Consider the following 72,089-nt stretch of genomic DNA (forward strand, 5'->3'; position numbering starts at 1 on the left):
GTATGGTTTCTTGTTTTATGATATTGTGAGCCTATGGAACGGCTCTTGACATGAAATGCTTATATGTGTGTTGTTGGGTTGTGATTGAAGAAAAATAATGAAGCCTTATGGCTGGAAAATTTGGTAAACACAAAGGGCATGCTACCCGAATTTTTACTCGAGATTTAGAAAACTATATTCTCGACTTGAGTTGAATTTCCACGCATGAAACCCTCTTGGGCGATAATTGGTTTGACTTTATGACTCGTTATCGAGTCTTATGGTATTTGTTTACATGTTCTAGGGCGTGACGATAGCTCACGACGTCTTGGTGATCGTGGTGCATGAAATACCACTTTCTTGCTTGGTGAGTATACTACTCACTTACTTGTTATAATGTGGCTTTGTGCTATGTGTATTGATGCCTTGAAGGCTTAATTGGTTATTGGAAATGATTGAGGTGAGGGTGTACTTGACCGCCCTCACCCCTTGTGATTCCATGCATGGCTAGTGCTTGCATTACTGAATTACTGCACTTGATATATGAAATACTGAATTCCATTCATGGAAACTGATTTGGTATCATTTGGGCGAATGTCCAATGGCTTTACTGTATCACTGAGATCAACCCCGTTTGGTAGTCAATTGGATCGAGCCGGCGAGGGCTTGGTCGTGAAAATTGTCATGCCACGGGGACTGTACTGTGGAATCTTGTGGTAATGAGACCTTTGGTTCCGATATACTCGAGTATTACCAAAATGACTGAATGGAGTGCGGGCCCGGTTGGGGTATGATAGTTGGACGGTTGGATGTAAGTGATGTCTACGGATGGTTACTTTTCATTGACGGAGGGTCAATGAGGTTGGATCAAGATTGCAAGCGTGGAAATGGGCTCTTGAGAGCCGACCGTATCCTTTCCCGTTTTGTTTTACTGCTTATTTGTGCACTTTAAATGAAAGTTCATCCTTATGTGACTTTGGTTGCTTATGTAGTAGTATACCACTGGGCTTTAGCTCATTCCGTGTTATTTGTTTTTCTTACAGGGATATAATTACTTTTGAGAATGGATTGGATAGTCACTTGCCAAGTTGAGCTTATAAATGTCTTTTGTATAGCTCTTGAAATGAAGCCTTAATGTGTAACGGGTTCATTTCCTTTTGATAGGCAAACTGAATATGTACTTCCTTTATGAATGTCTGTGGCATGCCACTATGGTTGTAAATGTTGGATTTCAATGTGTATATGTTAAATTGATGTTTGGATTCTTCTATCCAGGCCACTATTCAGTTTTCCATTTTTTTTTATTTTGCTATTTTGACACTTATGGCTTGTCCGAGCGCACTTTTGTTTTCCTGAAACGTATTCGAACGCGTGTAACTGTACCGTAGTCCTGGCGAGAGCTGGGCAGGCAGTCCGCTAACCCCTTTGGTTCGCCTTAGGGGAAGGTGGGGCTGTTACAATTGGTATCAGAGCCACTTCGCGTGGTCTCTGCGCGGAGTGAGACTGGGCCAAGTGGTGTTGTGGTCCTAATTTCATGAATGTGTCTAAGTGCTCGTTTGAGCATAAGTTATGAACCGGGCATGTGATAAGTGTACGAATCATTAACATGGGACTCGAGGAAGCTAGGTATGTATGTCGGGTAGGAATCCTTAATAAGGATGGTTTACTCTTGGGACCGGCCGGCTCGAGTTGTGAATTATCTTAGATGGGATTCTTGCGCCCGGATACGAAAGATATGAGGGCCTAGGTTAGGAAGGATTTGGTAAACTAGTCAGGCCATTCCTCGGGGGATCGTCTATGTTTGTTTCTGACTTGCCTGTACTTGACTGACTGATTGTATATATGTATTTGACTTGTATATATGTGTGTTTGTGCTTATGCTTGGACTGTATACTTATGTGTTTTTGTGCAAAGTTTAAGTGTTGTTTATATGTTTGTTACTACTTTGGTTTAGTATTCTTGCCTAGACCGAGTGAGACTTATGGAAGGTACTCGGAGTGGTCGGGGACGTGGGCGCGGTGCTAGACAACCCACACCGGTTAGGGGTGCGGGGGAAACCTCGACTGGACCTGATCCTGAACCCCAAGCCGACCCTAATGCCCAGATAGCTGCTGCTATGCAGCAAATGACAAACCTGCTTGCACAAGTAGTGCAGCAACAAGCTCAGAACCCAAACCCTAACCCTGGAAACCCCGGAAACCCTGGCCATCATGTCGAGGGCGAAGATAGAGCTCTCGAACGATTCCAAAAGTTCGCTCCGCCAAAGTTTGTTGGGGGACCCGACCCAGACGTTGCCGAAAGATGGCTTGAAAAGATGGTGGATATATTTGCAGCCCTACACTACTCTGACGAACGGCAGGTGACTTTTGCCGTGTTCCAGCTTGAGGGGGCAGCCCGTTCCTGGTGGAACGTAATTCGGCAGAAGTGGGAACGAGAACAGACACCTAGGACTTGGGTGAACTTCATCAGAGAATTCAATGCGAAGTTCTTCCCTCCTCTAGTCCAAGAGAGGAAGGAGGACGAGTTTATTAGGCTCCGCCAAGGGGCTCAAACTGTGGCGGAATATGAGAGTCAATTCACCCGCCTGTCCAAGTTTGCGCCTGAGTTAATCATGACGGAACAACGACGGATTCGGCGCTTTATTCAGGGTTTGAATGTTGAGATCCAGAAGGACCTCGCGGCAGCCCAAATTAACGCCTTCAGCGAAGCAGTGGAGAAGGCACAACGAGTAGAGAATGCTAGGCTCCAGGTGAAAAACTTCCAGGCGAAAAAGAGAGGATTTCCTGGAAGTAGTTCGGGGCAGGGGGATGAAAGTACCCCTCCCAAGTTTGGGCGAGGAACGGGAGGAGTAAGCATGCCGGGAGTGTCACATGAGAGCCCGTCAAGAGGAGGCTCGGCTTCTACAGCACGCGGACCCTGCGGGTATTGCGGAAAATTAAACCATTCGGAGGACAATTGCTGGAAGAATGGAGGAAAATGCTTGCTCTGTGGGAGTGCCGAACATCAAATTGCTAACTGTCCAGCTCGCCTGCGCGAGCGGCAAGGGACTCTGCCACCAACTACGACCAACCCTGCCCAGTCGAAGGGGGATAAGGATGAATCGAAAGTGTTCTCTCGGGTGTACTCCTTAGATGTTGACCCATCAGAGGACGTGGAAGGTAAGAATTTAATGAATCTGGCCAGTGAAGGGGTACAGATCTGTTAGCTAAGAATAATGCTCAATTTAATCCCGGAGTAGTCAATGATAAGGAATTTCGAGGACGAAATTCTTTTAAGGGGGAGAGAGTGTGAGAACCCGTATTGCCCTAATAATTTTCCTAGGGTTTTTTTTTCCTTAATTGCATGTTTTCTGCATTTTCTGGCCTAGGAATATTTTCTTGGTGGATTTTATGGGTAATTATAGTTGTTAGATGATTTTCCTAGCATTGGGTAGTTTTTGAAAAATTACGGATATAGAAAGGACGTGGGACCTACTAGTGCAAAAAGTTAGGAAAAATTCGGCCAATAAGGTTAAGTTTCGGATACTGTGAAAAATTTATCGGGTGTTAAGAGATAAGTAGTGTGTGTGAAGTGATTGATGTGAGAGAGAAAAGAATGATAAGAATGCATTTAATGAGGTGACAAGTGTCATCTTCTCATTGGTTGGACTTTAAGAAACACTATTCATCCTTTTGACTATTTTTGACTAAGTGTTAAATACTTCAAAAAAATCACAAAAATTCACCATTTTATTCCTTGTGTTGGCCGGCCCTCTCTCTCTCAAAGAAGAAGAAATTTTCCCAACTTTCAAGCTTCCATATCACTCAATCTTCCACAAACAAGAGTTTAGGTTTGATTTCATTCCATAAAATCCTTTCTTTTGGTGATAGTGAGTGCTCTAGTGAAGTTTGTTTGAAGCTCTAAGGTGGCCATCATCCCTCTCTCTCTTGTTACTTGGTAAGTGATGCTTGAACCCCCCTACTACACCTAATGATGGTTATAGTATGCTTAGAAGTGGCTTGAGTGTTGGAATATATGATTTATTTCTTGGTTTGGCTTGATTTGGTGAAGTTTTCCATTTTATGATGAATTTTCTGGTTTCATATGATTTTGATGTTGTGGACTAGTATGATGGTTGGTAATAAGGGGCTTTGGCTTTAGTAGGTGTGAATTGTTGTGAAATGCAATCAATTTTGGATTTGAATGGAATTGTGAAAAGTTAGGGTTCATGAACCCCTAATCTGCCCGAAATTTTAGGTCATAGCTAGAGGCCGAATTGGACTTTGCTCAAAACATGAAAGTTGTAGGTATTGATGATTTTAGTGTGCCTGCAAAATTCAGGGAAATTGGACTAGTGTAGAGTGAGTTATGCCGTTTTTACTGTTGCTGTTTTTGGTGCACAGAATGTCCGAACTGCGATAGTAATTGCCTGTTTTGACTGGCATTGGTTTGGATTTTGAAGTTGGTGTCTTCTGAGGAAATGTACCTGGATGTCTTAGCTAACTTATTCCTTTGGAATTTCGGCATTTGGACCTGTGTAGGCTGAGATTGACGTATTACAGTTTTGTGTGTTTTGCAAACCTGTTTTGGTAATTCTGGTTTGGTATTTGGTACTTTTGACCTAGTTGTGCTAGGATTTGGACTGAGAGGCCTTCTACATTGTTGTAGCACTGTTTCTTGGCTTCGAAATGGTGGGTCTTACACCCCCATCCGACATTTGTAGTGAGAGTTGTGCCATTACCGCATTATGAGGTCAAATCCGGTTTTCTTATCAAGGCTTAGGTTAAAGCCCTTTCTTAATTTCTGGTTTGCTTTCATGCTTGTTTATGTTTATAAAACCTTATTGGGGTTGTGAATTGGTGTTGTTTATGGCTCGGTATGGTTTCTTGTTTTATGATATTGTGAGCCTATGGAACGGCTCTTGACATGAAATGCTTATATGTGTGTTGTTGGGTTGTGATTGAAGAAAAATAATGAAGCCTTATGGCTGGAAAATTTGGTAAACACAAAGGGCATGCTACCCGAATTTTTACTCGAGATTTAGAAAACTATATTCTCGACTTGAGTTGAATTTCCACGCATGAAACCCTCTTGGGCGATAATTGGTTTGACTTTATGACTCGTTATCGAGTCTTATGGTATTTGTTTACATGTTCTAGGGCGTGACGATAGCTCACGACGTCTTGGTGATCGTGGTGCATGAAATACCACTTTCTTGCTTGGTGAGTATACTACTCACTTACTTGTTATAATGTGGCTTTGTGCTATGTGTATTGATGCCTTGAAGGCTTAATTGGTTATTGGAAATGATTGAGGTGAGGGTGTACTTGACCGCCCTCACCCCTTGTGATTCCATGCATGGCTAGTGCTTGCATTACTGAATTACTGCACTTGATATATGAAATACTGAATTCCATTCATGGAAACTGATTTGGTATCATTTGGGCGAATGTCCAATGGCTTTACTGTATCACTGAGATCAACCCCGTTTGGTAGTCAATTGGATCGAGCCGGCGAGGGCTTGGTCGTGAAAATTGTCATGCCACGGGGACTGTACTGTGGAATCTTGTGGTAATGAGACCTTTGGTTCCGATATACTCGAGTATTACCAAAATGACTGAATGGAGTGCGGGCCCGGTTGGGGTATGATAGTTGGACGGTTGGATGTAAGTGATGTCTACGGATGGTTACTTTTCATTGACGGAGGGTCAATGAGGTTGGATCAAGATTGCAAGCGTGGAAATGGGCTCTTGAGAGCCGACCGTATCCTTTCCCGTTTTGTTTTACTGCTTATTTGTGCACTTTAAATGAAAGTTCATCCTTATGTGACTTTGGTTGCTTATGTAGTAGTATACCACTGGGCTTTAGCTCATTCCGTGTTATTTGTTTTTCTTACAGGGATATAATTACTTTTGAGAATGGATTGGATAGTCACTTGCCAAGTTGAGCTTATAAATGTCTTTTGTATAGCTCTTGAAATGAAGCCTTAATGTGTAACGGGTTCATTTCCTTTTGATAGGCAAACTGAATATGTACTTCCTTTATGAATGTCTGTGGCATGCCACTATGGTTGTAAATGTTGGATTTCAATGTGTATATGTTAAATTGATGTTTGGATTCTTCTATCCAGGCCACTATTCAGTTTTCCATTTTTTTTTATTTTGCTATTTTGACACTTATGGCTTGTCCGAGCGCACTTTTGTTTTCCTGAAACGTATTCGAACGCGTGTAACTGTACCGTAGTCCTGGCGAGAGCTGGGCAGGCAGTCCGCTAACCCCTTTGGTTCGCCTTAGGGGAAGGTGGGGCTGTTACAATTGGTATCAGAGCCACTTCGCGTGGTCTCTGCGCGGAGTGAGACTGGGCCAAGTGGTGTTGTGGTCCTAATTTCATGAATGTGTCTAAGTGCTCGTTTGAGCATAAGTTATGAACCGGGCATGTGATAAGTGTACGAATCATTAACATGGGACTCGAGGAAGCTAGGTATGTATGTCGGGTAGGAATCCTTAATAAGGATGGTTTACTCTTGGGACCGGCCGGCTCGAGTTGTGAATTATCTTAGATGGGATTCTTGCGCCCGGATACGAAAGATATGAGGGCCTAGGTTAGGAAGGATTTGGTAAACTAGTCAGGCCATTCCTCGGGGGATCGTCTATGTTTGTTTCTGACTTGCCTGTACTTGACTGACTGATTGTATATATGTATTTGACTTGTATATATGTGTGTTTGTGCTTATGCTTGGACTGTATACTTATGTGTTTTTGTGCAAAGTTTAAGTGTTGTTTATATGTTTGTTACTACTTTGGTTTAGTATTCTTGCCTAGACCGAGTGAGACTTATGGAAGGTACTCGGAGTGGTCGGGGACGTGGGCGCGGTGCTAGACAACCCACACCGGTTAGGGGTGCGGGGGAAACCTCGACTGGACCTGATCCTGAACCCCAAGCCGACCCTAATGCCCAGATAGCTGCTGCTATGCAGCAAATGACAAACCTGCTTGCACAAGTAGTGCAGCAACAAGCTCAGAACCCAAACCCTAACCCTGGAAACCCCGGAAACCCTGGCCATCATGTCGAGGGCGAAGATAGAGCTCTCGAACGATTCCAAAAGTTCGCTCCGCCAAAGTTTGTTGGGGGACCCGACCCAGACGTTGCCGAAAGATGGCTTGAAAAGATGGTGGATATATTTGCAGCCCTACACTACTCTGACGAACGGCAGGTGACTTTTGCCGTGTTCCAGCTTGAGGGGGCAGCCCGTTCCTGGTGGAACGTAATTCGGCAGAAGTGGGAACGAGAACAGACACCTAGGACTTGGGTGAACTTCATCAGAGAATTCAATGCGAAGTTCTTCCCTCCTCTAGTCCAAGAGAGGAAGGAGGACGAGTTTATTAGGCTCCGCCAAGGGGCTCAAACTGTGGCGGAATATGAGAGTCAATTCACCCGCCTGTCCAAGTTTGCGCCTGAGTTAATCATGACGGAACAACGACGGATTCGGCGCTTTATTCAGGGTTTGAATGTTGAGATCCAGAAGGACCTCGCGGCAGCCCAAATTAACGCCTTCAGCGAAGCAGTGGAGAAGGCACAACGAGTAGAGAATGCTAGGCTCCAGGTGAAAAACTTCCAGGCGAAAAAGAGAGGATTTCCTGGAAGTAGTTCGGGGCAGGGGGATGAAAGTACCCCTCCCAAGTTTGGGCGAGGAACGGGAGGAGTAAGCATGCCGGGAGTGTCACATGAGAGCCCGTCAAGAGGAGGCTCGGCTTCTACAGCACGCGGACCCTGCGGGTATTGCGGAAAATTAAACCATTCGGAGGACAATTGCTGGAAGAATGGAGGAAAATGCTTGCTCTGTGGGAGTGCCGAACATCAAATTGCTAACTGTCCAGCTCGCCTGCGCGAGCGGCAAGGGACTCTGCCACCAACTACGACCAACCCTGCCCAGTCGAAGGGGGATAAGGATGAATCGAAAGTGTTCTCTCGGGTGTACTCCTTAGATGTTGACCCATCAGAGGACGTGGAAGGTAAGAATTTAATGAATCTGGCCAGTGAAGGGGTACAGATCTGTTAGCTAAGAATAATGCTCAATTTAATCCCGGAGTAGTCAATGATAAGGAATTTCGAGGACGAAATTCTTTTAAGGGGGAGAGAGTGTGAGAACCCGTATTGCCCTAATAATTTTCCTAGGGTTTTTTTTTCCTTAATTGCATGTTTTCTGCATTTTCTGGCCTAGGAATATTTTCTTGGTGGATTTTATGGGTAATTATAGTTGTTAGATGATTTTCCTAGCATTGGGTAGTTTTTGAAAAATTACGGATATAGAAAGGACGTGGGACCTACTAGTGCAAAAAGTTAGGAAAAATTCGGCCAATAAGGTTAAGTTTCGGATACTGTGAAAAATTTATCGGGTGTTAAGAGATAAGTAGTGTGTGTGAAGTGATTGATGTGAGAGAGAAAAGAATGATAAGAATGCATTTAATGAGGTGACAAGTGTCATCTTCTCATTGGTTGGACTTTAAGAAACACTATTCATCCTTTTGACTATTTTTGACTAAGTGTTAAATACTTCAAAAAAATCACAAAAATTCACCATTTTATTCCTTGTGTTGGCCGGCCCTCTCTCTCTCAAAGAAGAAGAAATTTTCCCAACTTTCAAGCTTCCATATCACTCAATCTTCCACAAACAAGAGTTTAGGTTTGATTTCATTCCATAAAATCCTTTCTTTTGGTGATAGTGAGTGCTCTAGTGAAGTTTGTTTGAAGCTCTAAGGTGGCCATCATCCCTCTCTCTCTTGTTACTTGGTAAGTGATGCTTGAACCCCCCTACTACACCTAATGATGGTTATAGTATGCTTAGAAGTGGCTTGAGTGTTGGAATATATGATTTATTTCTTGGTTTGGCTTGATTTGGTGAAGTTTTCCATTTTATGATGAATTTTCTGGTTTCATATGATTTTGATGTTGTGGACTAGTATGATGGTTGGTAATAAGGGGCTTTGGCTTTAGTAGGTGTGAATTGTTGTGAAATGCAATCAATTTTGGATTTGAATGGAATTGTGAAAAGTTAGGGTTCATGAACCCCTAATCTGCCCGAAATTTTAGGTCATAGCTAGAGGCCGAATTGGACTTTGCTCAAAACATGAAAGTTGTAGGTATTGATGATTTTAGTGTGCCTGCAAAATTCAGGGAAATTGGACTAGTGTAGAGTGAGTTATGCCGTTTTTACTGTTGCTGTTTTTGGTGCACAGAATGTCCGAACTGCGATAGTAATTGCCTGTTTTGACTGGCATTGGTTTGGATTTTGAAGTTGGTGTCTTCTGAGGAAATGTACCTGGATGTCTTAGCTAACTTATTCCTTTGGAATTTCGGCATTTGGACCTGTGTAGGCTGAGATTGACGTATTACAGTTTTGTGTGTTTTGCAAACCTGTTTTGGTAATTCTGGTTTGGTATTTGGTACTTTTGACCTAGTTGTGCTAGGATTTGGACTGAGAGGCCTTCTACATTGTTGTAGCACTGTTTCTTGGCTTCGAAATGGTGGGTCTTACACCCCCATCCGACATTTGTAGTGAGAGTTGTGCCATTACCGCATTATGAGGTCAAATCCGGTTTTCTTATCAAGGCTTAGGTTAAAGCCCTTTCTTAATTTCTGGTTTGCTTTCATGCTTGTTTATGTTTATAAAACCTTATTGGGGTTGTGAATTGGTGTTGTTTATGGCTCGGTATGGTTTCTTGTTTTATGATATTGTGAGCCTATGGAACGGCTCTTGACATGAAATGCTTATATGTGTGTTGTTGGGTTGTGATTGAAGAAAAATAATGAAGCCTTATGGCTGGAAAATTTGGTAAACACAAAGGGCATGCTACCCGAATTTTTACTCGAGATTTAGAAAACTATATTCTCGACTTGAGTTGAATTTCCACGCATGAAACCCTCTTGGGCGATAATTGGTTTGACTTTATGACTCGTTATCGAGTCTTATGGTATTTGTTTACATGTTCTAGGGCGTGACGATAGCTCACGACGTCTTGGTGATCGTGGTGCATGAAATACCACTTTCTTGCTTGGTGAGTATACTACTCACTTACTTGTTATAATGTGGCTTTGTGCTATGTGTATTGATGCCTTGAAGGCTTAATTGGTTATTGGAAATGATTGAGGTGAGGGTGTACTTGACCGCCCTCACCCCTTGTGATTCCATGCATGGCTAGTGCTTGCATTACTGAATTACTGCACTTGATATATGAAATACTGAATTCCATTCATGGAAACTGATTTGGTATCATTTGGGCGAATGTCCAATGGCTTTACTGTATCACTGAGATCAACCCCGTTTGGTAGTCAATTGGATCGAGCCGGCGAGGGCTTGGTCGTGAAAATTGTCATGCCACGGGGACTGTACTGTGGAATCTTGTGGTAATGAGACCTTTGGTTCCGATATACTCGAGTATTACCAAAATGACTGAATGGAGTGCGGGCCCGGTTGGGGTATGATAGTTGGACGGTTGGATGTAAGTGATGTCTACGGATGGTTACTTTTCATTGACGGAGGGTCAATGAGGTTGGATCAAGATTGCAAGCGTGGAAATGGGCTCTTGAGAGCCGACCGTATCCTTTCCCGTTTTGTTTTACTGCTTATTTGTGCACTTTAAATGAAAGTTCATCCTTATGTGACTTTGGTTGCTTATGTAGTAGTATACCACTGGGCTTTAGCTCATTCCGTGTTATTTGTTTTTCTTACAGGGATATAATTACTTTTGAGAATGGATTGGATAGTCACTTGCCAAGTTGAGCTTATAAATGTCTTTTGTATAGCTCTTGAAATGAAGCCTTAATGTGTAACGGGTTCATTTCCTTTTGATAGGCAAACTGAATATGTACTTCCTTTATGAATGTCTGTGGCATGCCACTATGGTTGTAAATGTTGGATTTCAATGTGTATATGTTAAATTGATGTTTGGATTCTTCTATCCAGGCCACTATTCAGTTTTCCATTTTTTTTTATTTTGCTATTTTGACACTTATGGCTTGTCCGAGCGCACTTTTGTTTTCCTGAAACGTATTCGAACGCGTGTAACTGTACCGTAGTCCTGGCGAGAGCTGGGCAGGCAGTCCGCTAACCCCTTTGGTTCGCCTTAGGGGAAGGTGGGGCTGTTACAATTGGTATCAGAGCCACTTCGCGTGGTCTCTGCGCGGAGTGAGACTGGGCCAAGTGGTGTTGTGGTCCTAATTTCATGAATGTGTCTAAGTGCTCGTTTGAGCATAAGTTATGAACCGGGCATGTGATAAGTGTACGAATCATTAACATGGGACTCGAGGAAGCTAGGTATGTATGTCGGGTAGGAATCCTTAATAAGGATGGTTTACTCTTGGGACCGGCCGGCTCGAGTTGTGAATTATCTTAGATGGGATTCTTGCGCCCGGATACGAAAGATATGAGGGCCTAGGTTAGGAAGGATTTGGTAAACTAGTCAGGCCATTCCTCGGGGGATCGTCTATGTTTGTTTCTGACTTGCCTGTACTTGACTGACTGATTGTATATATGTATTTGACTTGTATATATGTGTGTTTGTGCTTATGCTTGGACTGTATACTTATGTGTTTTTGTGCAAAGTTTAAGTGTTGTTTATATGTTTGTTACTACTTTGGTTTAGTATTCTTGCCTAGACCGAGTGAGACTTATGGAAGGTACTCGGAGTGGTCGGGGACGTGGGCGCGGTGCTAGACAACCCACACCGGTTAGGGGTGCGGGGGAAACCTCGACTGGACCTGATCCTGAACCCCAAGCCGACCCTAATGCCCAGATAGCTGCTGCTATGCAGCAAATGACAAACCTGCTTGCACAAGTAGTGCAGCAACAAGCTCAGAACCCAAACCCTAACCCTGGAAACCCCGGAAACCCTGGCCATCATGTCGAGGGCGAAGATAGAGCTCTCGAACGATTCCAAAAGTTCGCTCCGCCAAAGTTTGTTGGGGGACCCGACCCAGACGTTGCCGAAAGATGGCTTGAAAAGATGGTGGATATATTTGCAGCCCTACACTACTCTGACGAACGGCAGGTGACTTTTGCCGTGTTCCAGCTTGAGGGGGCAGCCCGTTCCTGGTGGAACGTAATTCGGCAGAAGTGGGAACGAGAACAGACACCTAGGACTTGGGTGAACTTCATCAGAGAATTCAATGCGAAGTTCTTCCCTCCTCTAGTCCAAGAGAGGAAGGAGGACGAGTTTATTAGGCTCCGCCAAGGGGCTCAAACTGTGGCGGAATATGAGAGTCAATTCACCCGCCTGTCCAAGTTTGCGCCTGAGTTAATCATGACGGAACAACGACGGATTCGGCGCTTTATTCAGGGTTTGAATGTTGAGATCCAGAAGGACCTCGCGGCAGCCCAAATTAACGCCTTCAGCGAAGCAGTGGAGAAGGCACAACGAGTAGAGAATGCTAGGCTCCAGGTGAAAAACTTCCAGGCGAAAAAGAGAGGATTTCCTGGAAGTAGTTCGGGGCAGGGGGATGAAAGTACCCCTCCCAAGTTTGGGCGAGGAACGGGAGGAGTAAGCATGCCGGGAGTGTCACATGAGAGCCCGTCAAGAGGAGGCTCGGCTTCTACAGCACGCGGACCCTGCGGGTATTGCGGAAAATTAAACCATTCGGAGGACAATTGCTGGAAGAATGGAGGAAAATGCTTGCTCTGTGGGAGTGCCGAACATCAAATTGCTAACTGTCCAGCTCGCCTGCGCGAGCGGCAAGGGACTCTGCCACCAACTACGACCAACCCTGCCCAGTCGAAGGGGGATAAGGATGAATCGAAAGTGTTCTCTCGGGTGTACTCCTTAGATGTTGACCCATCAGAGGACGTGGAAGGTAAGAATTTAATGAATCTGGCCAGTGAAGGGGTACAGATCTGTTAGCTAAGAATAATGCTCAATTTAATCCCGGAGTAGTCAATGATAAGGAATTTCGAGGACGAAATTCTTTTAAGGGGGAGAGAGTGTGAGAACCCGTATTGCCCTAATAATTTTCCTAGGGTTTTTTTTTCCTTAATTGCATGTTTTCTGCATTTTCTGGCCTAGGAATATTTTCTTGGTGGATTTTATGGGTAATTATAGTTGTTAGATGATTTTCCTAGCATTGGGTAGTTTTTGAAAAATTACGGATATAGAAAGGACGTGGGACCTACTAGTGCAAAAAGTTAGGAAAAATTCGGCCAATAAGGTTAAGTTTCGGATACTGTGAAAAATTTATCGGGTGTTAAGAGATAAGTAGTGTGTGTGAAGTGATTGATGTGAGAGAGAAAAGAATGATAAGAATGCATTTAATGAGGTGACAAGTGTCATCTTCTCATTGGTTGGACTTTAAGAAACACTATTCATCCTTTTGACTATTTTTGACTAAGTGTTAAATACTTCAAAAAAATCACAAAAATTCACCATTTTATTCCTTGTGTTGGCCGGCCCTCTCTCTCTCAAAGAAGAAGAAATTTTCCCAACTTTCAAGCTTCCATATCACTCAATCTTCCACAAACAAGAGTTTAGGTTTGATTTCATTCCATAAAATCCTTTCTTTTGGTGATAGTGAGTGCTCTAGTGAAGTTTGTTTGAAGCTCTAAGGTGGCCATCATCCCTCTCTCTCTTGTTACTTGGTAAGTGATGCTTGAACCCCCCTACTACACCTAATGATGGTTATAGTATGCTTAGAAGTGGCTTGAGTGTTGGAATATATGATTTATTTCTTGGTTTGGCTTGATTTGGTGAAGTTTTCCATTTTATGATGAATTTTCTGGTTTCATATGATTTTGATGTTGTGGACTAGTATGATGGTTGGTAATAAGGGGCTTTGGCTTTAGTAGGTGTGAATTGTTGTGAAATGCAATCAATTTTGGATTTGAATGGAATTGTGAAAAGTTAGGGTTCATGAACCCCTAATCTGCCCGAAATTTTAGGTCATAGCTAGAGGCCGAATTGGACTTTGCTCAAAACATGAAAGTTGTAGGTATTGATGATTTTAGTGTGCCTGCAAAATTCAGGGAAATTGGACTAGTGTAGAGTGAGTTATGCCGTTTTTACTGTTGCTGTTTTTGGTGCACAGAATGTCCGAACTGCGATAGTAATTGCCTGTTTTGACTGGCATTGGTTTGGATTTTGAAGTTGGTGTCTTCTGAGGAAATGTACCTGGATGTCTTAGCTAACTTATTCCTTTGGAATTTCGGCATTTGGACCTGTGTAGGCTGAGATTGACGTATTACAGTTTTGTGTGTTTTGCAAACCTGTTTTGGTAATTCTGGTTTGGTATTTGGTACTTTTGACCTAGTTGTGCTAGGATTTGGACTGAGAGGCCTTCTACATTGTTGTAGCACTGTTTCTTGGCTTCGAAATGGTGGGTCTTACACCCCCATCCGACATTTGTAGTGAGAGTTGTGCCATTACCGCATTATGAGGTCAAATCCGGTTTTCTTATCAAGGCTTAGGTTAAAGCCCTTTCTTAATTTCTGGTTTGCTTTCATGCTTGTTTATGTTTATAAAACCTTATTGGGGTTGTGAATTGGTGTTGTTTATGGCTCGGTATGGTTTCTTGTTTTATGATATTGTGAGCCTATGGAACGGCTCTTGACATGAAATGCTTATATGTGTGTTGTTGGGTTGTGATTGAAGAAAAATAATGAAGCCTTATGGCTGGAAAATTTGGTAAACACAAAGGGCATGCTACCCGAATTTTTACTCGAGATTTAGAAAACTATATTCTCGACTTGAGTTGAATTTCCACGCATGAAACCCTCTTGGGCGATAATTGGTTTGACTTTATGACTCGTTATCGAGTCTTATGGTATTTGTTTACATGTTCTAGGGCGTGACGATAGCTCACGACGTCTTGGTGATCGTGGTGCATGAAATACCACTTTCTTGCTTGGTGAGTATACTACTCACTTACTTGTTATAATGTGGCTTTGTGCTATGTGTATTGATGCCTTGAAGGCTTAATTGGTTATTGGAAATGATTGAGGTGAGGGTGTACTTGACCGCCCTCACCCCTTGTGATTCCATGCATGGCTAGTGCTTGCATTACTGAATTACTGCACTTGATATATGAAATACTGAATTCCATTCATGGAAACTGATTTGGTATCATTTGGGCGAATGTCCAATGGCTTTACTGTATCACTGAGATCAACCCCGTTTGGTAGTCAATTGGATCGAGCCGGCGAGGGCTTGGTCGTGAAAATTGTCATGCCACGGGGACTGTACTGTGGAATCTTGTGGTAATGAGACCTTTGGTTCCGATATACTCGAGTATTACCAAAATGACTGAATGGAGTGCGGGCCCGGTTGGGGTATGATAGTTGGACGGTTGGATGTAAGTGATGTCTACGGATGGTTACTTTTCATTGACGGAGGGTCAATGAGGTTGGATCAAGATTGCAAGCGTGGAAATGGGCTCTTGAGAGCCGACCGTATCCTTTCCCGTTTTGTTTTACTGCTTATTTGTGCACTTTAAATGAAAGTTCATCCTTATGTGACTTTGGTTGCTTATGTAGTAGTATACCACTGGGCTTTAGCTCATTCCGTGTTATTTGTTTTTCTTACAGGGATATAATTACTTTTGAGAATGGATTGGATAGTCACTTGCCAAGTTGAGCTTATAAATGTCTTTTGTATAGCTCTTGAAATGAAGCCTTAATGTGTAACGGGTTCATTTCCTTTTGATAGGCAAACTGAATATGTACTTCCTTTATGAATGTCTGTGGCATGCCACTATGGTTGTAAATGTTGGATTTCAATGTGTATATGTTAAATTGATGTTTGGATTCTTCTATCCAGGCCACTATTCAGTTTTCCATTTTTTTTTATTTTGCTATTTTGACACTTATGGCTTGTCCGAGCGCACTTTTGTTTTCCTGAAACGTATTCGAACGCGTGTAACTGTACCGTAGTCCTGGCGAGAGCTGGGCAGGCAGTCCGCTAACCCCTTTGGTTCGCCTTAGGGGAAGGTGGGGCTGTTACAATTGGTATCAGAGCCACTTCGCGTGGTCTCTGCGCGGAGTGAGACTGGGCCAAGTGGTGTTGTGGTCCTAATTTCATGAATGTGTCTAAGTGCTCGTTTGAGCATAAGTTATGAACCGGGCATGTGATAAGTGTACGAATCATTAACATGGGACTCGAGGAAGCTAGGTATGTATGTCGGGTAGGAATCCTTAATAAGGATGGTTTACTCTTGGGACCGGCCGGCTCGAGTTGTGAATTATCTTAGATGGGATTCTTGCGCCCGGATACGAAAGATATGAGGGCCTAGGTTAGGAAGGATTTGGTAAACTAGTCAGGCCATTCCTCGGGGGATCGTCTATGTTTGTTTCTGACTTGCCTGTACTTGACTGACTGATTGTATATATGTATTTGACTTGTATATATGTGTGTTTGTGCTTATGCTTGGACTGTATACTTATGTGTTTTTGTGCAAAGTTTAAGTGTTGTTTATATGTTTGTTACTACTTTGGTTTAGTATTCTTGCCTAGACCGAGTGAGACTTATGGAAGGTACTCGGAGTGGTCGGGGACGTGGGCGCGGTGCTAGACAACCCACACCGGTTAGGGGTGCGGGGGAAACCTCGACTGGACCTGATCCTGAACCCCAAGCCGACCCTAATGCCCAGATAGCTGCTGCTATGCAGCAAATGACAAACCTGCTTGCACAAGTAGTGCAGCAACAAGCTCAGAACCCAAACCCTAACCCTGGAAACCCCGGAAACCCTGGCCATCATGTCGAGGGCGAAGATAGAGCTCTCGAACGATTCCAAAAGTTCGCTCCGCCAAAGTTTGTTGGGGGACCCGACCCAGACGTTGCCGAAAGATGGCTTGAAAAGATGGTGGATATATTTGCAGCCCTACACTACTCTGACGAACGGCAGGTGACTTTTGCCGTGTTCCAGCTTGAGGGGGCAGCCCGTTCCTGGTGGAACGTAATTCGGCAGAAGTGGGAACGAGAACAGACACCTAGGACTTGGGTGAACTTCATCAGAGAATTCAATGCGAAGTTCTTCCCTCCTCTAGTCCAAGAGAGGAAGGAGGACGAGTTTATTAGGCTCCGCCAAGGGGCTCAAACTGTGGCGGAATATGAGAGTCAATTCACCCGCCTGTCCAAGTTTGCGCCTGAGTTAATCATGACGGAACAACGACGGATTCGGCGCTTTATTCAGGGTTTGAATGTTGAGATCCAGAAGGACCTCGCGGCAGCCCAAATTAACGCCTTCAGCGAAGCAGTGGAGAAGGCACAACGAGTAGAGAATGCTAGGCTCCAGGTGAAAAACTTCCAGGCGAAAAAGAGAGGATTTCCTGGAAGTAGTTCGGGGCAGGGGGATGAAAGTACCCCTCCCAAGTTTGGGCGAGGAACGGGAGGAGTAAGCATGCCGGGAGTGTCACATGAGAGCCCGTCAAGAGGAGGCTCGGCTTCTACAGCACGCGGACCCTGCGGGTATTGCGGAAAATTAAACCATTCGGAGGACAATTGCTGGAAGAATGGAGGAAAATGCTTGCTCTGTGGGAGTGCCGAACATCAAATTGCTAACTGTCCAGCTCGCCTGCGCGAGCGGCAAGGGACTCTGCCACCAACTACGACCAACCCTGCCCAGTCGAAGGGGGATAAGGATGAATCGAAAGTGTTCTCTCGGGTGTACTCCTTAGATGTTGACCCATCAGAGGACGTGGAAGGTAAGAATTTAATGAATCTGGCCAGTGAAGGGGTACAGATCTGTTAGCTAAGAATAATGCTCAATTTAATCCCGGAGTAGTCAATGATAAGGAATTTCGAGGACGAAATTCTTTTAAGGGGGAGAGAGTGTGAGAACCCGTATTGCCCTAATAATTTTCCTAGGGTTTTTTTTTCCTTAATTGCATGTTTTCTGCATTTTCTGGCCTAGGAATATTTTCTTGGTGGATTTTATGGGTAATTATAGTTGTTAGATGATTTTCCTAGCATTGGGTAGTTTTTGAAAAATTACGGATATAGAAAGGACGTGGGACCTACTAGTGCAAAAAGTTAGGAAAAATTCGGCCAATAAGGTTAAGTTTCGGATACTGTGAAAAATTTATCGGGTGTTAAGAGATAAGTAGTGTGTGTGAAGTGATTGATGTGAGAGAGAAAAGAATGATAAGAATGCATTTAATGAGGTGACAAGTGTCATCTTCTCATTGGTTGGACTTTAAGAAACACTATTCATCCTTTTGACTATTTTTGACTAAGTGTTAAATACTTCAAAAAAATCACAAAAATTCACCATTTTATTCCTTGTGTTGGCCGGCCCTCTCTCTCTCAAAGAAGAAGAAATTTTCCCAACTTTCAAGCTTCCATATCACTCAATCTTCCACAAACAAGAGTTTAGGTTTGATTTCATTCCATAAAATCCTTTCTTTTGGTGATAGTGAGTGCTCTAGTGAAGTTTGTTTGAAGCTCTAAGGTGGCCATCATCCCTCTCTCTCTTGTTACTTGGTAAGTGATGCTTGAACCCCCCTACTACACCTAATGATGGTTATAGTATGCTTAGAAGTGGCTTGAGTGTTGGAATATATGATTTATTTCTTGGTTTGGCTTGATTTGGTGAAGTTTTCCATTTTATGATGAATTTTCTGGTTTCATATGATTTTGATGTTGTGGACTAGTATGATGGTTGGTAATAAGGGGCTTTGGCTTTAGTAGGTGTGAATTGTTGTGAAATGCAATCAATTTTGGATTTGAATGGAATTGTGAAAAGTTAGGGTTCATGAACCCCTAATCTGCCCGAAATTTTAGGTCATAGCTAGAGGCCGAATTGGACTTTGCTCAAAACATGAAAGTTGTAGGTATTGATGATTTTAGTGTGCCTGCAAAATTCAGGGAAATTGGACTAGTGTAGAGTGAGTTATGCCGTTTTTACTGTTGCTGTTTTTGGTGCACAGAATGTCCGAACTGCGATAGTAATTGCCTGTTTTGACTGGCATTGGTTTGGATTTTGAAGTTGGTGTCTTCTGAGGAAATGTACCTGGATGTCTTAGCTAACTTATTCCTTTGGAATTTCGGCATTTGGACCTGTGTAGGCTGAGATTGACGTATTACAGTTTTGTGTGTTTTGCAAACCTGTTTTGGTAATTCTGGTTTGGTATTTGGTACTTTTGACCTAGTTGTGCTAGGATTTGGACTGAGAGGCCTTCTACATTGTTGTAGCACTGTTTCTTGGCTTCGAAATGGTGGGTCTTACACCCCCATCCGACATTTGTAGTGAGAGTTGTGCCATTACCGCATTATGAGGTCAAATCCGGTTTTCTTATCAAGGCTTAGGTTAAAGCCCTTTCTTAATTTCTGGTTTGCTTTCATGCTTGTTTATGTTTATAAAACCTTATTGGGGTTGTGAATTGGTGTTGTTTATGGCTCGGTATGGTTTCTTGTTTTATGATATTGTGAGCCTATGGAACGGCTCTTGACATGAAATGCTTATATGTGTGTTGTTGGGTTGTGATTGAAGAAAAATAATGAAGCCTTATGGCTGGAAAATTTGGTAAACACAAAGGGCATGCTACCCGAATTTTTACTCGAGATTTAGAAAACTATATTCTCGACTTGAGTTGAATTTCCACGCATGAAACCCTCTTGGGCGATAATTGGTTTGACTTTATGACTCGTTATCGAGTCTTATGGTATTTGTTTACATGTTCTAGGGCGTGACGATAGCTCACGACGTCTTGGTGATCGTGGTGCATGAAATACCACTTTCTTGCTTGGTGAGTATACTACTCACTTACTTGTTATAATGTGGCTTTGTGCTATGTGTATTGATGCCTTGAAGGCTTAATTGGTTATTGGAAATGATTGAGGTGAGGGTGTACTTGACCGCCCTCACCCCTTGTGATTCCATGCATGGCTAGTGCTTGCATTACTGAATTACTGCACTTGATATATGAAATACTGAATTCCATTCATGGAAACTGATTTGGTATCATTTGGGCGAATGTCCAATGGCTTTACTGTATCACTGAGATCAACCCCGTTTGGTAGTCAATTGGATCGAGCCGGCGAGGGCTTGGTCGTGAAAATTGTCATGCCACGGGGACTGTACTGTGGAATCTTGTGGTAATGAGACCTTTGGTTCCGATATACTCGAGTATTACCAAAATGACTGAATGGAGTGCGGGCCCGGTTGGGGTATGATAGTTGGACGGTTGGATGTAAGTGATGTCTACGGATGGTTACTTTTCATTGACGGAGGGTCAATGAGGTTGGATCAAGATTGCAAGCGTGGAAATGGGCTCTTGAGAGCCGACCGTATCCTTTCCCGTTTTGTTTTACTGCTTATTTGTGCACTTTAAATGAAAGTTCATCCTTATGTGACTTTGGTTGCTTATGTAGTAGTATACCACTGGGCTTTAGCTCATTCCGTGTTATTTGTTTTTCTTACAGGGATATAATTACTTTTGAGAATGGATTGGATAGTCACTTGCCAAGTTGAGCTTATAAATGTCTTTTGTATAGCTCTTGAAATGAAGCCTTAATGTGTAACGGGTTCATTTCCTTTTGATAGGCAAACTGAATATGTACTTCCTTTATGAATGTCTGTGGCATGCCACTATGGTTGTAAATGTTGGATTTCAATGTGTATATGTTAAATTGATGTTTGGATTCTTCTATCCAGGCCACTATTCAGTTTTCCATTTTTTTTTATTTTGCTATTTTGACACTTATGGCTTGTCCGAGCGCACTTTTGTTTTCCTGAAACGTATTCGAACGCGTGTAACTGTACCGTAGTCCTGGCGAGAGCTGGGCAGGCAGTCCGCTAACCCCTTTGGTTCGCCTTAGGGGAAGGTGGGGCTGTTACAATTGGTATCAGAGCCACTTCGCGTGGTCTCTGCGCGGAGTGAGACTGGGCCAAGTGGTGTTGTGGTCCTAATTTCATGAATGTGTCTAAGTGCTCGTTTGAGCATAAGTTATGAACCGGGCATGTGATAAGTGTACGAATCATTAACATGGGACTCGAGGAAGCTAGGTATGTATGTCGGGTAGGAATCCTTAATAAGGATGGTTTACTCTTGGGACCGGCCGGCTCGAGTTGTGAATTATCTTAGATGGGATTCTTGCGCCCGGATACGAAAGATATGAGGGCCTAGGTTAGGAAGGATTTGGTAAACTAGTCAGGCCATTCCTCGGGGGATCGTCTATGTTTGTTTCTGACTTGCCTGTACTTGACTGACTGATTGTATATATGTATTTGACTTGTATATATGTGTGTTTGTGCTTATGCTTGGACTGTATACTTATGTGTTTTTGTGCAAAGTTTAAGTGTTGTTTATATGTTTGTTACTACTTTGGTTTAGTATTCTTGCCTAGACCGAGTGAGACTTATGGAAGGTACTCGGAGTGGTCGGGGACGTGGGCGCGGTGCTAGACAACCCACACCGGTTAGGGGTGCGGGGGAAACCTCGACTGGACCTGATCCTGAACCCCAAGCCGACCCTAATGCCCAGATAGCTGCTGCTATGCAGCAAATGACAAACCTGCTTGCACAAGTAGTGCAGCAACAAGCTCAGAACCCAAACCCTAACCCTGGAAACCCCGGAAACCCTGGCCATCATGTCGAGGGCGAAGATAGAGCTCTCGAACGATTCCAAAAGTTCGCTCCGCCAAAGTTTGTTGGGGGACCCGACCCAGACGTTGCCGAAAGATGGCTTGAAAAGATGGTGGATATATTTGCAGCCCTACACTACTCTGACGAACGGCAGGTGACTTTTGCCGTGTTCCAGCTTGAGGGGGCAGCCCGTTCCTGGTGGAACGTAATTCGGCAGAAGTGGGAACGAGAACAGACACCTAGGACTTGGGTGAACTTCATCAGAGAATTCAATGCGAAGTTCTTCCCTCCTCTAGTCCAAGAGAGGAAGGAGGACGAGTTTATTAGGCTCCGCCAAGGGGCTCAAACTGTGGCGGAATATGAGAGTCAATTCACCCGCCTGTCCAAGTTTGCGCCTGAGTTAATCATGACGGAACAACGACGGATTCGGCGCTTTATTCAGGGTTTGAATGTTGAGATCCAGAAGGACCTCGCGGCAGCCCAAATTAACGCCTTCAGCGAAGCAGTGGAGAAGGCACAACGAGTAGAGAATGCTAGGCTCCAGGTGAAAAACTTCCAGGCGAAAAAGAGAGGATTTCCTGGAAGTAGTTCGGGGCAGGGGGATGAAAGTACCCCTCCCAAGTTTGGGCGAGGAACGGGAGGAGTAAGCATGCCGGGAGTGTCACATGAGAGCCCGTCAAGAGGAGGCTCGGCTTCTACAGCACGCGGACCCTGCGGGTATTGCGGAAAATTAAACCATTCGGAGGACAATTGCTGGAAGAATGGAGGAAAATGCTTGCTCTGTGGGAGTGCCGAACATCAAATTGCTAACTGTCCAGCTCGCCTGCGCGAGCGGCAAGGGACTCTGCCACCAACTACGACCAACCCTGCCCAGTCGAAGGGGGATAAGGATGAATCGAAAGTGTTCTCTCGGGTGTACTCCTTAGATGTTGACCCATCAGAGGACGTGGAAGGTAAGAATTTAATGAATCTGGCCAGTGAAGGGGTACAGATCTGTTAGCTAAGAATAATGCTCAATTTAATCCCGGAGTAGTCAATGATAAGGAATTTCGAGGACGAAATTCTTTTAAGGGGGAGAGAGTGTGAGAACCCGTATTGCCCTAATAATTTTCCTAGGGTTTTTTTTTCCTTAATTGCATGTTTTCTGCATTTTCTGGCCTAGGAATATTTTCTTGGTGGATTTTATGGGTAATTATAGTTGTTAGATGATTTTCCTAGCATTGGGTAGTTTTTGAAAAATTACGGATATAGAAAGGACGTGGGACCCACTAGTGCAAAAAGTTAGGAAAAATTCGGCCAATAAGGTTAAGTTTCGGATACTGTGAAAAATTTATCGGGTGTTAAGAGATAAGTAGTGTGTGTGAAGTGATTGATGTGAGAGAGAAAAGAATGATAAGAATGCATTTAATGAGGTGACAAGTGTCATCTTCTCATTGGTTGGACTTTAAGAAACACTATTCATCCTTTTGACTATTTTTGACTAAGTGTTAAATACTTCAAAAAAATCACAAAAATTCACCATTTTCTTCCTTGTGTTGGCCGGCCCTCTCTCTCTCAAAGAAGAAGAAATTTTCCCAACTTTCAAGCTTCCATATCACTCAATCTTCCACAAACAAGAGTTTAGGTTTGATTTCATTCCATAAAATCCTTTCTTTTGGTGATAGTGAGTGCTCTAGTGAAGTTTGTTTGAAGCTCTAAGGTGGCCATCATCCCTCTCTCTCTTGTTACTTGGTAAGTGATGCTTGAACCCCCCTACTACACCTAATGATGGTTATAGTATGCTTAGAAGTGGCTTGAGTGTTGGAATATATGATTTATTTCTTGGTTTGGCTTGATTTGGTGAAGTTTTCCATTTTATGATGAATTTTCTGGTTTCATATGATTTTGATGTTGTGGACTAGTATGATGGTTGGTAATAAGGGGCTTTGGCTTTAGTAGGTGTGAATTGTTGTGAAATGCAATCAATTTTGGATTTGAATGGAATTGTGAAAAGTTAGGGTTCATGAACCCCTAATCTGCCCGAAATTTTAGGTCATAGCTAGAGGCCGAATTGGACTTTGCTCAAAACATGAAAGTTGTAGGTATTGATGATTTTAGTGTGCCTGCAAAATTCAGGGAAATTGGACTAGTGTAGAGTGAGTTATGCCGTTTTTACTGTTGCTGTTTTTGGTGCACAGAATGTCCGAACTGCGATAGTAATTGCCTGTTTTGACTGGCATTGGTTTGGATTTTGAAGTTGGTGTCTTCTGAGGAAATGTACCTGGATGTCTTAGCTAACTTATTCCTTTGGAATTTCGGCATTTGGACCTGTGTAGGCTGAGATTGACGTATTACAGTTTTGTGTGTTTTGCAAACCTGTTTTGGTAATTCTGGTTTGGTATTTGGTACTTTTGACCTAGTTGTGCTAGGATTTGGACTGAGAGGCCTTCTACATTGTTGTAGCACTGTTTCTTGGCTTCGAAATGGTGGGTCTTACACCCCCATCCGACATTTGTAGTGAGAGTTGTGCCATTACCGCATTATGAGGTCAAATCCGGTTTTCTTATCAAGGCTTAGGTTAAAGCCCTTTCTTAATTTCTGGTTTGCTTTCATGCTTGTTTATGTTTATAAAACCTTATTGGGGTTGTGAATTGGTGTTGTTTATGGCTCGGTATGGTTTCTTGTTTTATGATATTGTGAGCCTATGGAACGGCTCTTGACATGAAATGCTTATATGTGTGTTGTTGGGTTGTGATTGAAGAAAAATAATGAAGCCTTATGGCTGGAAAATTTGGTAAACACAAAGGGCATGCTGCCCGAATTTTTACTCGAGATTTAGAAAACTATATTCTCGACTTGAGTTGAATTTCCACGCATGAAACCCTCTTGGGCGATAATTGGTTTGACTTTATGACTCGTTATCGAGTCTTATGGTATTTGTTTACATGTTCTAGGGCGTGACGATAGCTCACGACGTCTTGGTGATCGTGGTGCATGAAATACCACTTTCTTGCTTGGTGAGTATACTACTCACTTACTTGTTATAATGTGGCTTTGTGCTATGTGTATTGATGCCTTGAAGGCTTAATTGGTTATTGGAAATGATTGAGGTGAGGGTGTACTTGACCGCCCTCACCCCTTGTGATTCCATGCATGGCTAGTGCTTGCATTACTGAATTACTGCACTTGATATATGAAATACTGAATTCCATTCATGGAAACTGATTTGGTATCATTTGGGCGAATGTCCAATGGCTTTACTGTATCACTGAGATCAACCCCGTTTGGTAGTCAATTGGATCGAGCCGGCGAGGGCTTGGTCGTGAAAATTGTCATGCCACGTGGACTGTACTGTGGAATCTTGTGGTAATGAGACCTTTGGTTCCGGTATACTCGAGTATTACCAAAATGACTGAATGGAGTGCGGGCCCGGTTAGGGTATGATAGTTGGACGGTTGGATGTAAGTGATGTCTACGGATGGTTACTTTTCATTGACGGAGGGTCAATGAGGTTGGATCAAGATTGCAAGCGTGGAAATGGGCTCTTGAAAGCCGACCGTATCCTTTCCCGTTTTGTTTTACTGCTTATTTGTGCACTTTAAATGAAAGTTCATCCTTATGTGACTTTGGTTGCTTATGTAGTAGTATACCACTGGGCTTTAGCTCATTCCGTGTTATTTGTTTTCCTTACAGGGATATAATTACTTTTGAGAATGGATTGGATAGTCACTTGCCAAGTTGAGCTTATAAATGTCTTTTGTATAGCTCTTGAAATGAAGCCTTAATGTGTAACGGGTTCATTTCCTTTTGATAGGCAAACTGAATATGTACTTCCTTTATGAATGTCTGTGGCATGCCACTATGGTTGTAAATGTTGGATTTCAATGTGTATATGTTAAATTGATGTTTGGATTCTTCTATCCAGGCCACTATTCAGTTTTCCATTTTTTTTTATTTTGCTATTTTGACACTTATGGCTTGTCCGAGCGCACTTTTGTTTTCCCGAAACGTATTCGAACGCGTGTAACTGTACCGTAGTCCTGGCGAGAGCTGGGCAGGCAGTCCGCTAACCCCTTTGGTTCGCCTTAGGGGAAGGTGGGGCTGTTACAGGACAGCATAACCCCTGTTTTATCCTATATTTTGTCACGACCCCACCTCCCCCTAAGGCGAACCAGAGGGTTCGGCGGGCCGCCTGCCCGGCTCTCGCCGGGACTCAGTCGTTCACTACAAACCTCAATTAAATACAAGATACGATCTCAAATAAAATCAAATATCCCAAAACTTTACATATCAAAAGCGAAGCGTCCACGCTTCCACTGCGCCACTATGATCCTTGATACCAACTATTATACAGGAGGAAGTCCAAAACTAGACTATTACACAACCAATCAATTCTAAACGTTCAATACAATCCCAATATGAATGATCACACAAAAGGAAATCCAAGTTCAAGCCACACATGAGATAATCCTTGAATAAACACTACAAGCCACTCCTTCGCCTTGAGCCCTGTGGAGGGGAATAAAACATTTTTGGGGTGAGCTAGAAGCTCAGCGAGTAACCAGTAAAATCAGTAATCAAATCGGTTTAACCATAGTTCATTTCAATGATGTTCAACTCAAATCAAATGATAAGTCCAGAAACAATTTCAACGTTTACAAAACATTAAATATGGAGTATCAATAATTCAAGAAACATGTACAATGGAAAGCGATAGTAACATTCGTGAAAAGGATACATTCGTTCTCCTGTCATTTCATTGCATTTTTGGTTTCATTCGTGCATTCATTCACCCCGTCCCTGGCTTTTGGCCAGGCTCCACCAACCTACAAGGTAATACTCGAGTATACCGAAACGTTCACCCAAGTTCCTAGTCGCCCGACCGAGTCCGCTTCTGGCTCGAGACGACCGGTAACAAGGGGCAATGGCCAGTTCAGCCCAAAAGGCTTACATTCATGTGCAAGTAGCATTTAATCATTAATCATTGAAAATTTCATATTTATTTAGGTCGAGTGCGATAAAGTACACACTCGCCTAGAAAACTCGTTTTAACAATCATTGAAAGCAAAATCAATAATAACAAGACACTGATATGCAAGCACGCATGATATGTAAGAAAACAGTTCCAACATTAAATTTGGAAACAGTTCAAAAGTAAATAATGCAAGAAACGGTTCATAAATAATTTTAGAAATAGTTTGAGGTCACTCACCTCCATGGCTCAGAAATCATCCATCAAATATCATTGCCTTGCTCAAATCCAAGTCTTAAATCACAAACTCAATGCAAACGAGTTCCTTCAAAGTTCGGACAGCACTTCCCCTGAATTTGCTAACTTTTCCAGCCATCAAGGCTTCATTATTTCCTCATTCCATCCCAAAGGTACACACACAACAACAAGTTCATCCAACAGCCATTCAGCAAGCTCCAAGTAGTACCAGTCAAGCTAGGGAAAAGTCCGAAAATGAAAGTTAAACGCAAAACCAGAAAAACAGTTTTGACGTCATTTTGCGGTAATGGTGCCAAAAGCACTACGATGGTCGGATGAAGATGCAAGACCCACTGTTTCGAAGCTAAGAGACAGGGCTACAACAATGTAGAAGGCCACTCAGTCCAAATCCTAGCACAACTAGGTCAAATATGCAGAATACCAAACCAGTACCATAATTGCAGGTTTACAAATTACACTATGCTGTAATTAGTCCAACTCAGTCTATACAGGTCCGAATGCAGAAATTCCAAAGGCATATGATAGCTAGGACATCAAGCTACATTTAATCAGAAGACCTCAACCACCAAATCCAAAGAAGTTCCAGTCAAAACAGACGATTACAGGCGCAGTTCGGCCATCCTGAAGAACCCAGAACAGCAATAGTAAATTCGACATTTCTCACTCTACACTACTCCAAATGAGCTGAAATTTTACAGGCACCCTTAAAACATCAATACCTACAACTTTCATGTTTTGAGCCAAGGCCAATTCGGCCTTTATCTAGGACCAAAAATTTCGGACAGAATGAAGAACCAAGAACCCTAATTTTCCAGATTTCTTCCAAAACAGAATTTACTTGCAATCTTCCACTTTTTCCACCTTCTAGAATCATTAAACATCATTTCCAATCATCATACATAACCACATAATAACAATCATATGAGAACAGAAAAATCCTAATTAATTATAAAACTTCACTAATTTCAACCAAAATCATGAAATCATCCATAAAATCACTTATTCAACCACCACCAATCACTAATTGAACATTATCAAGATCAAAGGAAAGGTTCCTAAGTCACTTACCATGCAAACCCAAGGAAAGACCGAACTTAGCACCTTTGCTTCTCAAACCACTTCACCACACACCTTAATACCACCAAGAGAAAGGTTTTTATGGAGCAAATCACGGTTTTAACGGTTGGTTTGTGAGATTGGGCAAGAAATAGAAGGAAGAAATTGGAAGCTTTTCTCTCTTTTTGTCTCCAAGAGGTTCGGCCAAGGAGCTTATGAAGAAGATGAATTTTGGGTCAAGTTTTTAATCAATTAGTAAAGGTAGTAAAATGGTCAAAGTCCACCCTTGAGTAAGAAAGTGACACTTGTCACCTTTAGGCTTAAAACTTATCTTTTTGTCTCTCCAATACAAATATCTTAACACATTGTACAGTAATATCACTTAATACAAAAATCCAACAAGTTGTCAAAAATATATTGCGTTTACCGCACTTGCGGGTCCCACGTCCAAAATACGCTTTTAATTTCTCAAAAACTAACCGATACTAGAAAAATCATTTTAAAACTATTTTTGCTCATAAACTTTATCTGGGAAATTTTTCTAATAAAGAAAATGAAGAAAAGGCGGGCGATTAAATAAAATAAACCCTAGAAAATTAGAAAATTTCCGGGTTCTCAAACTCATTTTTTTTCGGGGCATCACATATTTCCTCTCCAAATTCAATACAAAATTTAATGGCCAAACCATCCAAATCAAGACCACAAATGATAGGCTGTACAAACTACTAATTTCAGACCATAAAGCCACCAAAAATAAACAAGTATTCAACTCACATGTCTCCATACCAATGCTGGCCATCAAGCAAAAGTTCAACTCTACAAGCTGAAATTTCCTAATGCAAACTAATAGAACATGTACAAGCTAGAAAAATCACATGACATGGCTAACATTTATATTAAACATGATATTAACATATTAACACTCATTTTCCTCAACTAAAACTGGAAATTTATCGCTTGGGACATGAAACATGTGGAAGTGAAGTTTTCACCTCTCAACCTTTCATTTTCTACTTCAATTCACTGCTCATACCAAAATTAATGTCTAATCATATGTTTAAGACATTAACAAGATGATTTCATCACACAAAGCCAATTGTAAAGCTAAACAAAATCACTATCTCTTTCGGTCAGCCTTGAGTAGAATTCCAATTATGAAAACAATGAACTAAATGGAGTTTAAACCACTTAAGGTCCATGGTTTTGGTTTATTTCCAACACATACTTGTAGTTTAAAAGTCTTCTAGGGTGTTTTGAGCAAATTGAGCTTAACATCATCTTGAAAAATTTAGCGATCAAAGCTGAAATTCCAGCAAGCATTCTTTCTTTGGAAAAATCATAACTTAAGTTATAAATGTCAAAAACTCATACAAATTATCTCATTTAAAACTAGACTTGAAATACTAACAATTTTTAGAAGACATCTCAAGGATATTTGGTTCATAAGTTAATCCAAATTGAGTCACAAGTTACCACAACATCCCAATTTTTACTTGTTCACGACCGATTTTTCAGTCAACTTTGCTGATTTTCTGGTGCATATATAAAACGAACCACAGATCCAATTTTATACCGTTGGAAAGATCTATGAGTATAGTTTCAAACACAATTGACGGCACTCAATTTTGATTTTTCTACACTAAGTTATGATCCGTTTACTAAAACTGTCCAGTGGTGACTGTTACCCTGTGAGGCCCCAGTCCGATCGTAAGTCGATATTTGGGTTATTTGATATTCGGTATGGAAAATAGGGTTTTATGGCTAGGAAGGAAACCCTAATTTGGTTAAGTTTGAAAATCCTAGTTTATGTATTATGATTATAAGGTTCAAGCTATAATTTATATTCGGTATTCTAGTGTGTGCCTTGACATAGGTAAATATAGGATTTGTTTAATTACAAAGGTTTAGTAAGTTTGAATGATTAGCAAACCTCTAGTGTTACAATATTAGAAAGTTTAAGTGGAAGATTATTTATCGCCCGCCTTTTCTACATAGATGATTTTTCAAGTATCGGTTAGATTTTGAGAAAATAAGAACGTATATCGGACGTGGGACCCACTAGTGCGAAAAGTTCAGAAAAATTCGGCCAATTAGGTTAAATTCTGGATACTGTGTAAAATTTATCGGGTGCTAAGAGATAAGTAGAGGATGTGAAGTGATTGATGTGAGAGGAAAAAGAAAAGATAAGATTGCATTTAAGGAGTGACAAGTGTCAACCTTTTATTGGATTTGACTTATGGAACACTATTCATGTTTTTGACTTTTGACCCAATTAGTTAAATATCTTAAAAATTACCACAAAATTCACTCTTTCTTACCTCCTTATGGCCGGCCCTCTCTAGCAAGAAGAAAGAAAAAACTCTTCAAAGTTTAGCTACTACTTAGCTCAAAGCAACCAAAATAAGTGCTTAAGTTAGTTTCCACTCCATAAAAACCTTCTCTTTGGTGTTAGTGAGTGATTTGGTGAAGTTTTCTTGGAGAGCTAAGGTGTCCTACAACTTCCCCTCTCTTGTTTACTAGGTAAGTGATGCTTAAACTTCCTCCTATACTTAATGATGTTTAATTTGTGCCTAATGGGAGCTAAAGTGATGGATTATGTGATTTATTTCTTGGTTTGTGATGAATTGGTGAAGTTTTTATTTTTTTGAGGCATTTTCTGGTTTAATGTGATCATGGTATTGTGGTCATCTATGATGGTTGATAATGAGGGGGAATGACTCTAGTAGGTGTGAATTAGTGATAATTGCAACCAATTTTGGGTTTGGATTGAATTGTGGAAAGTTAGGGTTTTATCACCCCTTATTCTGTCCGGTTTTGGATCATAGGGTTAGAGGCCGAATTGGATTTTTCTTAAAACATGAAAGTTGTAGGTATTGATGTGCTTGAGGTGTCTGTAAAATTTCAGGTCATTTAGATTAGTGTAGAGTGAGATATGTCGATTTTACTGTTGCTGTTCTGGGTTAATCAGAATGTGCGAACTGTGTTTGAAATGGGTTGTTTTGACTGGTATTGCTTTGGATTTGGATGTTGGTGTCTTCTGATGAAATGTATCTGGATGTCTTAGCTATCAAATGCCTTTGGAATCAATGCATTTGGACTTGTATAGACTGAGTTGGACTCATTACAGCATTATGTGATTTGCAAACCTGTTTTGGTAATTCTGGATTCGTATTTTGCATATTGGACCTAGTTGTGCTAGGATTTGGACTGAGTGGCCTTCTACATTGTTGTAGCCCTGTTTCTCAGCTTCGAAACGGTGGGTCTTACACCCCCATCCGATAACCGTAGTGAATTTGGTGCCATTACCGCATATTGAGGTCAAATACGGTTTGTGATCCTGTTTTGCGATTCTGGTATAGTGTCTTGCATTTTTGACCTTTCTACATTCAAAATTGGACAAAGATTCCTTTTTCAACATTGTAGCCCCTTAAGTTCTGGATATTCCTGTAAAATTTCAGGTTAAACGGATTAGTATATCCTGAGTTATAAACGAAATACTCAGACCTGTTGTAACCGTCAAATTCTGTTACGTTTTTGGAAAGTTTCTGACCGTGACTTTTTCGATTTTGATAGAGTACGATCTGGGTGTCAACTTCTTCATAATAAATGTAGAACTTGTCCACAGCTTCAAAACGCTATAAAGTGCATCAAAATCCGAGTCCCGTAGCTCTAGTTATGATCGAAATAAGAATGCATGTCAGAACCGTTTTTATATCCGGACAGTTTACGACTGGAACTTTGGCTTCACATTTGATTAGATTACAAGCTGTTTGGGCTTGCGACCAAAACACCAAACTTATAGCCCTATATCAGAGCTTTCTAACGCCCTTGGAAATTCATGAATCGGATTTATAAAACCTGAGATATAGCCGAGCAAACAAGGCCTGCCCGTGAAAATGACCATTTTCTGGTCAGATCTGTTTTGGTCCTGATGACCAATTTCCGTTCTGAATTTGGATTGCCGACCTTCATGAAAGTTGTTCCATTTGGAATGAACCATCTAACTGCCAATTTTCAGCTCTTTTGACCATGTGTAGCATGGACAACAGTTTGCACTCAAAACTGACCATTTGTGTATTGGCCAGATTTCGTAAGTGATTGTGTTTGGTTCATTTGGGACTGAAGCCTCCAGTTGCAGTTCTGGATGTCTTCATAACAGTTGTTGTTCATCCTTTAAGCTTCGATATGGCATCTCATATGCCTTAATCCGATATTCGTAGCTCAACTTATGAGTAAACTAGAAACGAGTGTCAAATCTGCCGGTTCCGCTAACGGCCGTTTCCGTTTCCGTCCGTCATATTTACGTGCGCGCGTGTCGTTTTTGCCGTTTTGCTTGTTTTAGGCACGATAGTAGCCGTTTACGATATTATGTGACACAATCTTCTATGTCAGACGGTGGTGAGCTGGGCGGAACTGGTGGGGCCCACTACTAGCTGTTCATTTCGATCCGACTTCGTGTTTTTGCTATTTCAGATTCTGAGTAAGTATTCAGGCCAGTTTGGTGTGTTTTCTTTGCTATGTGTTTGAGATGTGTGAAAAGGGTACTTAGGCGAGGGTGTACTTTATCGCACTCGACCTAAACCCTAATTTGAATGTATAATTGTACTTGGCATATGTATATGAACCTTTTGGAACCAAAACCCTTGAGCTTGTGGCTCGGGGCGACTTTCAAGTAAAGTTTGTGAAGTTTGAAAAGTTTGTGAGTTCGTGGGCCCGATCTAAGACCTGTATGGACTATTCGAGTCGGTTAGGGCTTGGTCGAAGTCAGTCCAACTTAGTCTGAGGTCACCAAGTTTGTAGGTTCATGTTATGAACCAATTTTGTGAATCCGGTTCACCGAGAAGGTGACCAAGTTTGTGAACCGAGCTTGCGCCGCAAGTTCAATTTCGTTCGCTCGAGCAAGTTTGTGAGGTGACTGGCCAGTGAGGGTGATAAGGTGCTCGGTGGGTGTACAAGCGGGGTTCTACGGACTATTAGTTGCGGTCGACGGAGTGTCGGCAGGAGATCATGCATGGCATATGAATTGGCTTTGGAGCCACCTGTATCCTTATTATGTGATGTTATTTTTCTGCTTTTGCTTTACTCCTATTGTGTGACTGTTGTTACGTGAAATTTATGCTTTCGCCTCTGTTTACTTACTAAGCATATAGCTTACCCCTTTCCTTTTGTTTTCCTTAGCAGGGGCCGACGCGGGGACTCTTGTCACTTACACTAGTGTAGTTAAGTTTGCGTTTGATTGTAATAGTTGGACTTATAGTATGTATGTTTTGGTTTTGGTGGTAATTATAAGGATGTAATAGTGTGAGCAGGTACTTTGGAGAATGTAATTATAACTCTTTTGGGATTGTATTTAGAAATCTTTTGGATTTTCTGGATTTTATTGTTTTAAGTTTTGAGTCCTGGCGCGAGCTAAGCAGGCGGCCCGCCGATACCCTTGGGTTCGCCCTTGGGAGAAGTGGGGTCGTCACATACCCGAATTTCCAGCTTTCACAAGAGTTATTTCAACTTTATCTCTGCAAATCTCACCTCTAAACCAGCAATTTGCAACCAAGATCAAAACCAACATGCTATATATCATACAAAACAAGAAATATAACAGTTAGAGTGTGACTTCCTAGTGGAAACTCCTCAAACGGACGAGACAGCAAGCTGTGACAAGGATGGAGCAAAGTTCCTCCAATTTTCCTCAAGCTGTCTTCACTTTTTTTTTTTTTTTTTTTTATCAAAACAACACCTTTCTTACTTAGCTTCATCCAGAAGTCACACAATCATATGTTTATAATATAAGGTATGGTATTAATCGAGCATTTCCTAGCAAAACTTAACAAAAATTGCAAATAAGGGTTGAAAATTGATAGCTCAACTCTCTCGGCTTCTTCCTAAAAATTCTAGCAGCCAAAACTATTGCATACATGAAATATTTCTGCCAATATTCAGCTATCAAAAGAATAACTGATTCCCTAGCAAACATCCAGCAAAATAAACCAAAAGCTAAAAGAGATGGCAGCCTTGACTAGTTCGATTCAACCTGGTAACTTTCCAGCTACAAACAAGCTATTCCCACTAGTTTCTACCTCTATCAAACTTCAAATCAAACATGTATTCACATCTCTTTAAAGTATAAGGAAAGATTGAAGTTTTTCAGCCATATTACCTTATTTTTCTGCTACAAATCAAGCTAGAAGTTGGCTCACCTTCTTGATTCCTCCATGGTTCAAGCAAGCTGAAAAAAAAAATGCAGACTGTCCACTTCCTTCTCCTTCGATCCAGGTTTCCTCCGTTTTCTTCACCTCCCAATATGGCTTTCTTGTCTCTTTCTCACTCATGGTTTAGGCTTGACGAAATAGGGAGATTTTGTGGAATTACCATGGCTAAATCAGCCTTAACTCTTGGCTGATGATAAGAAGGAGAGGATGAAGTTTTTTTTTTCTCAACTCTCTTCTCTCTCTCGGCTCCAACATGAAGTGAAGAAAGGGGAAATTGGCTGTCGGTTAAGCTGAATGGAAACAAGAAGGAATGGAAGCTATTTTGACTTGGTCAAATATGTTTGGTCAAAATTTGTGGCTTGAGCAAATCATCCCTCTCTTTCTCTCGGTTGAAGACTGGTCTAGGGAGCTCTTGGTCAAGGTAAGAAGATTATGGCTGATTTTTTCACTCCATTGTCGGCCAAGAGGTAAGAAAAGGAATGAAATGTCTTGGTCTATTTTACTTCCAAGGTGAAGACTAAAACTAGTCTTGATCAAAGTCAAAAATCCAATAATTCTAAAAGTAATTAGCTAAGATTAACCCTTCATTTCCACTCAAATAGAGTTTGCACAACCAAATAAGTTTGACAACTTCAATTAAACCCCTTGCAATTGTTTTTGAAATTATTGCACGGAAACAAGAAGGTATAAAATCATATATAAATCATTTTCCAATTACTAAGAAATATAATTCATTCAAAGTAGAAAATTTCAAAACAAATACGTTTCGAAAACACCTTGTAGCACAATAACCCCTTTTGTACAAATCTCCCTCTAGTTCACAAAATTTATCGCACCTACCTCGCTAGTTGGACGAATTGGTATATCACCCCAAGAAAACCAACATGTAATAAATTGAATGAGGCAATAGGAGTAAAATCATGATTCAACCGTTAGATTAACCAAAGATCCAAGGCAATTAGATTAGAATACAAATATATATATAATTTTTGAGAATATCAATATAAATATAATTTTCGGGTTCTCACAATCTTCCCCCCTTAAAAGAATTTCGTCCTCGAAATTCCAACCTTTGCTCATGCAAAGCTTGATTCTACAGGGTTTTTCCTCAACTCCAAAGTAGCTTCCTACTACCCTAGATGCTTCTACTAAAGTTTGCTTGAGGGATAGTCGTATGAACGTAATGGCTAAACTATTGCTCTAAGGGAGGGCTAAGATGGCTTAAAATATTTACGAGGATATAAAATTAGAACTCGATGAAAATGAACCATAACTACAAAACTTGTTTGCCACGTTTAGTAAATGTTGGATTCATACATTATGTACTGGCAACTAGTCCGTTAGGTAAGTCTCTGATCATGTCTACAATTGAATTCCTATACGTGTACTACCCCTTTCTAATTGAGATTTCTTCATTACAAACTACAAAGGAAAATCCTCATATAAACCAAAGAATAGTAATGCACCACACACACATAATCAGATATAAGGATGTAACTCCAACCTAAGGTAAACATTGACTATCACTAGGCAAAATATCAAGTATCAAGTCCCGTGTTCATCCAGTAGCTACATCCTACTACATAAAGCATTCACGATACACTTTCAAGGACACAGCTAGTTACTTACTTCAGCTAATATAGTAGATTCACCATTACCTAATCGATTTGTTTGTGTAATTCCTCACTTGGCGTTCAAGCTTGCCACTTCTATAATATAAACCAGTTATCCGCTAATACATTTCAATCATAGTTACAACATTCAAATGTAGAAGATACCGATCTCTTCTTTCGTTTCCTCCTTCTTAATCACCAATTCCAACTCCGCCCATCTCTGTATGTTTTCTCTTAATCATGAAACTCCTTTCACCACATTAGACTTTCTTGTCAAGGTTTGAGTGCATCTCGTTAATATCTCTTTATCTTCTCCTTTCATTTTCACATGCTCAATTATCTCCACATCTTCGTGTTTCAACTGTTTTCTTTTAGAGCTCTACCTCCCTCCAAGGAATCTCTATTTCCTCATGTATCTCTTCCAATTTCTTAATTTCATCAATTCACCTAACCATCTAAATGGCCGTCAAATCACAAATTACAACTCTAACCATATAATTCTCTTGTGAGCCATATAATCTCTAAATTCTTTTCCTTTCGATGCAAGGATACCAATTTATTCATGAACACTAGTCTTCACTAAAACATAAGTCGGATCAAGCTAAGATTTACCACCACATTAACATTGCTTACATCTAGTCGTCTCATGTATGAGAGTGTACCTTTTCTGTGTGGTACAACCTAAACCATAAAATATGCCACCCAAGTCATCATCTAGCGTCAACCCATGCTCTAGCAATATATGCATTTCCCCTCAATAGGCTACTATCCACTAACCAAAAATCCAGTAAGCGAGACCTAATATTCATCATTTCTCTCATAAATCATATATCATCAACCTCTCAACTTTGTTGAGGTACAAAACTCTTCAAATGTATGGACAAATTCAAATATATCCTTAGTAAAGACAATCCAAGGTAGAAAACATCACTTAGTAATTGGCCAATCTACTCTTTCCGGTCCAAAAGCAATTCCTATAATCATGACCTAAGTACACTATTGGCCCTTCATCATTGAACTCTCGTATCTCGTATATTGGCTATTATAATTACTTAACACAACTAATAAAATAATCCTCTTAGACATAACTCAAGGAATCCTTCAAGAACTACACTTAATCAAAACTGGAAGAAGTACAACTAATTATATACACTGAATGATAAGGATCCTAAACCTCACTAATAACTTCAATACATCTCCAGGTCCAGATTATTAGCATCCCCCGTGCCTTAAATTTTGCAATCAAACCTATCTCAAATTCAACCGAGATGTCGACTCTTATGCTAATGCTCTCAACTTTAGTACTCGGGTACAAGAATTCAAAATAATATACTTCACAACTCGAGTTGGCCAGTCCCAAGAGTAAATCATCTACATTTGAGATTCCTACCCGACATACACATCTATTATCCCCAAATATCATGGTAATTGTTTTATATCTATACCATGCATGATTCATAGTTTATGTTCAAAAGAGTGCTTAGTCCTTTGAGCACTTAGTCTTTTACACTTATTCACGAAATCAGGACCATAACACCACTTGGCCCAAGCTCAACCCACGCAGAGACCACGCGAGGCAGCTCTGATACCACCTGTGACGACCCCACTTCCCTAAAGGGCGAACCCCAGAGGTTAGTGGACCTCCTGCCTAGCTCTCGCCAGGACTCACTCACTAACATTAATTCCAAAGTAAGAACGAAACTCCCCAATAGATATTACAAGCCATCCCAATTCACAAAAACTCCATACTTATATATACGACTAAGCGAAATGAAATGCAAGTAGTTTAATCACTTCTCTAAGTATAAATAGGATTGCAATTACATAAAATAAGGACTACAATGTTTGAATTCCTTATTCTTTGGATAGCAAATCAATAACGCTAAAACTCTTCAATATAACATCTACATGCTACCAATCATCCGAATATACAAACCAAAATACAGACCAAAAGATAAGAACTTGTAAACTAATACCATAATACAGTGCCGTCCAAATACAAGATTAAAATTTCCTATTACAACTAGCACTATTCTTGTCCTTGTCATCCTCGTACCCTGTTAAGGAAAACAAATGAAGGGATGAGCTAAAAGCTCAGTGAGGTTCCAAGAGAACAACAAGCAATTAGGCATTTTAGCATTCACATGATAGCATGATCACATTTTCCATAAAGAACATAACATCCAGACAACTCATTTAACCATGTACAGTCGATAACACATGCATATAAAAGGATACAGTCTGTTCTCGGGAACAGGTTCCGTCACAACTTGTTCAGAATCTGTTGACACTCCGTCAACCATGGAATTATAACAAGTCCAGTAGATCACCACTTAACTCCAACCTCCATCCACCAATCAACCCCCTACCGGGCCCGAACTCCAAACATAAACAGTGGTGGTAATACTCGAGTATACCAATTAATCGAGGAGATAACACTCCACTCGACAAAACAGTAGACCCAGGGTTCGTTATCTAATCGACCAGACCCTTGCCGGCTCGACTCGATTAACTAGCCTATGGGGTTTAGGATCCAGGCCGTTACTTTCAACTCATGTGCATGAATCTCAGTTCACTTGTAAACAATTCACTTATAGTAGTAAAACAGGAATTCAGTCAAGTTAGGTCGAGTATGATAAAGTACACACTCACCTATATAATAACAAGTCAATTCAAGTAACAAGTCATATACAAGTCATATTTGTGCAACAAGTAGCATGGAACTTGCAGTTGGAACACTCACTAGTTCAAGCAAAAATAGCGTCAAAAGTTTCCTCCTGGATTGCCCCCTTGATCAGACAAGCCCTAAGAATAACCAAGTGAATAGAATTCACAATTTAGACTCAGCTATGAGTCGTATACCTCTCCAAGTTAAATTTTTTCAAAACCCAACATACACAGCCATATTTAGAATGCAAATCAAGGAAAAATTTAAGTATATTCTAGGGCAAAAATTCAAGTAGGGTTTTGAAGCGTATAAGAGCATTTTCGATTCAAGAAACATGAATAACCAACAAGTTCCTTATTCGCTTCATGGCGGGAAATTTTCCAGCGGCGAACGAATGAAAGAAACAAGGTTTTCTCAAGTCAAGTCAGCGAGGTTGTGTCCAAAAGACTTTCAAACTAAAGACGTTGAGGCTAAAAGGTAGCAAGGTGCAAAACTGCCCTCCAAATCAGAATTTTTCGCAGCCATGAAACAAGTACAATCATGAGGTTTTCACCTCCCAAACTTCATAGTTTTTATTCAAATTCACGCACAAAAGGCTTCTCCAAAGTTTGGAACAAGTTTTGGCCAAAACCAATTACTAAAAGGTTAGAAAAACAACAATGTAATAGGCTGCACTCTCCATCGACAAACAACCACAATTTTAGCCAGCAATTTGGAAGAAAATCGCAATGAAACCCTTCCATTTCAACCAAAATGCAATACATAAGCAAACCGTAAAGGTTCACTAAGCATATTAGGCAAGTACATCACCAAATCAGTCCAAAATCAAGGTAGTAAGCTGCCCCAAAATTTGGACAGCATAACCCCTGTTTTATCCTATATTTCCTCTCCAAATTCAATACAAAATTTCATGGCCAAACCATCCAAATCAAGACCACAAATGATAGGCTATACAAACTACTAATTTCAGACTATAAAGCCACCAAAAATAAACAAGTATTCAACTCACATGTCTCCATACCAATGCTGGCCATCAAGCAAAAGTTCAACTCTACAAGCTGAAATTTCCTAATGCAAACTAATAGAACATGTACAAGCTAGAAAAATCACATGACATGGCTAACATTTATATTAAACATGATATTAACATATTAACACTCATTTTCCTCAACTAAAACTGGAAATTTATCGCTTGGGACATGAAACATGTGGAAGTGAAGTTTTCACCTCTCAACCTTTCATTTTCTACTTCAATTCACTACTCATACCAAAATTAATGTCTAATCATATGTTTAAGACATTAAAAAGATGATTTCATCACACAAAGCCAATTGTAAAGCTAAACAAAATCACTATCTCTTTCTGTCAGCCTTGAGTAGAATTCCAACTATGAAAACAATGAACTAAATGGAGTTTAAACCACTTAAGGTCCATGGTTTTGGTTTATTTCCAACACATACGTGTAGTTTAAAAGTCTTCTAGGGTGTTTTGAGCAAATTGAGCTTAACATCATCTTGAAAAATTTAGCGATCAAAGCTGAAATTCCAGCAAGCATTCTTTCTTTGGAAAAATCATAACTTAAGTTATAAATGTCAAAAACTCATACAAATTATCTCGTTTAAAACTAGACTTGAAATACTAACAATTTTTAGAAGACATCTCAAGGATATTTGGTTCATAAGTTAATCCAAATTGAGTCACAAGTTACCACAACATCCCAATTTTTACTTGTTCACGACCGATTTTTCAGTCAACTTTGCTGATTTTCTGGTGCATATATAAAACGAACCACAGCTCCAATTTTATACCGTTGGAAAGATCTATGAGTATAGTTTCAAACACAATTGACGGCACTCAATTTCGTTTTTTCTACACTAAGTTATGATCCGTTTACTAAAACTGTCCAGTGGTGACTGTTACCCGAATTTCCAGCTTTCACAAGAGTTATTTCAACTTTATCTCTGCAAATCTCACCTCTAAACCAGCAATTTGCAACCAAGATCAAAACCAACATGCTATATATCATACAAAACAAGAAATATAACAGTTAGAGTGTGACTTCCTAGTGGAAACTCCTCAAAAGGACGAGACAGCAAGCTGTGACAAGGATGGAGCAAAGTTCCTCCAATTTTCCTCAAGCTGTCTTCACTTTTTTCTTTTTTTTTTTATCAAAACAACACCTTTCTTACTTAGCTTCATCGAGAAGTCACACAATCACATGTTTATAATATAAGGTATGGTATTAATCGAGCATTTCCTAGCAAAACTTAACAAAAATTGCAAATAAGGGTTGAAAATTGATAGCTCAACTCTCTCGGCTTCCTTCTAAAAATTCCAGCAGCCAAAACTATTGCATACATGAAATATTTCTGCCAATATTCAGCTATCAAAAGAATAACTGATTCCCTAGCAAACATCCAGCAAAATAAACCAAAAGCTAAAAGAGATGGCAGCCTTGACTAGTTCGATTCAACCTGGAAACTTTCCAGCTACAAACAAGCTATTCCCACTAGTTTCTACCTCTATCAAACTTCAAATCAAACATGTATTCACATCTCTTTAAAGTATAAGGAAAGATTGAAGTTTTTCAGCCATATTACCTTATTTTTCTGCTACAAATCAAGCTAGAAGTTGGCTCACCTTCTTGATTCCTCCATGGTTCAAGCAAGCTGAAAAAAAAAATGCAGACTGTCCACTTCATTCTCCTTCGGTCCAGGTTTCCTCCGTTTTCTTCACCTCCCAATATGGCTTTCTTGTCTCTTTCTCACTCATGGTTTAGGCTTGACGAAATAGGGATATTTTGTGGAATTACCATGGCTAAATCAGCCTTAAGTCTTGGCTGATGATAAGAAGGAGGGGATGGAGTTTTTTTTTCTCAACTCTCTTCTCTCTCTCGGCTCCAACATGAAGTGAAGAAAGGGGAAATTGGCTGTCGGTTAAGCTGAATGGAAACAAGAAGAAATGGAAGCTATTTTGACTTGGTCAAATATGTTTGGTCAAAATTTGTGGCTTGAGCAGATCATCCCTCTCTTTCTCTTGGTTGAAGACTGGTCTAGGGAGCTCTTGGTCAAGATAAGAAGATTATGGCTGATTTTTCCACTCCATTGTCGGCCAAGAGGTAAGAAAAGGAATGAAATGTCTTGGTCTATTTTGCTTCCAAGGTGAAGACTAAAACTAGTCTTGATCAAAGTCAGAAATCCAATAATTCTAAAAGTAATTAGCTAAGATTAACCCTTCATTTCCACTCAAATAGAGTTTGCACAACCAAATAAGTTTGACTACTTCAATTAAACCCCTTGCAAATGTTTTTTGAAATTATTGGATGGAAACAAGAAGGTTTAAAATCATATAAAATCATTTTCCAATTACTAAGAAATATAATTCATTCAAAGTAGAAAATTTCAAAACAAATACGTTTCTGTTGATCTTGATCCCTATCTTTTAATGTTTACAAAACAAATGGATGATACTAATATTTCTTCAAGATATATTTTCAGTTATGAAGTTATTTGATTCCATGAACAAGTGCAATTGAAAGAAGACAAAGTATGCTGAAGCTGTCGGACGCTCAAAAAGACTGCATCGGACGTCCGACAACTATTGAGTATCTTCGGACGCAGAAAATCAGCCTATCGGACGTCCTAAGGAATTGAAGAAAAATTTTCAGTTTTACATCATACCTTCGGACGCAGAAAACCAGCCTATCGGACGTCCGAAATAATTGAAGGAAAAAATCTTAAACTCTCTGCCTGCTGTCGGACGCATAAAACAGGGCTACCGGACGTCCGACACTGCCAACGGATAGTTGACTGTTCAGCTACTTTCTATCCGTTGGAAGCATTAATGAGGCACTTTCTTGGTCCTATATAAATAGTGATTGGTCAGATACTTCAAACAACTTTGGCACACTGAAGATACAAAAGATCTAGAGAGATTTTAGTGAGAAAATACTCTTTAAAGAAGATTTGTAGTCTTAGTGGTGTGAGGTTCATTGTAAGCTTTTCATTTGTGAGTGAATACTTCATGAGTGTAATTCTGTGAGGGTTATCCGAGTGATAGTAAAACTTTCTTGCTTGACCAAGTGCGGCTTGGGGCGAGGAGGAAGTGATCCTTCCTTTGTACACAAGAGTGATTGTAATTCATCAACTTGAAGTAGCTTGTTTGAATCAATCTACGAGCTCAAGAGGAGCTGGGTAGTTAATTGGTTTGCAATTCTTTCCTTTTTATTTACTTATTCTTACGTTTATGATCTTTAAATTATTTATCTCTTCTACTCACAAGCACTTGTGCTTTCTTATCAACTGCTCCATTGTGTGGTTGCCTAGAAAAGGGTTGTTTTCGGGCCTTACAGTTTCGAAAACACCTTTTAGCACAATAACCCCTTTTGTACAAATCTCCCTCTAGTTCATAAAATTTATCGCACCTACCTCGCTAGTTGGACGAATTGGTATATCACCCCAAGAAAACCAACATGCAATAAATTGAATGAGGCAATAGGAGTAAAATCACAATTCAACCATTAGATTAACCAAAGATTCAAGGCAATTAGATTAGAATACAAATATATATATATAATTTTTTAGAATATCAATATAAATATAATTTTCGGGTTCTCACAGGTATACTCGAGTATTACCTTGAATTCTGGTGGAGCCTGGCCAACGTCTAGGAAGGGGGTGAACGAAATGAATGAACGAACGAGGGTTTTACTTACAAAAATACATTTTCAAATGATTGGAGGAATAAGGGGAAACGACAGGAGAACGAATGAACGAACGAATGAATGGCTCCCTGTGAGCCCGTATCCTTTTAATGAATGTGTTTATCGCTTTATATTGTACATGTATCTTGAATTATTGGTGATATGTAGTGAATGCATTCGATTTATTGTTTGCCTATGTGTTCGGAACCTCACTGAGCTTTTAGCTCACCCCTTTAGTTTTGTTTTCCTCAACAGGGGGATGCGAGCAGGGATGAGAGCCCAGTGTAGGTTAGCCTAGTCTAGTTTTTTTGGTTTGTAATGGTTCTCGCCCTAGTGCTTGGCACGGGCTAGATGTATGACGAATTGAGAACCTTTGTATATTCGATATTTGTACTCCCTTTTGAGATAGAAATGTATATAAGTTTCACTTTAAGTTTTGGATTGTTATTTCGTTTGATCTTGTGGTTTTATTTTGGATTTGATTGAGGTTCGACTGAGTCCCGGCGATGTGAGGACCCGTGAAATTCTTTATATTTTTCTTAAAAATTTCCTTTTATTTGGAAATTATTCATTTATTAAAGCCCTACCACCCAGTCATTCCACAATAAGTGCAAATGAACCTAGAAAGTAGGGTTTCACTTTTCGGTTTCAAGATTGGAGCAAATTTGGGTTTTTGCGATTTTTCGTAGGATGATTTTTCGGTACGGAGCAAGGATCAAATTTGGTGATTAAAAGTGACTTTTAGGTGAGAAATAATATGTGATTAGGAGCAATGATATAAGGTTAGTGAATAGGAAGTAAAAACCCTAGTACGTGTGTTTTAAAGAAAAACGGCGCGAACCGACGGATACCGCGCGTTACCGATTGAACGCACCACTTGACCACCACTTTCTTACCACATGAGCTCATTAATACTTGAGCAAAATATCCCCTCAATTCCAGCTAGCTTTGACCGAATTTATGGACCAAAATAGCAAGGAAAAGAAACAAAAAATGAGTGGTGGTGGTGGAGGACACATGTCGGCATGCTAAGGGCCTTGACCAAGTTATTTGTCCAACCTTCTTATCCTCCATTTTGCACCTTTCTTCACCATATTTCTACTGGTTGGCCAAGACACAAGAGGGGAAAGAGAGAGCAAAGAAACACCTTCATCTTGAATTTGAGCTGCCAAGTGAGAAAGAAAGGAAACTAAACCGATTAAAGTCACCCTTGAGTGTTTGTTTAGTGAAGTGTTGGTGAAATTTTGAAATGGAAAGCTAGGGTTGCTCTTGGTAGACACTTAAGATAGGTGAGGATGATGATTTCCCCATTTCTTACTCTTGATCTTGTTCAATTAGCTTAGCATCTCAAATTTGTGGTGAATGATGGTTGTTATCATGTTTTGGGTGTTTTTCCTTTTGGTTACATGAATTAGGGTTTGATGGATTGCTGCCTATACTTGATGTATGGTTAATATATGTTGTATCTAAGATTTTATAGGGGGTTTTGGTAGCAAGTGAAGCAAGAAATGAAGAAAGTTATCATTGAAACCAAAAATTCCAGATTTCTGGAAAAATTTCACCCTATTCTGTCCGGTTCCAGTTCGTGCAGTTAGAGGCCACATTAGGCTTGGCATAAAACATGAAAGTTGTATAGAATGGTATTTTATAGTTGCCTAAAAAATTTCAGCTCAATCGGAGAAACGTAGCCTGTGAAAAGACCAAAATACCCTCGCTGCCCTAGATTACATTCCAGTGTTCCGCGTAGACAGTTCAGTCTATTTGGCTGTGTTTATTCACTATAATCCGTTTGGATTTAGCCATTTTCCAAAACATGAAAGTTTTACTAATCTGTCTTAGCTTTTTAACGCCTCCAAGAACTCCTTAAACGGACCTTGGTAGACTGAGATATGGCCATTTCAAGGCAGTACAGTTAAATAGCCGATTAGTTAGAATTAGGTTATGTGAATTGGGAATTTGATTAGGTTACACTGGAAATTAGACTAAGTGCTCTTCATGAAAACTGTAGGCCTTCGCCTTAGCTTCAAAATGATATAAGTTACACCTCAATCCGATAAGCGTAACCTCAGATGTACCCGTTCCGCAAAAACCCGTCAAATCTGTCTTTTGTAACTTCATTTCCGCACTTGATATTAGCTTAATTTTTGTTCTTGTATTGTTTTGAGCCTATGGAATGGTTATTGAACTGAAATTGTGTTATGGATAACTTTGGGTTGGATTGAGTAAAAGAAAGAAGCCATAATGGCTGGAAATTAGGTAAACACAAAGGGCATGCTGCCCAAATTTACGCTCGAGGACTAGAGAACTATACTTGCAACTTGAGTAAGGGTTAAGAGTGATTACTACTTGAACCATCTAGGGTACTTGAGTCTTCTTGTTCCGAGGTATATAAGTAAGGACTTGGCCGAACTTGTACCCTTGAGAAATGAAATAATGATTGCTCGAAGTATGTTTTCCTTGTACTTTCAACTCGCATGACAATTTCAAGTATAAATGTTACAAAGTTTTACTGTTTAAAAAGCGAGCAAGTGTTTCACGACTACTGTGAGAACCCGTAAATTCCTCTTAATAATTTTCCTAGGGTTTATCCCCTTTAATGGCATGTTTTCTGCATTTTCTGGCTTAGGAAATTTTTCTGGTGAATTTTATGAGTAATTATAGTTTTTAGATGATTTTTCTAGTATCGAAAGATTTTGAGAAACTAAGAACGTATTTTGGACGTGGGACCCACTAGTGCGAAAAGTTCGAAAAATTTCGGCCAACTAGATTAAGTTTTGAATACTGGAATTATTTTACCGGGTGTTAAGAGATAAGTAGAGGTTGCAATTTGGGTTGATATGAGAGAGACAAGTTAGGTAGATATTTTATTGAAGGTGACAAGTGTCACCACTACATTGGTTTTGACTTAAGAGTTACTATTCATTTTTTTTGACTTTTGACCCATTTGAGTTAAATATCTTCAAAAATCACTAAAATTTCACCATTTCTTACCCTTGGATGGCCGGCCCTCTTAGCTCAAGAAGGAAGAAATTTTCTTCAACATTTCAAGCTTCCAACTAGCTCAATCTTCCAAAATCAATCACATAAATTAGTTTTTACTCCATACAATCTTGCCTTTTTGTGTTAGTGGTGAGTTTGGTGAAGTTTTTGGAAGAGCTAAGGTGGTCTACAACTCCTCTTCTCTTGTTTCCTAGGTAAGTGATGGTTGAACATCCTACTACACCTAATGATGCTTAAGTGATGCTTAGTAGTAGCTAAAGTGATGGATTATGTGAATTATTTCTTGATTTGAAGTGATTTGGTGAAGTTTTTATATTTATGAGGAATTTTCTGGTTTAATATGAGTGAGTTGTTGTGGTCATCTATGATGGCTGTTAATGAGTGGAAATGACTCATGTGGGTGTGAATTGGTGATAATAGCAACCAATTTTGGGTTTGGATTGAAAAATGAAAAGTTAGGGTTCATAAACCCCTAATTCTGTCCGGTTTTGGATCATAGGGTTAGAGGCCGAATTGGACTTTTCTGAAAACCTTAAAGTTGTAGGTATTGATGAGTTTGAAGTGCCTACAAAATTTCAGGTCATTTGGATTAGTGTAGAGTGAGATATGTCGTTTTTACTGTTGCTGTTCTGGGTTGATCAGAATGTGCGAACTGCGATTGTAATCGTCTGTTTTGACTGGAATTGCTTTGGATTTGGATGTTGGTGTCTTCTTATGAAATGTATCTTGATGTCTTAGCTATCATATTCCTTTGGAATCAATGCATTTGGACCTGTGTAGACTGAGTTGGACGAATTACAGAATTGTGTGATTTGGGAACCTGCAATTACGGTTCTGGGTTGGTTTTCTGCATTTTTGACCTAGTTGTGCTAGGATTTGGACTGAGTGGCCTTCTACATTGTTGTAGCCCTGTCTTTTAGCTTCGAGATGGTGGGTCTTACACCCTCATCCGATAAGCGTAACGCATTGTGTGCCATTACCGCATTAGGAGGCCAAAACTGTTTTTGGTGTTGGGACAAATGAGTTCCATTTCCTGATTTTCTGGTTTGCTTATATGTCGATATATGCATATGAAACCCTATTGGGGTTATGTTTGGCTTGGCTTTATGACACGTTATCGAGTCTCATTGTACTTGTTTGTATGTTTTAAGGCTTACTTTTATTCCGGTCATTTCCTAGTTAACTTTTACTTTGGGCCTAGTGAATGGCTTTTGGAAATGAGGTGAATTTTGTGTGAGATGTTGGGACTGATTCGAGGAAATAATGAAGCCTTAATGGCTGGAAAAGTAAGAAATTTAGGGCAAGTGCTGCCCGATTTTCTAGGCCGTTTGGTTCTTTTAAGTTGGATTTGCCTTTTGGTAGAAATAAAAGGGCTTTTGGGTTATTGAACCTACGTCTTTATGCTATCTTTTGTTCCCAAAAATCATGTTTTGTACCCATGCATTAGTAATTATTTGGCGAGGCATACGACTAGTAGTCGAGCCTCATGTGCATTGTGTTTACTCGATTACGGATGTGAAACCTTCAATTGGTTTATTTTGGTTATTTTAGGGTTTCTTGGCGATTAAGGCCAATCTGAAGTAAAAACTTTTGAAGTTGAGCTGGTGAGTGTACCACTCCCCTCCATTGCTGTCTAACTTGATTTCTGCTCTGCAATCTGTTAAATTTGTTTGAGACGAGGGTGTACTTTATCACACTCGTTCTCTTGTCTGTTCATATGCCAATTTACTATGCAAAATTTGAATCTGTTATCTGTGTCTGCATCTGTTCGGATTTCTATGACCTATGAGCTCAGTCCTGTGGCTAAGTTATTCGAGTCGGGCCGGCAAGGGCCTGGACGATTAGATAACGAACCACGGTAGTCTGTTCGGGGATTTTGGATATTGAGACCCTTGATTCCGGGTATACTCGAGTATTACCATTTCTGTTCGGTTACGGTGAGCGGGCCCGGTAAAGGGGTGTTTGGTGGACGGAATTCGGTGTAAAGAGGGGTCTACGGACGTTTTGGTTCTATATACGTTGACGGAGAGTCAACCGGTTTGGATCAAGTACTGCGCTGGAAATTTGGCTCCTGAGAGCCACCCGTATCCTTCTGATTTGAATCATTGGTTCCTTTGCTTTACATCTGGCATGTGTATCTGATTTGTTAAATGTGAAATGCCATGATTTTTCTGCTATATGTTTGGTACCTCATTGAGCGCAAGCTCACCCCTTTCTGTTCCTTTTGTTTTCCTTACAGGAAAATAAACCCTTTTGGTCTGGATTTGACAAATGGCTGCCAAATTGAGCTAGTTGAACATATCTTTTGTATAGCTCATGTAGTAAAACCCTAAGTGTACTTTTGGGGCGTTTTCTCTTTTGATTTGGCAAACCGTGTATATGTATTAACTTTTGAAAACTTTTGTATGTCATTTTGGATTGAAATTTTGGATTGTAATCGCTAAAGTTCAGATGTGAATGTTTGCGTGCTCTTTCGGTTGGGTTCTGACGGGTCGGTTACTATCATGGCCGACTCCGGATTTCATTTTTTCTTATTTTGGGTTATTTTTCCATTTTGACTTGTTTACGCTCGTTTGTAAGTTCTGGATCGCAATAGATAGTTCTAGTCTGCATCGTTAGTCCTGGCGAGAGCTGGGCAGGCAGCCCGCTAACCCCTTTGGTTCGCCTTAGGGGAAAGTGGGGCTGTTACAACTACTATCCGAGTGAATTTCAATTTCTTGATTTTTATTGAACGAAACGTCTAAGTTCTAAATCTTAGTCGATTTTCAAAGTTCTTAAGCCAAGTTTTATCGCAGATTTGGACTCCAAACCCGGAGTACCACCCAGACGTGATTACTAGAGGCACTATATCTTTTGGTGAGTGCTTTCAAATACCGAATTGAACTTGATACTTGAACTTGATACGTGACCAATATGATTACATGTTATATACGTGAATTGTTAGAGCAAGAGTGTACTTTATCGCACTTGCCCTTATGTGATATATACTTGTTTATTATTGTAATTGACTCGATATACTTGTTTATGATGCGCGCACTTCCTGGAATTCCAGAAACCCTGCGGCAAGTTACTCGAGTCGAGCCGGCAAGGGCTTGGTCGATTGGGTAACAAACCCTGGGTCTGTTGTTTTGTCGAGTGGAGTGATATCTCCTCGACTAATCGGTATACTCGAGTATTACCACCCGTGTTTCTTGAGGATTTTGGGCCCAGTTGGGGGTTTGAATGGTGGACGGAGAGTAGTTAAGTGGTGCTCTACTGGATTGGTTCCTTTACTTGAAAGTTGACGGAGTGTCAACTACTACGTGATCAAGCTCCTGATGATGAATGGAAGTTGGCTCCTGAGAGCCATCCGTATCCTTATGCTTTGGAATGATTATTGCTTATTGGATTATTGTTTATTTTGAAAAACTTTTACACTCGCTCATTTTGAGATTGCTACTTGACGTGTTATTGCTCACGTTTATGGACTCTTCATGCTCGTTACTTTGCTATATCAAAAACTTGTACTTATAAATAATGGTCAATTTGCTATTTGGAACCTCACTGGGCTTTTAGCTCATTCCACTCCATTTGTTTTCCTTACAGGGGTACGAGCGAGGCGTGAGATATGTAAAGACTAGCGTAGACTAGTTGTTTTTGACTTTTGACTTGTACTTGCGCTATTACTAGAATAGAATGTTTTGTATCTGGATTGTATACACTTTGAACCAGATTGGGTATATTGAGGTTTTGTATCTTGATTGTGCATCAATGTAAATTATAAGCTTGAATTGCGATGTTATTTATTGTCGACGGTTGTATGCACGTGATACGAGGGAGTGAGTCTTGGCGAGAGCTGGACAGGTGGTCCGCTAAACCCTAGGGTACGCCCAGGGGGAGGTGGTGCCGTCACAGGCGAGAACTGGGCAGGCGGTCCGCCGAACCCTTTGGTTCGCCTTAGGGTGAGGTAGGGCTGTCACAGGTGGTATCAGAGCCTGCTTCGCGTGGTCTCTGCGCGGAGTGAGTCTGGACTGAGTGGTGAATAGGTATGAAGGATTAAGTGCTCGTTCGAGCATAAGCTATGAATTGTGGATGTTATAGGCCTTAAATTTTCTTGTGGTATTTGAGGACCATAGATAGGTACGTCTGGTAGGCATTTCGATTGTAGATGGTTTACTCTTGGGACTGGCCAGCTCGAGATGTGGATTATCTTATTTCGGATTCTCGTGTCGAGTACTCCAGAGTTGAAGCGATGCTAGCTACTAGGTACTTGAGACTTGTATTTTGGAAACATGAATAGGCTTTGTCCGGCTAGAATGAGTATAAGAGCTCTACGGACATCTAGTGAATAGAAAGTGACGTGAGAGACCGGACGAGGTTATTTTAACTGGGACTGGGATGATATACCCCATTTTCTTTTGATTTGTCCTTATACTGTTACTCCCTGTCCTTGTTTGTGGTATGTTAACATCTACACGTGTACCATTGACCGCATTTGATTATTTGTTTAATGTGATACGTCTCCTTGATATATGGCGTGTTATGTGTGTATATGTCTTTTTGTGTATTTGGTGTGCTAGAATTTAGTTATTCTAGTCAACTCACTGCGTTTATTCACTACATTACTTTTTGGCAAAAAGAAAAGAAAAGAGAGAGGAAAAAAAATATATGAAGGGGAGACGTGGTCATGGACGTGGTCGAGGCCGTGGAACTAAGCGGGCCCCGGAACCAAGAGAAGAAAGGGAAACGTCAGCCGAGCAAGAGCAGGGACCGAGAGTTGCGACTGGAGACCAAATGGCGATGGCAATGCAACAAATGACGGATATCTTGGCAAGACTGGTGGATCAACAAGGCCAAATACCCGTAAACCAAACCCGGAACCCTGAGATGGGTGAGGATAAGGCTCTTGAAAGGTTCCAGAAGTTTGCTCCTCCGAAATTCCTTGGAGGGCCCGATCTGGACGTAGCTGAACAATGGGCAGAAACCATGGTTAACATCTTCACAGCTCTAAACTACACTGAGCAAAGGCAAGTGAACTTTGCAGTGTTCCAATTTGAAGGACCGGCCCGAGCGTGGTGGAGCGTTATTAAAGCGAAATGGGAAAGAGAACAGACTGCATGGACATGGACAAATTTCATACGAGAATTTAACGAGAAGTACCTCCCACCTCTAGTCCAAGAGAGGAGAGAGGAGAAATCTATTGGATTGCGTCAGGGAACTCAAACTGTGGCCGAATATGAAACGAAATTTATGAAACTATCCAAGTTTGCTTCCGAATTGGTAGCCACAGAACGGCGAAGAGTAAGAAGGTTCATACAGGGATTAAATTTGAAAATCCAGGAAGCCTTAGCGGTAGTGCAAGTGAATACATTTACGGAGGCTCTTGAGAAAGCTCAAAGAATTGAGGAGGCAAAAGCACAGGTAAAAGCCTCCCAAACTCGGAAAAGGGGTGCATCGGATAGTATAGTGGGTGAATTAAGTGAAACGATAGCACTTCCTAAAGTGCAGAAAGTGAACCCGTTACTCCGCCCACCATGGACCTTAGGAGCAGTAGATGAAGGGTCTACGAAAGGGAGTCAGATCGGATCCAAAGAAATTTCTCGAGAAGGTCAAACGGTAGCTCCCCGATTGGTCTGTGGATACTGTGGAAAGGCCAATCACACTGAAGGCAATTGTTGGAGGAAGGGGCGGAAATGTTTGATCTGTGGAAGCGGTGATCATCAAGTTAGCAACTGTCCGCGGAGACAGTCACGTGAAGGTAGTACTCCGCAACCGGATGGAGCCAAATCGAAACAAGCGAATGAAAGAGGGAACTGTGAGAACCCAGAAAAAAAAATTATTTAGGTATTATTTTATTCCGGTGCACCCGTTTTCTTTCTTTTCTTTATTATATTACTTTTATCAACATTTTATCAGTACATATAGTCTTTAAATCATTTTTCTAGTATAAGGTAGTTCGTGAGAAATTAGGAATGTATATTGGACGTGGGACCCGCTCGTGCATTAAGTGAGAGAAATTCGGTCAATTAGGTTAAATTTTGCATAACGGGCTTTAATTACTAGGTGTTAGTAGATGATTAGAGGTTACCTAGATGGATTAATCATGGAGGGACAAGAAGATAACTCTAAACCAAACAAAGTGCCACGTGTCTATTTGTTGGTGGAGTAAACTTGCCTAACTTTTGGCCTAACTTTCTTTACTTTACTAAAAGTCTCATTTTGACCAAATCATCTTCATTCTTCACCTTGTCTTGGCCGAAACTCCCTTGGAAGCAAAGGAAAGAAACCTTCAACCTTTCATCTTCAAATCCTTGCTTAAATCTTGAAAACTAACCGATTATTTCTTGAATTAGTCCATAAAATCATCTTCCTAAGGGTGTTTGAAGAGCTTAGTGGTGTTGTTTTGGAAGAAAACCTCCTAAGCTACAACCTTTCTTGAAGACCTAAGGTATCTTGCTTGGAACTTATCTTTTGTTGCTAATTTTGGCCAATTGGTGCCTTATAGTAGCTATATACGTGATTTTACGGAAGATTTGGTGGATTGGAGTGAAGCTAGCTAATTTTCTGATTTTTGTGGAAATATTTCTTTTTGCCTATGATGGATATGTTTGAGCTTGAATTGGTGGTTCTGAATGGTGTTAAATAGCTCTCTTGTACGTTAATTGTGGTTATTTGCGGAAAATTTCCGCTTGTGCGAAAAATTTCAGATTTAGGGTTTCTAATTGGGGGTTTTCTACGGTTGATAGTTGAGCTTCTAATTGGCTATAATTGAGGGGTATTATGACCCGAATGAAGTATATTGAATGGCCTATGAATTGTTTGGGTGCTTGTGGTTGTGTTGGATGGCTTTTAATGGTTGTCTTGTAGGTTGGAAAAGCTGAAATTTTAGGGGAAATGCTGTCCAAGTGTCTAGGGTATTAGATTCTTGTGAGTTGGGTTGAGATTGGATAGAAATGAACGGTTTAGGGGTTGTTCCTACTTTTAACCCTAAATGTTATGTATTTTTCATTTCCAAGCTATATTTGGTTCTTGCCTTAATAGTTCCTAGAAAAAAGTATTCGACTCTTGTTTGAGTGTTAATTGTACTTTCTTGATTATTATAGGGCGTGCCGGTAATCCGAGGCTCACGTGGGGCGAAAACTTGTGAAATTACTTTGTTTGACTTGGTGAGTGTACTACTCACATGTTTGTTATTCCGTGGCTTTCTTGTACTTGAATTCTGTGATTTGGACTAGTTGTGATGATTGTTTGACCTAGGTGAGGCGAGGGTGTACTTTACCACTCTCGTACTCTCTGGCCTCCTTGACTGGTTATTATATTAGGCTTACTTGACTGTTTATGATATTACTTGAATACTCTTGACTGTACGTGATTTGGTGTCGCTTGGATACCAACCTTTACTATAACTCTGGACCTTTACTGTTCACTCTGAGCTCTACCTCATTGGAAGTCAATGGACTCGAGCCAGTAAGGACTTGGTCGGGGACATTTGACAAGCCATGGGGACTGTAATTGGGAATTTTTGGGTATGAGACCCTTGATTCCGGTATACTCAAGTAATACCAATTCTGTACTGTTTGGTGTTCGGGCCCGGTAAGGGGAAAGTGAGGTGGACGGATAATTGGAGTAAAAAGGAGTCTACGGTCATGATTACTTGGTATACATTGACGGTGAGTCAATGAGATGAGATCAAGCATGGCAAAAGAGGAAAAGGGCTCTTGAGAGCCATCCGTATCCTTTTATTCCCTACACTTGGGTGTTGTTGCTTTTACTTCCTTGACATGCGTATTTGGACTGAATATTCTTGTGTTTATGTGATCCTGGTATATTTTCGTGATGGTACCTCATTGGACGAAAGCTCACTCCGTTAATTTTTGTTTTCCTTACAGGCAATTATCTTTTGGATTTTTTATTTTGAAGAATGAGTTGAGTAGAGCTAGTCGAGAGATGTTGTATAGCTCCTCAATAGTTGGAACCTTAATTGTACTTCGATTTAAATGCTTCCTTTTGGCTTGTAATCATACCAATGTGGTTTGTAACAGTGTGTGTGTCTTCATGTTCCATGTATTATACTTGGCTTGTATATATATTCCTTTCAGGGATTGTAAGAAGTTATTTGCATTTGATGGGGTCTTGGCGGACCGTGATGTGGCAGTCACTATTAACTTTACGTTTTGACTTTTGTTTTTTTCCGTTTCCCGATTGATGGTTTGGTTAAGCGCGCTAGTAGATTCCCGAACGACTTGAGTTAATGTTTTACCGTTTTAGTAGTCCTGGCGAGAGTTGGGCAGGCAGTCCGCTAACCCCTTTGGTACGCCTTAGGGGAAGGTGGGGCTGTTACAGGTGGTATCAGAGCCAGGTTAGAAATAACCTGGGCGAACCTGAAACCTGAGTCTTAGCATTTTGAGGATTGTGTTTAGACGCCATTAAGTGTGAATATATTGTTTAAGCTATAAATCTTTGCTATCTTTGTAGGTTATGGCCGGAACTAGTGGAGCAGGCGGAGGTGTGCCACCTCAGAGGCGCCCTCGATTCATCGATTACCAGGAGAGACCGGGAAGTCCGACTCGGCTGTGGTATACCGCTAGCCGGACCTGCCGCTGTAGGCGTTGCCAGTTTTACTCTTATGTGGACCACGTGGTTGAGGCGGTACTTGCTGAACGACGGAGGCTTAGATGTGCCGCCGCCAGGGAGCGCACTGAGACTCTTAGGCTTAGGGGCATCATGCGGATGCAGGCCGATAGGATTGGAGAGCTCCAGGGGAACGTGGCCATGGAGCAGGAGAGGACGAACACGCTGAGGGAGCAGTTACAGGTGGTTAACGACCACCTCACTAGGGTAGTCCGGGAGGTGAGAGACCGGTCCGGCGGTATTATCAACGAGTGTGGGGCACTCATCCAGGGAGTGATTGGCGCCAATGCGCCAGGGGGAGTTCCAGGTGACGGAGCTCCAGGTCAGGGAGGTGCCCCTAGCTCTAGCTCTGGGGGGGAGTCGGTTGGCTCCGTGGAGGACTAGATTAGGGTTCTTTGAGCCCTGTTTTGATCCCGTGTGAGGGACACCTAGGAGAGGCTTTTAGTTAGTTGCTTCGTGCTTTTGGGACCTAGGTTGTACATTGTATTTTGACAGACCCTCTTTTGGCTTCACGGGAGTACCTTTGTATATATTTGCTTGACTGCTCATGTATGACTGTTTGACACCGTTATGTACTCTATGTATAAATGCTCTATGTGTATACATGCCTTATGTGGTGTTTACTGTTGGTTCTTCGTTCATGCTTATATGACTCTATTTCTATGCACTTTTAATATTATCTTTGTGCCTCGACTTTAGATTGACATTAGAGTAATGGAAGGCACTCGTAGTGGACGAGGCCGCGGGCGCGGTATTAGGCAACCCACAACTAACGGGGGTACTAGGGACACCACGACTGAACCAAATCCTGAACCTAGGGTTGACCCTAGTGCCCAGATAGCGACTGCTATGCAGCAAATGACTGACCTGTTAGCCCACGTAGTGCAACAGCAGGGCCAACCTCCTATTCCGCAACCTGGGAACCCTGGCCATGTAGTTGAGAGTGAAGATCGGGCCCTAGAAAGATTTCAGAAGTTCTCTCCGCCAAAATTTCTGGGCGGGTCAGATCCGGACGTGGCCGAAAAATGGTTAGAGAAAATGATAGATATTTTTGCCGCCCTACACTATTCAGAAGAGAGACAGGGTACTTTCGCTGTCTTCCAATTGGAAGGGGCCGCGCGTTCTTGGTGGAACGTGATACGAATGAAGTGGGATCGGGAACAAACACCAAGAACATGGATAAACTTTATGAGGGACTTTAACGCGAAATACTTTCCCCCTCTAGTCCAGGAAAAGAAGGAGGACGAGTTCATTAGACTCCGTCAGGGGACGCAATCGGTGGCAGAGTACGAGAGCCAGTTTACTCGTTTATCTAAGTTCGCCCCTGAACTCATTCTGACGGAGCAAAGGAGAGTTCGGCGTTTTATTCAGGGGCTCAATGTGGAAATTCAAAAGGATCTGGCAGTAGCCCAGATCAATACCTTTAGTGACGCCGTGAAGAAAGCTTTGCGCGTTGAAAATGCAAGGCTTCAAGTGAGGAATTTTCAGGTGAAAAAAATGAGGATTCTCTACGAGTAGTTCGACCCAAGGGGATAAAGGGACCCCTCCTAAGGTTGGAAGGGGAGCCGGAGGAGGAAGGCTACCGGGAATGACACGTGAGACTCCGCCGAGGGGTGGTCACAATGGACGGGGCCCGCAGAGAAGCGCCTCACAAGGAAGTTCGGCCTCAGTTTCTCATGGACCCTGTGGATTTTGTGAAAAACCAAACCACACCGAGGAAAATTGTTGGATGAAAGAAAGAAAATGCTTGCGCTGTGGGAGTGCGGAGCATCAAATAGCCAACTGTCCGGTGTTACCTTGGGAGGCGAGAGTAACCACCCAGTCGTCGAAGGCCAACTCGGGACAGTCCAAGGTGGAAGGGACAAAGCCGAAAGTGCCAGCTCGGGTATACTCCCTTGAGCAACATCAAGTCGCTGATTCCTCTGGGGTTGTAGAAGGTACGATCCCTGTTTTCCATCGTCTAGTTAGGATTTTTGATAGACCCTGGTGCTACCCATTCCTTTGTTAACTCCGATTTTATGTGCGGCATTGATATAACACCTACTAGCTTGCCTTATGATTTGGAAGTAAGTACTCCTACGGGGGACCAATGTTTGATTACAGGTTTAATGTATGCGAATTGTGAAATTTGGGTAGGAGAGAGGAAGCTTTTGTGGATCTTATAAGTTTGGCTATTAAGGGGTACGACGTTATACTGGGTATGGACTGACTAGATAAGTACGAGGCACAACTTGATTGTAAGAGAAAAGTAGTGGAATTTCATATACCGGGGGAGGCAACCTTAAGGCTAGATGTAAGAGGTAGTTTAGCCTCATCTGCATTGATTTCGGGTATGCGGGCTAGGAAATTACTGCATAGAGGGGCACAAGGGTTCCTAGCTTTTCTTATAAACACTCCCACTGATAAGTTGAGGGTTGAAGATGTGCCTGTAGCACGTGAATATCCGGATGTGTTTCCTGATGAATTAGTAACTTTACCCCCGGAGAGAGAGATAGAGTTTAAGATTGACTTATTACCGGGGACGTCACCTATCTCTAAGACCCCCTATCGAATGGCACCTGCTGAGCTCAAGGAGTTGAAATTACAGTTGCAAGACCTGTTGGAACGGGGGGTTCATTCATGAGAGTGGATCTCCTTGGGGGGCTCCGGTACTATTTGTTAAGAAGAAGGATGGAACTTTAAGATTGTGTATCAACTATCGGGGATTAAATAATATAACCAGTAAGAACAAATACCCACTTCCCCATATCGATGAACTGTTCGACCAGTTACAAGGCGCGGTGGTCTTTTCAAAGTTAGATCTCCGACAGGGTTATTATCAGTTGCTAATTAAGAAAGAAGATGTACCCAAGACTGCTTTCAATTCTAGATATGGGCATTTTGAAGTTGCGGTCATGCCCTTTGGGTTGACCAATGCCCCTGCTGCCTTTATGGATTTGATGCATCGGGTTTTCAAACCCTACCTGGACCGATTTGTTGTCGTGTTTATTGACGACATTTTGGTCTATTCTAAAACCCGTGAGGAACATGAGCAGCATTTGAAGTTAGTGTTACAAACCCTGAGAGATCATTAGCTATACGCCAAATTCTGTAAGTGTGAATTTTGGCTGGAGAAAATCTCTTTCTTGGGACATGTGATTTCAAAAGAAGGTATTACAGCGGATCCCGTGAAAGTAGAGGCAGTGGCTGAATGGAAGAGGCCAAAAAATCCCACTGAGATTCGCAGTTTTTTAGGTTTGGCTGGGTACTATAGACGCTTTATTAAAGACTTTTCCAAACTGGCCGGCCCTTTAACCGACCTGACGAAGAAAAATGGCTGTTTTGTGTGGGATACTAGGTGTGAAACCAGTTTTCAGGAGTTGAAGCGAAGGTTAACCATGGCTCCTGTTCTGGCCTTGCCTAATGGGAAAGACAGTTTCACCGTTTATACTGATGCTTCGAGGGAAGGCTTGGGGTGCGTGTTAATGCAAAACAAGAACGTGATTGCCTTTGCCTGTAGGAAACTAAAAACCCATGAACAAAATTACCCTACCCACGACTTGGAGTTAGCTGCTGTGGTCTTTGCTCTAAAAAAGTGGAGACACTATCTCTACGGGGTTACCTTTGAGGTTTATTCAGACCATAAGAGTCTTAAGTACCTCTTCTCCCAAAAAGAGTTGAATATGAGGCAACGCCAGTGGATGGAACTCTTAGAAGATTATGACTGTACGATCAACTACCATCCGGGTAAGGCTAATGTAGTGGCGGACGCCCTAAGTCGGAAGGCTCAAGTAGCAGGGTTGACGGTCAAGGAGTAGGAAATGTTAGGAGCAGCTAGTGAGTGGAACCCTAGATTAGGATTCAAAAAAATAACTTTTGGGAATATTCGGGTAACATCTACTATTCTCGATCGTATTAAAGAAGCCCAAGAGAAGGATCTGATGGTACAAAAGTGGAAGCAAAAGGTAGAAAAGGAAGCATTACCTGATTTCAATTTGGGTCTTGAAGGAATTTTAAGGTATAGGAACCGAGTAGTGGTAGCCAATGATGAAAACCTGAAAAGAGAAATTTTAGAGGAAGCCCATCGATCGAAATACATGATCCATCCTGGTAGTAATAAGATGTACCAAGACTTACGACGGTTGTACTGGTGGGATAAGATGAAGAGGGAGATTGCTCAATATATCCAAACCTGTCTGATTTGCCAGCAAGTCAAGGCTGAACACCAAAAACCCTCTAGACTGTTACAACCTCTTGAGATACCCGAATGGAAGTGGGAAAACATCACGATGGACTTTGTTTCTAGACTGCCAAGAACTCAAAAAGGACATGATGCTATTTGGGTGGTCGTTGATCGGTTGACCAAATCGGCCCATTTCTTACCTGTGAATGTGAAGGATTCCATGGATAAGCTGGCTCGGTTGTACCTGAATGAAATTGTGAGGTTGCATGGGGTTCCAGTGAGTATAGTTTCAGACCGAGATCCTCGTTTTGTATCGAGGTTTTGGCAAAAGTTTCAGGAGAATTTGGGGACCAAAATCAACCTTAGTACCACCTATCACCCCCAGACGGATGGACAGTCAGAGCGAACAATTCAAACCCTCAAGGATATGTTACGGACTTGTATTCTGGATTTTGGGGGTAATTGGGGCCAACATATGACTTTGGTAGAGTTCGCCTACAATAACAGTTTCCATTCGTCCATTCAAATGGCACCATATGAAGCTCTCTACGGACGGAAGTGTCGTTCGCCCATTTATTGGGATGAAGTAGGGAAAAAGAAAGTTCTAGATCCAACAACCATTCCTTGGATGGATAATGCACAAGAAAAGGTTAAATTGATCCGTCAAAGACTCCAAACAGCTCAAAGCCGACAAAAGAGCTACGCAGATAACCGAAGGAAAGATTTGGAGTTCGAAGTTGGAGACCGTGTTTTCCTTAAGATCACGCCATTACGAAGTGTCACTGCGGGTAGAGGAAAGAAACTTCAACCACGGTTCGTGGGGCCTTATACAATTCTCCAACGAATTGGGAAAGTAGCGTACCGATTCGAGTTGCCGCCAAGTTTATCTCGGATTCATGACGTTTTCCATGTCTCGATGCTGAAAAAATACTATCCTGATCCAACCCACATTGTGCGACCAGAGGAGATTGAGTTAGATAAGGCACTCACTTATGAAGAGAGACCGGCACAAGTACTCGATCGAAGGATTAAGGAACTAAGGAATAAACAAATTCCATTAGTGAAGGTTATGTGGAGAAATCATGGAATAGAAGAGGCAACTTGGGAGTTGGAGGAAGAGATGCAAAAGAAATACCCTGAGTTATTTAGTAACCCAGGTGAGCAATTTCTAGGGCGAAATTCTTTAAGGGGGAGAGGGTGTGAGAACCTAGAAAAAAAAAATTATTTAGGTATTATTTTATTCCGGTGCACCCGTTTTCTTTCTTTTCTTTATTATATTACTTTTATCAACATTTTATCAGTACATATAGTCTTTAAATCATTTTTCTAGTATAAGGTAGTTCGTGAGAAATTAGGAATGTATATTGGACGTGGGACCCGCTCGTGCATTAAGTGAGAGAAATTCGGCCAATTAGGTTAAATTTTACATAACGGGCTTTAATTACTAGGTGTTAGTAGATGATTAAAGGTTACCTAGATGGATTAATCATGGAGGGACAAGAAGATAACTCTAAACCAAACAAAGTGCCACGTGTCCATTTGTTAGTGGAGTAAACTTGCCTAACTTTTGGCCTAACTTTCTTTACTTTACTAAAAGTCTCATTTTGACCAAATCATCTACATTCTTCACCTTGTCTTGGCCGAAACTCCCTTGGAAGCAAAGGAAAGAAACCTTCAACCTTTCATCTTCAAATCCTTGCTTAAATCTTGAAAACTAACCGATTATTTCTTGAATTAGTCCATAAAATCATCTTCCTAAGGGTGTTTGAAGAGCTTAGTGGTGTTGTTTTGGAAGAAAACCTCCTAAGCTACAACCTTTCTTGAAGACCTAAGGTATCTTGCTTGGAACTTATCTTTTGTTGCTAATTTTGGCCAATTGGTGCCTTATAGTAGCTATATACGTGATTTTACGGAAGATTTGGTGGATTGGAGTGAAGCTAGCTAATTTTCTGATTTTTGTGGAAATATTTCTTTTTGCCTATGATGGATATGTTTGAGCTTGAATTGGTGGTTCTGAATGGTGTTAAATAGCTCTCTTGTACGTTAATTGTGGTTATTTGCGGAAAATTTCCGCTTGTGCGAAAAATTTCAGATTTAGGGTTTCTAATTGGGGGTTTTCTACGGTTGATAGTTGAGCTTCTAATTGGCTATAATTGAGGGGTATTATGACCCGAATGAAGTATATTGAATGGCCTATGAATTGTTTGGGTGCTTGTGGTTGTGTTGGATGGCTTTTAATGGTTGTCTTGTAGGTTGGAAAAGCTGAAATTTTAGGGGAAATGCTGTCCAAGTGTCTAGGGTATTAGATTCTTGTGAGTTGGGTTGAGATTGGATAGAAATGAACGGTTTAGGGGTTGTTCCTACTTTTAACCCTAAATGTTATGTATTTTTCATTTCCAAGCTATATTTGGTTCTTGCCTTAATAGTTCCTAGAAAAAAGTATTCGACTCTTGTTTGAGTGTTAATTGTACTTTCTTGATTATTATAGGGCGTGCCGGTAATCCGAGGCTCACGTGGGGCGAAAACTTGTGAAATTACTTTGTTTGACTTGGTGAGTGTACTACTCACATGTTTGTTATTCCGTGGCTTTCTTGTACTTGAATTCTGTGATTTGGACTAGTTGTGATGATTGTTTGACCTAGGTGAGGCGAGGGTGTACTTTACCACTCTCGTACTCTCTGGCCTCCTTGACTGGTTATTATATTAGGCTTACTTGACTGTTTATGATATTACTTGAATACTCTTGACTGTACGTGATTTGGTGTCGATTGGATACCAACCTTTACTATAACTCTGGACCTTTACTATTCACTCTGAGCTCTACCTCATTGGAAGTCAATGGACTCGAGCCAGTAAGGACTTGGTCGGGGACATTTGACAAGCCATGGGGACTGTAATTGGGAATCTTTGGGTATGAGACCCTTGATTCCGGTATACTCGAGTAATACCAATTCTGTACTGTTTGTGTAGACACCAAATTTTTTTTAAATCATTTTTTATCCTAATTTTATTTTTTGTTTCAGTAATAGTTCTTGTCTATTCTTTATTTGTTAATTTCATGATTTTAGTTTTAGACTTTTAGTATTTTTAGGTTATTATTATTTATTAGTTTATTTTTGTTTTATTTTTGTATTCGTTTTCGCCCTTTTAGCTGTTTTTTTTTATTGTAAGACTTTTTAGCATAAAATTTTTCATAAAGAGAAAATTATTCATGAAAAATATGTTTTATTTCTTTTTATTGTTATTAATCGGAAAAAAAAAGAGGGCAAGCTCACACTAGTGTGAGCCACACCGGATCCAAGCCCTTTTCTTCACATTATATTTCAAGCCGCAGGCCATAGCAAGGACAGGAATGGGCAGCGACATTTTATCCCAATCTCATCCATCTAAAGGCTCAAAAGATCCCCAAGAAATCCAGCTTTCCTCAACACCATTGATGTGAGGGTTTAAGGACGGGAGTTTACATATAAAAAGAAAGGTGCAGTCAGCCGAGAGGAGACAGGAACGAGAGGGAGTGTTCTGTGACGGCGAAAAAGAAAAACAGCGGAGCAAGAAAGCTACGGGGGAAAGCTGAGAGAGAACCAGAGAGCTGGGGTTGGCGGCTGAGTGAAAGAAAGGCTGAGGGAGAGTGAAAGAGAGGGAGCCGAGAGGGGAGGTAGCCATAGGTTGAGAGGAAAAGGAAAGGAAGGCTGAGCTTTGGATAAACCAGAAAGTAGAAAAGAGGAAGTTACGGGCTGGGATAGAGAGAGGTCTTCGGCTGAACAAAGGAAAGGAGATAGCAAGCCGACGGCTAGAAAATCTAAGTGGAGAGAGCTAAGAGGGAATAGAGGCTACGGATAAGAAACAAAAACGAAAACCAGAAGAAGAAAGCTTCGGGTAATGACGGAAGGAAAATTGCAGGAATTCCTTCTGCAAAAGTTCAGCCCGAATGATGAACTAGCCTACTTTAGGACCAGATTCCTGTTTTGATTCTAGCCTTCTGAAGGATCTTTTGATTTCTGCACACTCTTGGGAGGCCATAGAGGAAATCTCGTTCACAAATCTTTGGGAAAAGATCACGGGAAGACAGCTCAATCAAGAGCCAAAGTGACGGCATCATCAGCGCGAAGTTCTGCGGCGGCGACATCCGCGATTTCATTATTGGAATCAGCAGCGCTTCCTGGCATTTTCCACTCTCAACTAACCACGTAATCATCGTCAGGTAACTTTGGCCTCTTCTTTTGTTCATTTTACACAACTTTCATAAAAATTTAGATCTAATGGACATGAAACTCTGAAAAGAAAATCTGTTTCAGCTTGATAGGCTTGCGTCATCCATCTGTTATATGATTTTTGAGATATTTTCTTGCTGAATATTCTTTGTTTGGTTGATGACTCTTGATGTGTTGAGTATGAAAGTAAAACGTATGAAGTACATGATCTTGTTTAGTGTGATAATTTGTTTCATGCGTTGGCTGAAATGAAACCCAGAAGATGGCGGAACTTTGTTGCAAAAGATTTTAGTATTTGCTCATTGAATTTCTATGATTTTTGCCGCTTAAAACCAAAGCTTTGGTGTTAATTGAGAATGTAGTTGTGTTTAGCAAGGAGAAATTTGCACTGAAAACCCGAGGAATTGGAAGAAAAGCTCAATGCTTTCTTATGTTTTGCTGTTTTTTTTCCCTTCCAAGAACAGCCCATTGGTTGGTTTTTTCGCCGCATGATTCATTATCTAATGTTCATGTTTGATGTTGGAGATCATAGCTTTTCTATTCGGTTGAGAATCTGGCCGTGTTAGGATGGGAGAATCATGCCTGATGAACACATTGAGTATATTTAATCATAACTGAAAAATTGCAGAGTTTTGCTATTGATGCTTGCATGATCCCTTTATGTGAATTTCCGGTACTTAAGTGTAAGGATTTCTTGGTGAAAAGTGAGATGAATGCTTAGTAATTATGTTGTTGTTTGAGGCATTGAGATGTTGATTGTTTGAAATGAAAAGAAAGCCGCGGCTGAAATTGCAGAAAGCCTTCATCAGATGCTCCAACGTTCTTGTTGCAGAAACATTTTGTAGTGTTGCATGCTTTGCATGAAAAGAATTTCCAAAATTACAGTTTGGCCCCCCAAGTCTCCCCTTGTTCCACTATGACCCAACCAATTGATTAATTTCCTCAATTTGGTCCTTGGCAGCTCTAATTTTACAACTTTTCATTGCTTGTTTGCTTCAGTTAACCACCATGCTTTGTTTAAATTGCACTTAATTCATGATTTTAAGAGCTTTATGATCAAGTAAGTTTGTATTTGCATATTTTCTTTAATTGTCTCAAATTAAATTGGTGCCTTGACCTTTTCTTTATTTTTGGAGGGTAAATAAGTCATTTCACCCCATTAGAGCTCCAACTCAAGGGAGGTACACCTTATCCTTTATTTTTGACTTTATTTGACCCTACGTGCGTATATGTGTCTTATGTGTGCAATTGCACGACTTTAAGTGTTTATTTCATTTTCACTTTATTTATTTCTTTAGTTGCTTAGTTTGCTTTAGTTTTAGTTCAATTTTATCATTTGGGAGGCACTCGAATGCCAAGATTGTAATAGCTAGGGATTTAATTGTTTTATTCCTCCTTATTTCCCCTTTTAGATTGTAGTAGGCTTCCCCCTCCTAATGTAATAGTTAGGGTTTCTTTGTTCTTTTCGTTGTGCAATCTGCATGCCTATGTGCTATGTGTTACCGCTTTCTTAGGGTCTTGCATCTAGATATCATGCTTATGTGCTACGTGCTATGTGACATTATGTGCCTTGCATGTCTATTCGCTTTTATTATTATATCTGCTTATGTGGATGAATGCATGTCGCCGTGGCTAGTCCAATGCTAGACCCTTAGGGACCTCCCTCGTTAGATCATGCTTGTATGATTACATTACACTTCATGCATATTTTCCCATTTTTAGGATTTTTGTTATTTTCACATAATATTTTCTCTAATTAAATATCCCTTACCCCTATGTATATATATCATTTAGATTTGCATCTCATTTAGGAAATTAGGGGGTAGATTAGTGCATTTGCTTGATTAGACTAGGAAATACCCCTTGGATATGAGATATGGACGAGTTTGGCTTTTCTAACCTTAGCACGCTCGTATTCCCTCTATTAAAGGGAAAATTGAGTCACGAACATTAGTCCCCCGTACCCGACATGATGCATTCCTTTAAGACATGTATATTTGTATAATTATTTTATTTCTTTTCTTTTCTTAGAGTCTCATATTTTTGCATTATTTGTGACTTCTCCAAAGAGTCATTATTGGGCATCACAATTAATGTGATTGGCACCATTCAAACTTTGAAGAGAAATTTTTGCCCCCCGATGCCTCCCTAGGTCTAGGGTTTGCATTCATATAGTGCGTCCAAATGTGATAAATCTTTAGGTTAAAACAAGAAAATCTTTGCCTAAATCACGCAACTAGCCTTGGTTAGGTTGAAAGGGTGCCTCGGATTTTTATCCTTGCCTTCCCTTTCTTCAAATGTGACTCCCGAACCTTTTTCTTTGATTTACGTAGATTTGGAGTCGTTTAAAAAGGGTTTTTCCATTTTTTCTTTAAAATTTCATTTTTAGGTGACTTGGTACACCTTAACTCTATACCAAGTGGCGACTCCATTTTTCATTCAATAAACCCTTTTTAAACTATATTTGGGGTCAAATCGTCGCATTTTCATGTCCCATTTAGACCCATGTTTTCTTCATTTTCTTTGTAAATCAAAAATCATTTTTCAAATCAAAAATTCACTATTTTAACCATTTATTTATTTCATAAAAAATTGGGCGCGACAGCTTGGTGTTCGGGCCCGGTAAGGGGAAAGTGAGGTGGACAGATAATTGGAGTAAAGAGGAGTCTACGGTCATGATTACTTGGTATACATTGACGGAGAGTCAATGAGATGAGATCAAGTATGGCAAAAGAGGAAAAGGGCTCTTGAGAGCCATCCGTATCCTTTTATTCCCTACACTTGGGTGTTGTTGCTTTTACTTCCTTGACATGCGTATTTGGACTGAATATTCTTGTGTTTATGTGATCCTGGTATATTTTCGTGATGGTACCTCATTGGGCGAAAGCTCACTCCGTTAATTTTTGTTTTCCTTACAGAGAATTATCTTTTGGACTTTTGATTTTGAAGAATGAGTTGAGTAGAGCTAGTCAAGAGATGTTGTATAGCTCCTCAATAGTTGGAACCTTAATTGTACTTGGATTTAAATGCTTCCTTTTGGCTTGTAATCATACCAATGTGGTTTGTAACAGTGTGTGTGTCTTCATGTTCCATGTATTATACTTGGCTTGTATATATATTCCTTTCAGGGATTGTAAGAAGTTATTTGCATTTGATGGGGTCTTGGCGGATCGTGATGTGGCAGTCACTATTCGCTTTACGTTTTGACTTTTTTTTTTTCCGTTTCCCGATTGTTGGTTTGGTTAAGCGCGCTAGTAGATTCCCGAACGACTTGAGTTAATGTTTTACCGTTTTAGTAGTCCTGGCGAGAGCTGGGCAGGCAGTCCGCTAACCCCTTTGGTACACCTTAGGGGAAGGTGGGGCTGTTACAGGAACCGAACAAAAGTACCGGCAAGGGTATATGCCTTAGACAACTAACAAGCTCCTGAGCCATCTGAAGGTAAAAATTTCGAGGACGAAATTTCTTAAAGGGGAGAGAGTGTGAGAACCCGAAAATTTTCACATTTTCTAAGCAATATTTTATTTCCTTGCCTATATTTTATACTGTCCTTTAAAATATTAAAATTTCTATGTACTTTATAAGTAAGTACATTTTTTAAAATATTTTCCTAGTATGAGTTAATGTACGTTAGTTTGAAGTGCGTTATAGACGTGGGACCCGCTCGTGTGATATAATTTTGGTGACTAAGTGGGTTTGGTGGTAAGTGTTATTATTTACTAGGTGTTGAGAGATAATTAGAGGTTACCAAATGGATTAGTGTTGGAGAGACAAAAGGATAAGTGAAAAACCTAAAAGGTGCTAGGTGTCACCTTTCTATTGGACATAGACTTTGACCACTATTTATCACCTTTACTAAATAACCAAAATTGATAAAAAATCACCATTTTCTTCATCATCTTGGCCGACTCTCTCAGGGGAAAAAAGAAAGAAAGCCTTCAACATTTTTCTTCCAAAACTTGCTCCAATCTTACAATCTAACCAATAGAACTCCAAATTGCTCCATAAAAACCCTTTGTTAAGTAGTATTGAGGAAGTTGGTGGAGTGGTTTGGAAGGATAAGGTGCTAAGTTACTTCTTTTCTTGAGTTTACAAGGTAAGTGACCAAGAGATTCTTCCTTTGTTCATGTTAGTGTTAAATTAGTGACTTGTGATAGTTAAGGTGGTGATTTTATGGAAGATTTTATGATTTTTGGTAGAGATTGATGAATTTTTATTTTTATGCATGATTTTTCTGATTTCATATGTTTAGTGTTAGTTAACTATGGATTAATGGTTTGTTATAGTGTAAAATGGAGTTGGTATATGTTGGAAATGATTGGTTGTGTAAAATTGTTGGTTTGAATGAAAATTCCAGCTTAGGGTTTCAATTGACCCTGTTCTGCCTGGTACTATTCGGATAGGATAAAGGCTGAATCAGCCTTAGATTAAAACATGAAAGTTGTAGGGAATCATGTTTTATAGTTTCCTGCAAAATTTCAGCTCAATCGAAGCAACATATCCTATGAAAAGATGGAAATACCCTGACTGCCATAGGATTAAAGTCAGTGAACAGTTTTGACAGTGCACCAATCTGATCGTGTCTTTTCACCTTGATACATACTGATCTAGCATTTAGCCAAAACATGAAAGTTTTATTTCTATGTCTTAGCTTTCCAACGCCCCTGGAATCACCTCGTTTGGACTTCGGTAGCTTGAGTTATTGTCATTTACGGATAAGGCAGTCAACAAGCCCAAATGTCAGATGATGGTTCTGTTATTTGAGATTTTCAATTAGATACACTACAAACTGGACTGAGTGGTCTTCATCAAAGTTGTAGCCCTTTGTCTTAGCTTCGAAATGGTTTAAATTTCACCCCAATCCGATAAGTGTAGCTTCGGCTGTGTCCGTTATGTAAAACAACGTCAAATCTGTCTTTTGTTTCTTGACTCAACCTTCATTTCCGCACATGCTCCTAGCTTGATTTTGTACTTGTATGACTTGGAGCGTATGGAATGGCTATTGAAATGACATGATTTTGTATATGACTTTTGGTTTGATTGAGGAAAAGAATGAAGCCATAAATGACTGGAAAATAGGTAAATACAATGGGCGTGCTGCCCAAATTTACGCTCGAGAACTAGGTCGATATACTTGCGACTTGAGTAAAGCTTGAGAGTGAATATCATGCAAACCATCTAGGGTATTTACATTTTCTTTGCCACTTCGACTCAAATAGCGATTTTAAAGTTTTACAAGTGAGTCTAAGTTTACAAATATTTTACTTATGTCCTTTGGTTTCAATGTACTCTTTTCACTACCAAAACCATATTTATACTTTGTACTAGTACGTATTCGACTTTTCTTTGACTCACTTACATCTTCGATGGTAGAAGTATAATGTGTTCGTTTGATTATATTAGGATACCTTGGTGATTGAGGGTGTATCCGGAAGGAAACTTTGGACGTTATTTTGCTTAAATAGGTGAGTGTTCCTTGTTGCTATATTTTCCTTAACTTCATGGCTTGTTGTTATTGTTTGGTAATGTGTTAATTGCTCTTAATGATTGCCAAAATGAGTTTTCTAGGCAAGTGTGTACTTTATCACACTCGACCTAAATGATTGTGAAATTTTCAATGATTGAACGATTATATGCGCATGTATGTAAGCCTTTTGGCTGAACTGGGCCCTGTCCTTCGTTACCGATCGATTCGAGCCAGAAGTGGTGTGAGGACCCGTAATTTTCTTAATTTCTAGGTTTTATTTTCTTTGAATTGCACGTTTTTCCACATTTTCTTTATTCGGAAAATTTTAAAACAAAATTTTTTTTAGTAAATATATAGTTTTTAATTGATTTTTCTAGTATCGGTTAGTTTTTGAGAAATTAAGAGCGTATATCGGACGTGGGACCCGCTAGTGCGGAAAGTTCAAAAAAATTCGGCCAGTTAGGTTAAGTGTTGGATACTGGGTTTATTTTAACAGGTGTTAAGAGGTAATCAGAGGATACCAAATGGATAAGAGTTGGAGAGACAAAAGGATAGCCATGCATTAATGGTAGTGACAAGTGTCACTTGGAGGTTTAGTCTTGCCTTTGACTACCTTTTCTACTTTACCAATTTAATCAAATTTGACCCAAAATTTCATCACATTTCCCACTCCTTGGCCGAACCTCTTGCTTGAGAAAAAGAAAGAAAAGCTCCCAACTCTCTTGCTCCAATCTTGCCCAATCTCACAAACTAACCGTTTAATCTTGAATTTCTTCCATAAAACCTCTTAGTTTAGTGCTTGTAAGGTGATTAGTGAAGTGGTTTGGAAGGCTAAAGTGCTAAGTGGTCTCTTTTCTTGAGTTGATAAGGTGAGTAACTAAGAAACCTCTCTTTTCTACCTAATGATGTTTAATTGATGGCTTGTGGTAGTTTAAGAGGTGAAATTGTGGGCTATTTTATGATTTTGGTTGCAATTGTTGAATTTTTCTATTTATTCATGATTTTTCTGTTTTTATATGGTTAATATTGATTGGCCTTGGATGATGGTGGAAAATGATCTAGAATGAAGCTATGGTGCGTAATTTGTGGCTAATTACGGTAAATTTCCGCTTTGGAAGGAAATTTCGGACTTAGGGTTTTAATTACCCCCTTTCTGCCCGGTACTGTTTCCCTTAGTTAGAGGCCGAATTAGCCTTGTATTAAAACATGAAAGTTGTATAGAATGATGTTTTATAGTATCCTACAAAATTTCAGCTCAATCGGAGCAACGTACCTGTGAAAAGACCAAATTACCCCTGCTGCCCTGTGGTTACCCGAGACTAAGAATCTGCTTCTGTAATTGGTTAGTTTGACCGAGAATACTACAGATTTGGTTGTTGATATCTTCTTAAGAAATATATCCTAGTATCTTAGATTTCGGATGGCTTTGGAATCAAGTGAATTGGACTTTGGTAGCCTGAATTACGGTTGTTTAACCAGAATGCGGTTTGCTAACCTGTTTATGCGGTTCTGGGTTGGTACATTGCAATTTTGACTTAGTTCCACTACAAACTGGATTGAGTGGCCTTCTTCAACATTGTAGCCCTTTCTGTTAGCTTCGAAACGGTGTATATTTCACCTCCATCCGATAATTTTAGTGCTGGTTGTGTCCAATACGCTAAATGACGTCAAAACTATTTTTGGGTTTTAGGGCTTAACTTTCATTTCCGGTCATTTTCCTAGTTAAATTTTGTATTTGAATGACTTTGAGCCTATTGAACGGTTGTTGTGATAAATTTATATTGCGTATCACATTGGGGCTGATTTGAGGAAAAATGAAGCCATGATGGCTGGAAAAGTAAGCAAATTTAGTGGAAATGCTGTCCAATTTTCTAGGCCGTTTAGTCTCTTTAGGTTTGAGTTGCCTTTTGAAAAAAATGAAGGGTTTTAAGGATTGTTTGTAACCCTAGGACCAACTGTCATTTTTTTTACTCAAAAGTCATATTTTTATTTTCCTGTACTAGTATTTAACCTGGAAAGGCGTACAACGTGTAGTCGAGCCTTACTTGTACATTCCGTTTACTCGATTTTGGATGTGTGAAACCTTCAATTGTTTTACTTTGATGATTTTAGGGTTTCTTGGCGATTAAAGCCAGTTTGAAGTGAAAACTTTTGAAGTATCCGTACTTGAACCGGTGAGTGTACCACTCCCCTCATTTGTTGCTTAACTTGATTTCTGCCCTGCAATCCGTGATTTAAATGACTGCACTATCTGTTTATTCTGTTTGAGACGAGGGTATACTTTATCACACTCGTTCTCTTGTCTGTCCGTATGCCTATTTACTGTTAATCTGTTAACTGTATCTGAATCTGTTCGGACGTCGTTTGGAGGCTGGTATCCAACGACCTTTCTGTGACCTCTGAGCTCAACACCTGTGGCTAGTTACTCAAGTCGGGCTGGCAAGGACCTGGTCGATTAGATAACGAACCACGGTAGTCTGTTTTAGGAATCTTTGGGTATTGAGACCCTTAATTCCGGTATACTCGAGTATTACCACTTCTGTTCTGTTCGGCGTTCGGGCCCGGTAGGGGTATGTTTGGTGGACGGAAAATTGGTGTAAAGTTGTGACGCCCCGAAAAAAAAATGAGTTTGAGAACCCGGAAATTTTCTAATTTTCTAGGGTTTTATTTATTTAATGGCTTGTTTTCTGCGTTTTCTTTAGTAGGGAAATTTTCTAGATATTTTTAATGAGCAGATATAGTTTTTGGATGATTTTTCTAGTTTCAAATAGGTTTTGAGAAATTAAGAGTGTATACCGGATATGGGACCCACTAGGGCGAAAAGTTCGGAAAAATTCGACCAATTAGGTTAAGTTCCGGATACTGGGTGAAATTTATCGGGTGTTAAGAGATAAATAGAGGATGTGAAGTGATTGATGTGAGAGGAAAAAAGAAGGATAAGAATGCATTAATGAAGTGACACTTGTCATGTTGGGATTGGTTGTACCTTTATGACTTACTATTCATTTTTTTTTGACCTTTTGACCATGTGGTTAAATATCTCACAAAAATCACTAAAATTCACTCTTTTCTTCTCCTCTATGGCTGGTTCTCTCTTGAGCAAAGAAGAAAGAAACTCTTCAACATTTTAGCTTCCATTTCGCTCAAGCTTCCAAAAACAATCACATAAACTAGTTTCTACTCCATAAAACCCTTTCACTAGGTGTTAGTGGTTTGTTTGGTGAAGTGTTTGGAGGAGCTAAGGTGTCCTACAACTCTCCCTCTCTTGTTTACTAGGTGAGTGGTGATTGAACTTTCTCCTACACTTAATGAAGCTTAACTTGTGCCTAGTGGTAGCTAAAGGGATGAATTTTGTGGTTTATTTTTTTGCTTTTGGATGAATTGATGAAGTTTTCAATTTATTGGTGATTTTTCTGGTTTAATGTGATCATGATGTTGTGGCTATCTATGATGGTTGGAAATGATGGTTAATGACTCTAGTAGGTGTACATGATTGGTATTTGCAACCAATTTCTGGTTTGGAAGAAAATTCAGAAAACTAGGGTTCTTGAGGGGGGCATTCTGTCCGAAATTTTAGGTCCTAGATAGAGGCCGAATTGGCCTTGGCTAAAAACATGAAAGTTGTAGGTATTGATGTTTTAAGGGTGCCTGTAAAATTTCAGGTCAC

General features: G+C 40.5%; 1 long non-coding RNA gene across 1 annotated transcript; it reads right to left on the minus strand.

Annotated features, from left to right (window-relative positions):
* Positions 1-37,441: 37,441 nt before the first annotated feature.
* Positions 37,442-41,218, minus strand: LOC113709628 (uncharacterized). Its single transcript, XR_003452759.2, has 2 exons — positions 40,873-41,218; positions 37,442-37,661 (listed from the first exon to the last, which is right to left on the minus strand). It is a non-coding gene; the product is annotated as an uncharacterized lncRNA (long non-coding RNA).
* Between the last annotated feature and the right edge of the window lie 30,871 nt (positions 41,219-72,089).

This window comes from Coffea arabica, chromosome 9e (assembly GCF_036785885.1).
Source record: "Coffea arabica cultivar ET-39 chromosome 9e, Coffea Arabica ET-39 HiFi, whole genome shotgun sequence".
Classification (NCBI taxonomy): domain Eukaryota; kingdom Viridiplantae; phylum Streptophyta; class Magnoliopsida; order Gentianales; family Rubiaceae; genus Coffea; species Coffea arabica.